The sequence below is a fragment of the Chenopodium album genome, chromosome 11, assembly GCF_948465745.1.
Source record: "Chenopodium album chromosome 11, dcCheAlbu1.1, whole genome shotgun sequence".
NCBI classification, from domain to species: Eukaryota; Viridiplantae; Streptophyta; class Magnoliopsida; order Caryophyllales; family Amaranthaceae; genus Chenopodium; species Chenopodium album.
In genome coordinates, this window is record NC_137844.1 from 6,138,071 (window position 1) to 6,207,074 (window position 69,004).

The 69,004-nt window shown below is 34.3% G+C and overlaps 10 protein-coding genes, 1 long non-coding RNA gene and 1 pseudogene across 12 annotated transcripts; 5 read left to right on the forward strand and 7 right to left on the reverse strand.

The window, feature by feature from the left end:
- Positions 1 to 3,267: 3,267 nt before the first annotated feature.
- On the forward strand, positions 3,268 to 4,848 carry LOC145568375 (uncharacterized). The gene is made up of 3 exons (XM_081627803.1): positions 3,268 to 3,810; positions 3,929 to 4,059; positions 4,421 to 4,848. The coding sequence occupies exons 1-3, from the start codon at positions 3,375 to 3,377 to the stop codon at positions 4,532 to 4,534; spliced, it is 681 nt and encodes a 226-aa protein (XP_081483929.1). The 5' UTR covers positions 3,268 to 3,374; the 3' UTR covers positions 4,535 to 4,848.
- A 1,433-nt stretch (positions 4,849 to 6,281) lies between these two features.
- Positions 6,282 to 8,665, reverse strand: LOC145566155 (pentatricopeptide repeat-containing protein At3g62890 pseudogene; annotated as a pseudogene).
- Positions 8,666 to 15,710: 7,045 nt separating this feature from the next.
- LOC145568376 (uncharacterized) lies at positions 15,711 to 17,384 on the forward strand. The gene is made up of 2 exons (XR_014095819.1): positions 15,711 to 15,927; positions 17,087 to 17,384. It is a non-coding gene; the product is annotated as an uncharacterized LOC145568376 (long non-coding RNA).
- A 2,900-nt stretch (positions 17,385 to 20,284) lies between these two features.
- LOC145566156 (F-box/kelch-repeat protein At3g23880-like) lies at positions 20,285 to 21,376 on the reverse strand. Its single transcript, XM_081625676.1, has one exon. The coding sequence runs from the start codon at positions 21,374 to 21,376 to the stop codon at positions 20,285 to 20,287; it is 1,092 nt and encodes a 363-aa protein (XP_081481802.1).
- A 1,730-nt stretch (positions 21,377 to 23,106) lies between these two features.
- LOC145568377 (uncharacterized) lies at positions 23,107 to 28,695 on the forward strand. Its single transcript, XM_081627804.1, has 8 exons — positions 23,107 to 23,318; positions 25,187 to 25,683; positions 26,145 to 26,310; positions 26,394 to 26,444; positions 26,551 to 26,733; positions 26,881 to 26,980; positions 27,141 to 27,778; positions 28,062 to 28,695. Exons 2-8 carry the CDS (start codon positions 25,220 to 25,222, stop codon positions 28,410 to 28,412), a joined length of 1,953 nt encoding a protein of 650 aa, XP_081483930.1. The 5' UTR covers positions 23,107 to 23,318; positions 25,187 to 25,219; the 3' UTR covers positions 28,413 to 28,695.
- A 340-nt stretch (positions 28,696 to 29,035) lies between these two features.
- Positions 29,036 to 31,746, reverse strand: LOC145568378 (LIM domain-containing protein WLIM1-like). Its single transcript, XM_081627805.1, has 5 exons — positions 31,448 to 31,746; positions 30,185 to 30,281; positions 30,058 to 30,095; positions 29,625 to 29,714; positions 29,036 to 29,524 (listed from the first exon to the last, which is right to left on the reverse strand). The coding sequence occupies exons 1-5, from the start codon at positions 31,583 to 31,585 to the stop codon at positions 29,228 to 29,230; spliced, it is 660 nt and encodes a 219-aa protein (XP_081483931.1). The 5' UTR covers positions 31,586 to 31,746; the 3' UTR covers positions 29,036 to 29,227.
- Positions 31,747 to 35,901: 4,155 nt separating this feature from the next.
- LOC145568379 (succinate dehydrogenase subunit 7A, mitochondrial-like) lies at positions 35,902 to 39,947 on the reverse strand. Its single transcript, XM_081627806.1, has 4 exons — positions 39,745 to 39,947; positions 39,559 to 39,627; positions 37,166 to 37,268; positions 35,902 to 36,244 (listed from the first exon to the last, which is right to left on the reverse strand). The coding sequence occupies exons 1-4, from the start codon at positions 39,796 to 39,798 to the stop codon at positions 36,186 to 36,188; spliced, it is 285 nt and encodes a 94-aa protein (XP_081483932.1). The 5' UTR covers positions 39,799 to 39,947; the 3' UTR covers positions 35,902 to 36,185.
- Positions 39,948 to 40,893: 946 nt separating this feature from the next.
- Positions 40,894 to 44,280, forward strand: LOC145567254 (uncharacterized protein At5g50100, chloroplastic-like). 2 transcript variants are annotated; one of them, XM_081626514.1, is made up of 8 exons: positions 40,894 to 41,095; positions 41,207 to 41,352; positions 41,468 to 41,575; positions 41,730 to 41,786; positions 41,887 to 41,952; positions 42,044 to 42,104; positions 42,239 to 42,282; positions 44,144 to 44,280. In XM_081626514.1, the coding sequence occupies exons 1-8, from the start codon at positions 40,960 to 40,962 to the stop codon at positions 44,165 to 44,167; spliced, it is 642 nt and encodes a 213-aa protein (XP_081482640.1). In that variant the 5' UTR covers positions 40,894 to 40,959; the 3' UTR covers positions 44,168 to 44,280. The 2 variants fall into 2 exon arrangements, with proteins under 2 accessions (XP_081482640.1, XP_081482639.1); XM_081626513.1 differs by lacking the exon at positions 44,144 to 44,280 and adding an exon at positions 42,640 to 42,903 and having other exon boundaries at positions 40,896 to 41,095.
- On the reverse strand, positions 42,891 to 45,142 carry LOC145567253 (UDP-glycosyltransferase 74B1-like). Its single transcript, XM_081626512.1, has 2 exons — positions 44,090 to 45,142; positions 42,891 to 43,641 (listed from the first exon to the last, which is right to left on the reverse strand). The coding sequence occupies exons 1-2, from the start codon at positions 44,726 to 44,728 to the stop codon at positions 42,901 to 42,903; spliced, it is 1,380 nt and encodes a 459-aa protein (XP_081482638.1). The 5' UTR covers positions 44,729 to 45,142; the 3' UTR covers positions 42,891 to 42,900.
- A 331-nt stretch (positions 45,143 to 45,473) lies between these two features.
- LOC145567252 (calmodulin-binding protein 60 A-like) lies at positions 45,474 to 50,576 on the reverse strand. The gene is made up of 7 exons (XM_081626511.1): positions 50,218 to 50,576; positions 48,987 to 49,053; positions 48,474 to 48,526; positions 47,865 to 48,355; positions 47,230 to 47,390; positions 46,742 to 46,948; positions 45,474 to 46,649 (listed from the first exon to the last, which is right to left on the reverse strand). Exons 1-7 carry the CDS (start codon positions 50,334 to 50,336, stop codon positions 46,053 to 46,055), a joined length of 1,695 nt encoding a protein of 564 aa, XP_081482637.1. The 5' UTR covers positions 50,337 to 50,576; the 3' UTR covers positions 45,474 to 46,052.
- Positions 50,577 to 57,318: 6,742 nt separating this feature from the next.
- LOC145568381 (alpha-mannosidase I MNS5-like) lies at positions 57,319 to 62,957 on the reverse strand. The gene is made up of 15 exons (XM_081627807.1): positions 62,621 to 62,957; positions 62,093 to 62,135; positions 61,931 to 61,996; positions 61,786 to 61,847; positions 61,589 to 61,688; positions 60,697 to 60,879; positions 60,285 to 60,333; positions 60,022 to 60,201; positions 59,795 to 59,915; positions 59,427 to 59,508; positions 59,249 to 59,334; positions 59,056 to 59,156; positions 58,280 to 58,421; positions 58,045 to 58,195; positions 57,319 to 57,923 (listed from the first exon to the last, which is right to left on the reverse strand). Exons 1-15 carry the CDS (start codon positions 62,755 to 62,757, stop codon positions 57,693 to 57,695), a joined length of 1,734 nt encoding a protein of 577 aa, XP_081483933.1. The 5' UTR covers positions 62,758 to 62,957; the 3' UTR covers positions 57,319 to 57,692.
- A 2,630-nt stretch (positions 62,958 to 65,587) lies between these two features.
- On the forward strand, positions 65,588 to 68,224 carry LOC145568382 (F-box/kelch-repeat protein At3g06240-like). Its single transcript, XM_081627808.1, has 2 exons — positions 65,588 to 67,284; positions 67,987 to 68,224. Exon 1 carries the CDS (start codon positions 66,143 to 66,145, stop codon positions 66,887 to 66,889), a length of 747 nt encoding a protein of 248 aa, XP_081483934.1. The 5' UTR covers positions 65,588 to 66,142; the 3' UTR covers positions 66,890 to 67,284; positions 67,987 to 68,224.
- Positions 68,225 to 69,004: the final 780 nt, after the last annotated feature.

A 69,004-nucleotide genomic window follows, 5' to 3' on the forward strand; every position in this document is an offset into this window, starting at 1 on the left:
CAATAGTAACTGAAAATTAAAGCCTGGCAAGAGATTAAACCTCAACTAACCATAGCGAACCACAACTCCAAAACACCAAGAGACAAAGTCTAAACATCTTCCAATATAATTGTTGCTAGAACATCAAATCTGTTTGGCAAAAAGAAAGGAACAATTAAAAGAACCAATTAAAGAAAAATCTGGATTAATTAAAGTTTAAGAAAATAGAAAAATTAAAATAGAATAAAATAAAATTGAAAGGTAGAAATCAAGTAAGCAGACATTTTAGTTTAGTGGGAGATTGTCAAACATAAAAAGAAAGATGCAATTTACAAATACAAAACGAAAAAGCAAATTCTATAAGACAAAGGTACAAGAGATAACGACGTCGTGTCTTCGATGAAGCGTAAGACGACAATGTCCTATGTTATTTTGTCCACCACTCTTGCAAAGGTGATTTTGCATCGTTGTAAAAGACATTTTTATGTAAAATTCATACTTAGCCTTAATCCTTTCCTTTCCCTTTCTTCTCTTGTCTTCATTTACGGAAATATAATGTTAAACGTATTCTTAAGAGCGACTAATAGAAAGATAAAATCATACCACGAATAACTTTTTATTCCCAAAGGTCTATATTAATTGTCGTAATCACTTTAACACGCTTTAAAAAGTAACGGGATAGAAAGGTTGTGACTGATATGACCTATATGAGTTTCATAATGGGAGTATAGGTAAAGAGAAAATTAATAAAAATATATTTAGAAATTTTTAAAAGAAAGTGTGACAATTAATTTGGGACAAGTATTTCTCAAAATTGAAATAGACTCAACTCAACTAATTTCAATTTAGAAAACAGTCTCAATACTAGTGGAAACCTTGATCCAAACTTGTAAACTTTATACCGAGTTTGTTTTGAGTTGTTAAATTATATACTCATATCAACTTTTATCACCTCTATACTGACATATATTGATATATATGTAGGATACTCAAAATATCTCTGCAAACACTGTTAATTTAATAGGTTTTCTTGATTTAAAATTTACGCATCCAATGTATTATATTTTTGATAATACATGATTGGGTGGGTAGGTCATGAAATTATCTCACAAGGGTGAAGACTATGATATGGAAAGGACAATTGTGAACGTGTGAGAATAAAAGGGCTTTCTCACATGCGACAAGCACTTATGACGAACTACACACTTTGAGGGGAAGGTGAGTGGTGTCATGTGTGAGGTTACATGGGGTCCTAATACGTTTCAAACATTACATTTTTATTGACTGTTTAGGGTATTTTGAGTGGTTGAAACATTTAAAACACGCCTTGTAAAATATGTTATATGTTTGAATGAGTTGAATCAACAAATAAACGAGTTGTTTTTAGTTAATTACTCCGTAAATTGTTTTAAGCTTGAGACATAAGTACAAATGTAATATTATTTATATTGAGATCTTTCTTTGAGCGCTTATGAATCAACTTGGCTTAAAACCTAAACACTAAAAGTCCAATTAATACCGAATTACTAATGAGGTGCCCTAACACCCCTAAGTAAAGCATCCTAAAACCTCAGTTGGTTCTTTCATAGGATCCTCTCCAACTTCTCAATCTTTTTTGTGCTTGTTTGGTATCTTCCTATATCTATCCTAAAGCTGAAACAAAGAGGGCCAAATATGTTTTATGTTTTTAACATTTTAAACCAAGTGATGATTATGTCAATTATGCTTTCATTAAATCGGTTCAACATCAAGATTACATTTTCAAGTTGACTTAAAACACTTAACCCTTCCTTTGATAACAGCTGGTAGTCCTTTGATGCATAGCAATGGACACGATGCAAATCAAGATTAATCTATAGTAATCCTAGAGCAAAATTGATGACATTTGTAATCTAAAAGGAAAAAAAGACGATGATTTTTTTATAGTTATCTCTAACGCGATCATGATATTTTAGTGGTTGAAAAAATTGATATAGTCTCATAATTCTTAATGTTAACATCATACATAACCCCACAACGAAATATTCATGGTAATATGAAAGGTAACCGACTAACCATACAAAAATCATTTCAAGCCTAAAGTCTGGAGGAGCCAAGGAAGACCCAAGAAGCCAAAGGAGACTAAACAACGTGATGCTATAAGTTATTAACAATAATAAAATAATAACAATAGTAATAATAATTAGTGTCTAACAGAACTTTCTTGATTTGCATGTAAAAGTTCCACAAAAAATTCTAAAAAATGAGTAAAATTTTATTTCACCCAATAAGATAAGATATAGCATGTCAATCACTACTGCATACCAGTCACGTGACAATCACTACCACCACCACTAGGCACTAGTAACGGACCCAAAGTTTTGCTTTTTACCCAGCTTTTTATTTATTTTTAAATTTTTCTTAAGTAGCAGGTTAGAATCTTTCCATGTAATGAGGCTATTTAAGTACAAAATTACCAGTAATAGTTACCCTAAATAGTAAGCTTTAGGTCTGATTATAAACATTCCAGATGATCTGATCTCATCTTTCTGTCCTAATTTATATTTTTACAGCTCATTGATCACACTCACATGGAGCAGGGGCAAAACTGTAAATTTACCCATTAGAACCTCAAAGTTAGAGAAAAAAATCTACTGTATATGATGTTGTCATACTTACTCAGGCATACTGAAAATTAATAGGTACAATTCTTTTTGTGTGCATCGGGTATACAACTATGTGTAAAGTGTGTATTATTTTAAGCCAAATTTGAACTAAAATGAGTCGTGTTGAATTGAATAGACCTGAACTGAAAATTAGTTCAAAAGAACATAATCTAAGTACTTATAATAGATATTGTTCTTCATGTATTTGTTTTAAAATTATATTAAAATACCGTGTGTATTTAGAAACGATTTACCGAAAAGGTAGCTCAAAAGCATCAAAATAAACTTAAAATGCTAACTTATTCAAAAGTGTGTACATTTACGCATTTATACAGTATGTTGTTAGCGACTATATTAAGGTTATACTAGTATGTAGATAAATGACGGGTTTTAAAATAAAAGGGTAGCTCAAAGTATTAAAACACCAACTTTAAAACGCTAAACTTACACAGAAGTAGGAGTAGTATGTCACGCAAAAACAAATAGTGTGCACCGGGCGCACATGAGATGTGATATTATTATGAACACATGGGGCAAGCCTTGTAATTAGTAAAAAAAACAGCTGGGCATGCATTAACTTCTGAATTACTACTAAAGACTCTTGGTGGGTGCTGACTATAAAGAGGGGGAGGAAAGAGAGAAAAACAGGAAGAAGAAGTAGGTGCTGGAAAAAAATACCCTGCCTTTCCTTGTTTCTGGTGTTTTGAAACTCTCTGAAGTCTGAAGCAGGAAATAGGAGAGAGAAAAAACATGGGTAATTGCCAAGCCATAGATGCAGCAACACTAGTAATCCAACACCCAAGTGGTAAGGTTGATAAACTGTATTGGTCTGTTTCTGCAAGTGAGATCATGAAACTCAACCCTGGTCATTATGTTGCTCTTCTTATCACCACCACTATTTGTCACACCAATAACACCAACATCAACAACCAGAAAACCAGCAACAACAGCCAGAAAAATAACAACAACAGCAACAACAGCCAGAAAAATAACAGCAACAGCCGCAGCAGCGGCGACAACAGCCAGAAAAACAACAGCACCAGCAAAGGCAGTAACAATAAGAGTAACAGCAAAAGCACAGAAACTGTAGATGGGCGGAATACTGTGCGGATTACTCGAGTTAAGCTGCTTCGGCCGACGGATACTTTGGCTTTGGGTCATGTTTATAGGCTCATCAGTACTCAAGGTTTGTGATAGTTTTTCTATCTACCCTTTTCTTTCATTTTTTTGTTTGGTCAGATTAGCTAGTGTGTAGGAAGTAGGGTGAATTAAGAATACATGCTAATTTTTTGGGTGTTTTGCAGAAGTTATGAAGGGTTTGGTGGCAAAGAAACAAGCTAAGTTGAAGAAAAATGGTATAGAATTAGCAGACTCAGAAGGACTCAAAGAAGCTGAGAAATTTGCTAAAAGATCTCAACCAGAGAAAACCCATCAGGTAATTAATCCCTCCAAAATGTTATTTCACTTCATTAAGCAAATTTTGAATGGTAAGTAAATGTTCATAAACCCCAGGAAAAAAAAAAACTGAATGCATCAGTTGACTTTGTTCTTCATTGTTTTTAACTTTAGAATAAAGATTTAAACTTAAATTAATCTAGGCCTCAAATAGTTTTAGCCAAAATCCATTAATTCCATAACCCCTGTTTTCCCTGTTCCTTAATTTTTTGATTAGGAAAGAAAGCCAGGACAATGAATTTAGGACAATAACAATATAATTCACTGAATTGATCTATGTAATTTATTAGTTTTTCACCATTGAAATGTTTACTTATATAAAACGAAACTTGAATTTTCAGGTTAGTAGTAGACATGTGAGCCGATCCAGAACAACATCAGCTTCGAATGGAGGAACAGTAAGACCAAAAAACTGGCAACCCTCTCTGCACAGCATATCTGAAGCTACTAGCTGATAATGGTTATCAATAAAATCACATTTCATCTAGGAGAGAAGCAGAGGATAAGGATTGAGCATCCATCATCCCATAAAATCTCGAAGACTCGAAAAATCGAAACATTAGGAGGTTTGAGGATTTGGGAGATTAGTGAAGAACAAATCCGGGTCTTGAAGATGATGATCCGGGTCATGCAGAAACTGTACATATTTAACAGAGGAAAATGCAAATGACATTGTTGTATCAAAGTGATCCTTGTTTCTCATAATTAGGCTTTATTTTTATTCCCATGACAATTTTTCAACAATTATGGAGGATAATTACTTAGTTTAGTTGTTATTATTATTATTGTTTTTTGCTCTAAAATAAAAATGATGTCATAAAAAGAGTGATGGTAATAGGATGCATTAAGTCCTTTTCCTCACACAAATTATGCTCCACAACTTCAAACATCAAAACAGCTAAATGGGTGTGCGTAAAGCATGGACCATCTAAAAGTGAGACAGAAGCAAAGAAAATAAAAATCAAGGCATACCCCCCAAAAAAAAAAAAAGAAATAAAGGGAGAATAATTCGGTTACAGACCTTAATAATTGGTTTCAATAAGCATTTTTTCAGTTTTTCATACTTTATTGATTATTATTGAGTTTGGCATGCAACATGAATAAACAGTTTCCAAAATTTTGAACCCAAAATCAGAAATTTCAGAAAATGTGTGCTTAAAGCAATACATAATTCGTGTCATAAACTTAAAACAAGGTAGTTTAAGTCCACTAGGAGTTTTCAAGTGCAAAAATTGTTGTCAGAAAACTTATTTTTCAGTGATCTACTTCAACAAAGAATAAGATCAAGAGCTTTATTTAAGTATTTGCAACTTGCTAGTATTGCTTCATTAAGGTTTCACTCCTTTCACCTTAGTTTACTTGAATTGAGATTTTATAGAACTTATGTAAATGTTACAAGAGCTTGTTTGAACAACTATAACGTATATAATTATATTTAATTGAGAAATAAATATGGTATTCAACTGGGCTAGTTATCAGTTGGTATCTATGTTCCAAACAAGAATAATCATAAGCTAAGTTGGTTAACTTATAATTCTCCAAACAAGTAGCAACTGTAATATCTATTCATGTATACATTTCTGGAGGGGGAATCATATATTCATATAAGAATAATCATTTCCCAACATTCCATTTCTCACTTAAATCTTATATACACTAGATGTAACTCCGGGTTTCAAAAATAGAATTTGCACTAAATCCGCATCAAACAACTTGTGTTAGGCTTACTAAAGGGAAGATCTTACAGTGGGAAGAAAGTCCATTATATAGTAGTATAAGAGATTCTAAATCAAGAATATATGCAATCATCATGCATGTGCATAATTTTTGACATTCGAATAGCCATCAAAACCGAACTTATAACGTTCAAGTCGTTACTTCACTCTCGCTTTCAGTATTAAAGGGCATCTAAGGCAACAAAAGCAGAGCTTTGCTTTCACTTTCTGCTGTGGGTTAACAAAAATAGCTCACTTTTATGAAGCTTTAGAAAGGACAACCACAACCAGCTCATTTAAACACTTTGTAAGCATGAACAATTAGGTGCATAATGGTTGATGCTTTTAGAGCCCACAGAAATAAACAAAAATCCTAAATGTGGGCCATTTAATCTTATTCCATTACATACCATATCTTTGTATCATTAAAAATTTGTCCCTATACTTAGGAATATGAAGAGCATATAATATAAATAATTATCAGCTGACTAAAATTGCAATCATTGATGGTACCAAGCATGATATGAAGTTGATGACCATGCACATGCAATCATAGTTAGGAATCTTTGCTTTTACCTGATGATGGGCGTGGCTCGATGGTGTTCATGCCTTCAAATGGGTCAAAACAGCTCCAATTAGCTTGAATTTCATCTTCTCATTTGTAAAACATCTTGGTCCTCGTTTCGCAGAAAAAGCTTTGCTTGTAATGAGTATGCCACTTTGTAATGCTTTTAAAGGTATGCAATGATATCATTCGCGCCTGCTTTGTTTTTTATGCCGCGATTTTGCTTATGCATTGACTAATGACTACCAATAGTCATTGCAAGAGCACTTCCCATGTTTAAAGGCGTGGAAACGTGACCGGTCTCGAACAATTATTTCTTGGTCAAAAACAAGAGAAATTGCCTTCAAAGCTAAGTGACAGTCCTCACAAGTCCTGAGGTTTTTCACTATTCTGATCAAACTCCCAGGTTTAGTACTCAAGAATCCGAATGCAATAGCTAACTTTTCGCTGTGCAATGATATTGCTCGTTCTTTATCCTCCTCGCTCAAATCAAATGTGACCGGGGTTGTATTAGTTACATATCCCCCCAACAACTTAGCCTTCTCCAAAATTTCATCAAGCTTTTCTCGAATCTCTAAAATTTGAGGATGTAGTTGATCATCCACACGAAACTCATGAGTAATACCATCCACCTCGATCCAACTGCAACCAAGCTCTGATGTATTCCTTCTGCCACCCATTTGCTTTCTCATTGAAAAAACACTCTCCCATTTACCCATATAAGCATACAAACTCGACAGCAAAACTTGGCCACTGGAACCAAGTTGTCGAACATGATTCAAAATCTGCTCCCCTAGAACAATGTTGCGATGAGTTCTGCATCCACTAAGCAAAGCCCTCCATATAGCAGCATCAGGTTCTATAGGCATGGTTTTAACTACATCGAATGCTCTCTCCAAATGGCCAGAACGAGCTAGACAATCGACATAGCATCCATAGTGCTCAATCTTTGGAACAATCCCCCATAAAGTTTCCATGTCATTGAAAGTAGAGGTGCTTTCTTCTACTAGCCCTGAATGGCTACAACCATTCAAAACTCCGAGCATGGTAATCTCATTCGGTCTAATACCCTCAGCCAACATGTCCGAGAAAACCCTCATAGCATCTTTTCCAAGACCATGAATTGACAAACCAGATATCATGCTTGTGAAATTATGAACATCTCGCTTTGAAATTCTGTTAAAAACTCGAATTGCACAATCTATCCTCCCACACTTGGCATACATATCAATAAGAGCTGTGCATATATTTGGACTCTCTAGAATATTGTTTCTCTCCATATAAACATGAATCCAATTTCCTTGATCAAAAGCCCCCAAATTAGCACAAGCTGATAAAGCACAAACAAGGGCAGCTTCATTAGGCTTCATCTTCTTACTGTCATTTAACATACCGCGAAAATAATCCAGGGCATCAATGTACCTCTCATTACTAACAAGACCCGAAATCATAACTACCCACGACACATCACTACGAACAGGCATCGCACGAAAAATGTCACAAGCTTTATCAATATCCCCATGTTTGGCATACCCACCTAGGAGGCTAGTCCATGAGAAAACATCCCTCTCAGACATTTCATCAAACACCTTACGGGCATCACCCACTTTAGCAAAAACAGAGTAGAAATTAATCAATGAGTTACCAACAAACAAATCTGATCCAAACCCAGATTTTATTATCATCCCATGAACTATTTCTCCATACAAAGAAGAATCATAATGCGAACACGACGTAATTACAAACGTAAATGTATAATCGTCAGGTAAAACCCTAGAATATTCGTCATTTGAATTCGACAACATTCGAATCAAATACTTGATGGGTTCTATACAATTTCGAATTTTGGAATGAGCCCTTATCATCAAATTCCATAACAAAGTAGGAATTGGGGAAGAAGGGTAATTATCAAACAAATAAATTGCAGAATTTAGACGATTAGAAGAGAGATAAGAGTGAATTAGAGACGAAATTAAGTGGGGATTAGAGGAGAAAGATTGGGTATAAATTTGAGCGTGAATTTGCTTCAAATGTGGGAGAGAAGGACGTTGCTTTAGCAGATGAGAGAATGTGGTACAATTGGTTGGTTGGAAATTGGCGGGAAATTCAGTTGATGGAGTGAGAGAGTGAGATTTTCGAATTCGGGTTTTGGAGAGAGAAAATGAAGGTGCAGATTTGAGCATCTTGAAAATGGCAGGGGAATTTAGAAGTTTTCTTGGAAAAAAAATTGATCTATAACTTGCAAGCATTAGTTTTAGGCGGGAAATTGGCAGGATGTTTTCAGGCCTTGGAGTTGTTGATATCATAATACCAAATTACTGTTACTATTATTATTACTCCCTTCGTGTTTTTTTAAGTGTTACAGTTTGACCGATACATTGTTTTAGACAATTTAATTGACTTAAATAAAATAAGAGGTAAGTGGGGTAGTTGGAGTATTAAAAAAATTGTAAAAGAAAGATAGTGGAGTTAATAGTTTATTAAAAAAGTAATGAATGTGAGAGGAAGGATATAATAAAAAAATAGTAGTGGGTTTGGATGGGGACCATGAGAGGAGAGAGATATAATATTTTAATGTAACTTTTTGCTAAAAAAAGAAGTGTAACACTTATTAAAACACGGCCGGATTTGGTAAGTGTAACTTTTATTAAAACATGGAGGGGGTATTACTAGATGAAGCCCGTGCGATGCACGGTTTGTTTGAATATTCCATTTTTAAATAATTATATATATATATATATGCTAAAAAATGTTATATTTCGATAAAATTCCTACTATCAAAAGATAATATTTTATTTTTAATTTATTTAAACTGGAAAATCTCATTCGCCAATTTTGCTTACGTGTCATTTAAATTATTTAATTCTGAAAGTAATTAATAATCTCGTATTTAAATATTAATTTTATTATTATTATTATTATTATATCATCATCATCATCATCATTACTATTACTGCTATTACTATTACTATTACTATTATATCTCAAAAACATCTCCCTATGTTGGAGTGTCTCCCTATAGTGGAGTGTCTTCCTATAGTAGAGTCGTTAGTTTGTGTTAGTTTAGTTGTTTGTTTATGTTTAGGGTTTGTTTGTGTGTTAGGGTTCATCAAAAAGGTAATCATCTTTGGCCCTATTGTCAATTCTTTGGTAAAGATTTATTTGGGATCGCAACAGTTGTCAAGTTTTCAAATGCGTTCAGGCGAATAAGATGAAAATCATCCTTACGGCTACAACAAATCGTTAGACCGTCTCTTCGAAAAGACTGTATATTCCAGCGATGTGTGCGAGAGATGTACCACAGTGCAAGATCTTTTCAACAGACGTAGCTTTGATAAAAGAACCTGATTTGATTCAATTTTATGTATTTGTTAATTTTTTTTTTTTTTTTTTTTTTTTTTTTTTTTTTTTTGAGGAAAAATGTATTTGTTAATTTAGATTTCATTTGTAAATGCCAGATGGTTTTTTATTAATGAATTGATTTGTTTAAAATAAAATAAATTATATCTTAAAAAAAACAAAGTTATACAACCTATAGAAAATTAGTGGGAAGCCGAGATACAATCTGGCCCCCCACTCCTCTAGCTATAGAAAAGTTGATCTTAGTAAAGATATGAGCTGCAACACGCGTCCCAATGTCCAGAATATTCGAGAACTTCTGGATCCGTTTCAGCAATGCAACAGTCTCCTTTTCAAACTCCCCAAGAGAAGAGAAAGTAAGGAAGCCATATTCAATTGCTCGACAAGTGGATTCGTACTTGACCCGCTTCCGATTGGCCGCATCAGTCACTACTCGTCCAGGAACAAAGTCAGAAAGTCCAGAATGTGTCAATGGAGAAGACCCCTGTCAAGTCAACACAAACATCACGACCACGATCCCATGAATAAAGTAACATATTTGCAGGTCTGAAAGCCCCGTCGTTTCCTCCAGATAACCCAATGTCCATCTCCTTACCAGCTGAAATCCCTAATCGATAGCAAACATCAACAAGGGTATCCCGAACAACATTATGCCGATGTTCAATGCCTACAATACCAGCACAAGACATCGCGTGATCACCGAAAATATCCCAGCAAAAACCATTATTATTATTATTGTTGTTGTTGTTGTTGTTATTGTTGTTGTTATTATTATTATTATTATTATTATTATTTTATATCTCAAAAATAGATAAAATTATTATTATTATTATTTTATATCTCAAAAACAGATAAAGTCATACAACTTATAGAAAATTAGTAGGAAGCTGAGATACAATATGGGCCCCTACTCCTCCAGCTATAAAAAAAGCCGATCCTAATAAAGATATGAGCTGCATCATGTGCCCCAATATCCCGAGTTTTCGAGAACTTCTGGATCCGCTTTAGCAATGCAACAACCTTTTTTTCTAACTCCCCAAGAGAAGAGAAAGAGAAAGGAAGGAAGCCATATCCAATGGCTCGACAACTGGATTCGTACTTGACCCGCTTCCGATTGGTCGCATCAATCACTACCCGTATAGGAACAAAGTCAGAATGCCCAGACTATGTCAATGGAGAAGACCCTGTCAAGTCAACACAGACATCGCGACCATGATCCCAGGAATAAATAAAGTAACACATCTGTAGGTCTGAGAGCCTCGTCGTTCCCTCCAGATAACCCAATGTCCACTTCCTTTCTAGTTGAAATCCCTGATCAATGTCAAACATCAACAAGGGTATCTCGAACAACATTATGCCGATATTTAATGCCCACAATTCTAGCACAAGACACCACGTGATCACCAAAAGTATCCCAAGCAAAAACCCTTAAACAACAAAGTCGGCTAAGGCCCTGTGCAAGCTGGTCCTCAGCACAGGGCCCCAATGGCCCAATATATTTCAAGGGCCTCAAATTGTAATACATTGTATAATAATAACATTTGTAGCAAGTATTAAATAGACTACCTTGATGGCTTAGAGGTGGAATAGATAGACATAGTTGTTTTGTTACACTTGGTTGCTTCACTTGCTTGTGAGGTTCGAACCTTAAAGAAGACAACCTTCCATTCTCACTTTTCTATCTTTTTCCTTCATTCCTACTGTAATTATTTTCATTCTTTCTATCTAATAAAATATATAAAATACAAAATTATCATGTATCTTTTGCCATTTTCGCATATTTACGTACCCGAAAAAAATTGTTAACTTAATATTTTTTTGATTACTTAAATGTTTATGTCATTTTCATTTCATTATTACCGATCTACCGATATGTTAAACTCTAAAACATTGAAATTAATATAGCACAGGGCCCCCAATTTGTATAAGACGACCCTGTTGAACAAGCAGATCATGGTGTTGTGATAGAGAATAATGGAACACCCAACCGGTAGCACAACACACAATGATAAGTCTTGGCGTTCATCGTCTGACCCAACCCCGAAATAGAGACCTCCCGAAGCCAAGCAGAGGTGTGATCTCCCTGTTGTGATTTCCACAATGCTGATTGTCGAGGAGTTAAAGAATAAGCGGATTTTGCAGAAGCGGTAACCTCTGTGAAATATATATCTGCCAATTTTTTCATGAGTTTAGGGGCAGCGACCTCACTAAGATTACTCAAAATTTCAGACTCCACCGTTCCATTAAACAGACTCAACGCATCCTCAAAGGCACGTCCAAGACCAACAATGTCAGCATGCCATATAAGTTGTGTTTGCGACCCAGCAGACTACAACTGAGAAGCAAGAAATGCATAATGACGAACATCACTTGCAGAATAAACACCAAGCCCTCCAAACGCAAATGGTAAGGTGACAAGACGCCACTGCCAATCGCCAAACCCAGACCCCAAAGCAGTAACAATATGCTCCAAGGAAGATCGAAGAGCCCCATCGAAAGTGCGCTGAGCCGCCTTAAAAGTATTAGGAGGACAAGTACACAATGCAAATTAGAGTTTAGAAACTCCGGTACATGCCCTAAGCTCATACCTCATAGGGGGACCAGAGCTTATCTACTTTAATTTGTGTGTAATGTTTATGTTATGAGAACATAGTCTCGATTTTTCTCCTCTTAGTTCATTCAAAATTCCTATGAATTGTGATTTCTCTAATGTTTATCAAACAAATTAAAATAATTTCCTAGAAATTTTACTTTGAGTGAAATAACTTCCCATGAATTGTAAATATCAAGGAAAGTTATTTCCCATTGCAACCTAACAAGGCCTTAGAATTGATGATTTGTACTTCGTATTACGTTGTTTGATCTTGTATTCATAAATAATACTAGGGTTTTGCTATACATAAGGGCTATGCATAAAAACACAACAATTTTATGTTATTAATGCTCTTTTTCTGGTTTCAATGGAATCTGATTTTTTAATTGATTTAAACAATTCTCAAATCAATAATTTTCAAACCAAAATTTGCAATAAATTCCCCAAAGTTAAAGCAAGAATTTTCACATTTTTTAGGCTAGTTTAAATATCAATTAACTTAGTTAAAATTCATGTATTATGCTAGGTTTAATTGATGTGATGTTATTTTTATTGTTTCAAATTTCCTTTGTAATATTGGTCATTCTTTCTTAATGCAATGAATGAAGTTGAATTTTTTTATTATAAATTCTCTATTTTCATTAACTTCATAAATTAATTCTTGCATATAATTATATTATTAATACCTACTCCACACTATTAGAAAAAACTAAATGGGAAGCCCCAAATGACCAACGGTTTTTAAAATCCGCTTTGAAAAACCCACCAAAAAAAACCTCAGATATGAAATGACAAGCGGTTTTGGGTTAAACCGCTTGCCATTATTTATAAATAATGGCAAGCGGTTTTGGGTTGAACGGATGAATAAGTAAGGTGAGATGAGAACGGATCACCTTGTCTTAGCTCTTCTTTTGGAAAGAAAATCTCACCTGGCTCTCTATGCACTAGAACAACATAATAGACCGTAGAGATACATTGAAAGATCCAGTTTATTCAGCTTGCTGGGAACTCCATTTTGACTAGGATTCTTCTAACTAATTCTCAGCTCACTCTATCATAAGCTTTGCTAAGATCAATCTTCAAAATACCCTCAAATTTTCCACCCTTTTTTTACACCCTTGACCCTTGTGAGAATCTCTTGAGCTATGTAGCAATTATCCACCATAAGCCTCCTTGGAACAAAAGCATATTGGAAATCACCAATTTACTTTGGGAGGATAGCTCGCTTTAAGTCTATTCACCATGCATTTAGAAATTACTTTATATAGCGAATTGCATAGGCTTATCGGCCTAAATTCATCCACCCTTTTTGGTTGCTTTGTTTTCTAAATGAGAGTGATATAAGTCATATTTGTTTCCTTTAACATTCTCCCAGATTTGAAGAAGTGCTGGACTCCATTTATTACATCACTCTTGATGGAATGCCAATTTTCTTGGAAGAACAAAGGGGGAATTCCATTTGGGCCGAGAGACTTTAACGGGTGTAGTTGTTGTTACTTACACCCCCCTTTAGGCATCATTGCCTACACCCCCCCAGAACACTAAATTGCTACACCTCTTCTCCCTTTAAATTTCTACATTTTCTCTCTCCTCTTATAAATTGGTTTTCTTTATAATTTTACCAATATTTAAAATTTCTCTCTCCTCCTAATTTTACAATTTTCTCTCTCATCATTTTTTTACCACATTCTCTCTCCTAATTAAACTACCAAAATCTTCAAAAAAATTCTTGAAAAATATATCAAAATGCTCTTAGATCTCTACTTGTAAAAGAAGAAATCAAGAAATCTACTTGTAAAAGAAGAAATCAAGAAATCGAAGAAAATTTCTACAAAAGAACGACCAAACACTCAAATTGTAAGTTAATGATTTTGTTTACTTTTTGAAAAAAAAAAGTCAAAACCTAACTTTTTATTTGCCTTATTCTTCAATAATATGAAATTTCAATAGTATTAGTTCACTAGTTCATGATTTCTTATAAATTTACTTAGTAATAATGATTTCTTAATATTATATTAGAATAATGTTCTATATACTCTATTTTAAGTTGATTTAACTTGTGGTGTGTGTTATTAGCTTATAAAATTATTGGACAAAAAATTAAAAATAGAGTTTAATTGCCCTAATATAATGAATAATATGATTTATTTTGGAATATAGAAATGCAAACTTAGTTCGTAATGAACTTTTTTTTAATGAATGTTCATTTTTATTTTGGTAAATGTTCATTTATATATTTGTATATGTTCATTTACATATTAATAAACAATCATTAGAATTATTCACAGATCTAATAAGAATTTCAATTAGAGTTTGTGATTTCTCATAATTTTTAATGTAAGTGATTGCTATTATAATAATTGAATTATAATTGCAAAACAAAAAAAAAATTATAAATTTAATATATCTAAAATTAAAGACTAATTATCAATTTGATTTATGAAATTAAACCATCAATTATTATTTAATATTACTTATTTTGTCACAAAAAAATTGTTTTGTGATGAATTTTGGCTAGTATCTATCATAAATGTTCCTTGTAGATGGAAAAAAATCATTTTAAATGTAATTCATATTCATTTACAATCATTTTCAGATTAATTTGTGTTCATTCTCTTTGTATTACATGTTCATTTTCATATGGAAATGTGTTCATTTGCATAATACAATATTTATGTTTATATCAAATCATATTCATTAGTTTTATACTTTTTCATTCTCATATTAAAAGATATTTGTTTCAATTTTTAATACGAAGTACTTGTTTGTTATTATATATTAAAAAATGCTCAATTAAAATTATATATTTGTTCATTCTCGTATTGAAGATGTTCATTTGACTTTTGTTATATGTTCATTTTTATGCTGAAAGATGTTCATTTAGATGTTAATATTTGTTCATTCTCATATTAAATATGTTCATTATCAAGCAATTTGTTCAAATTTGTTTTTGTGTATGATTTAATTGTCATATTTTGTTTGATGAAAGTGATTTAAATATTCATTTTGAATATAATACATGTTCCTTTATATTTATACATTTTCATTCTCATATATTGAAAAAAATTTATATCTTTATAGTGTGTTCATTTCTGAATTCGTAATTATTATTCATGCGTAAATGTTCAATTTTAAATCCTTAGATTTCACATACTTTTGTTTGGAATGTGTTACTATTATTAGGTTTCATGCGTAAATGTTCAACCTGTTAGGCATGGGACAAAAACCACTTTTTTAATTTAATCTTCTGAGAAGGGCAGGTCCAATAAGAGTGTATGGGCTTCTAAAAGTCGTGGCTAGCCCGACCCATTATCGGCTTTCAAATTCTTTCCTTTTTTTTTTTGGTGAAAAAAATACATAAATAGCATTTCAAATTCTTTCTTTTACATTCTCGAACAATAATCCCAAAATCCCCCAATTCCCAGAAATTAGGGTTCATAGTTTCCCTTCAAATTGCACTTTTTATTCAAACCCTCTATCTAAAATGGAGGGAAATTCCAATTCTTGTTCTAACCCTGATGAAATTGAGTCTAATTCTTCGTTGGAGGTACTATGTGACGACTTAATGCTGAAAATTCTGCTCGAACTCCCAGTTGATCAAATTATGCGATTAAGGTGCGTGTCCCAGAATTTAAAGTCAATAATTGATTCTGAACATTTTTTGAAGCAATATGCTATACGATTTTGTGGGTTCAAATACATTGTTGCAATTAATAATAACGATGTTATTATTCTTAACTAGAACACTCTTGATGAAGTGGTTAAGTTGAGAGGAGAATTTAAATTTTTTGGGATCTCAGGTGGTATTTTACTGATTAGAGATAATAATAGCCTTTTTCTGTTTAATCCCAGATTGAGAAGAAATGTAATTCTTCCTGAGTTACCATTACATTTCAACACCTTTGAAAAAGAAACCTTTGCTGATGATCCTTATTATTTGTTTCATTGGAGGATATTAGAGAGTTCTACTCTTTGATTTCCATAAAGAGGAATTTAGGGTGGTTGTTTTACCCAACTTGACAGATACGAAATCCTTAATTGTTTATTTTTGATGATTCTGTTGCAATCTTTGGTGTATCAAATAAGGGATGGTGGATCAGGGTATATAATCAGGAGGTTGGTAAATGGATCCGAAGGATGAATGCTAAATATTTGAACAAAGTCTTAATGTTTTTTAAGACAAACAGAATGTCAAAGGTTATTTATGACAATGAGATATTCTATGGGGTCTCTATTCGAAATGAAAGCTTGGATATTATAAAATTCAGCTCTGATGCTCGGGAATTTACCGAGAAATCTCTTGGTTGGAAACGTTCTTTTGGTCCTCTGCATGGATATGCGTACTTGTATCTGGATACCTTGCTGCTTCGCCAGGCTTTTGGTGCAACTGAACATACAGGTATACATAATTATGGTTATAAAAAGTTTAGATGTATTTTTTTTTTTTTTTAAGCTATTGGGATCTGAACTATCTGCTCATATTGTATCATCTGCTCAGTTCCTCATTTGTTTAACCATAAGAAATTGATTTTGGTTTCAATTCTTTCCTGCAGCTGAGAAGGATACTAATATTTTTTTTTTCTTGTTATGTGACACGTAACTTAATGTTTTGTTGATTTGTTGTATACCTCAGAGTTTTGTTAGTAACGTACTTCTTTTGTGTATTGGATATTTCAACTCTAAGTGTATGGACAATTATATTCGTGTGTTTGTATGTGTATACGCGTGCGCATGTGTATCTGTATGATTACTGATATCGTTTTGGTTAAAATAGGGTTACCAAGGAGAACAGAACTGCTGGAGTATTAGAGAATTTCTCAGAGGGTGAGAAAGATGCTGAGCATTTACTGAGGAAATACATTCGTAACAAGTCTTCAGAGATCATGCCTTCGATCAACAGCTTTTTCGCAGATCCTGATCGTAGCTAAAACTTCTAAATAAATCTGTTTCTAGAAAGACTGCTTTCAATTTCTTTATATTGATTTTACTATGATTTGATAAACAAATTACATTTGAGTTTTCTCCGTTGTATGAATTAAGTTGGAATTCAAACTCGGTTGCTGATTGTTTTCTAGATATGAGTAGTTCTCTTTATTTCTTTGAATGTATTTTGATAATTACAAATCAAAGATAAACTAAAGTAATTAAATTGATGGAACTTTATGACTTAAGGGGAAACAATATGAATGCCAAAATAGTTGTAATACAACTCCTAATGGGGCGAACTACAATAGCTATCAAAATTAAGTAGGTTTGGGAAGTGGTGATGGCACACCGGGATATCAAGACCATAAATTTTCTGACTGCTTTCAACGTTACAAATTGGTTCTAGTGTTCTCCGCAGCAAGTTACATTCAACAACTCCTTGAGCTAGCCATAACAACACGATATTGGCATCATTTGGGTGGAAACATACAACCATTGTGTCCGAACATCCCCGATTAATATGTAATGTTAAGGCAGAGTCTTCAGAAACCAAATCGCTTAGATAAATGGTATGCTTCAAAGACCATTCACCACTATTGTAATTCTTAAGCTCCCAAACCTTTATACCATATAAAACAGTGGGTTGTAGTTCAATACAAGGATCAGCTAAATAGCACTTTGCAACAAGTATTTGTCCTCCAAAAACTTTAATGCACACTGATCTGCCTATAATCAGTATCGGAAGCATGATATGGAGGTATTCGAATTAAGTGGCCGTTGATGACACCATTCTCATCCATCTTTTTAGCATCAAATCCAACAATGTTTACACTAGTATAAAAATGCAACACCCCTTTGTACATAAAATTTTTGAACCCAAAACCAACTTGTATTGGTGATGAAAAGATTACTTTCCTCCAAACTCTCGTTTCAGAAGATAACATTTGCCATTTGAAGAAGTTCCTCTTGGTTGAACTATAGAATACAGTGTATTGACAAGAAGAATTGAGAGTAACTAGGCCAGCGTCTTTATCAAACACATAATGAGGATCCCAAGTAAAACCTACCAAACAAGACCGTTTTCTGTGGGATGGTGCAGGGTATATGATAAGGAAGTTGGTAAATGGATCCGAAGGATGAATGCTAAATATTTGGACAAAGCCTTCATGTTTTTTAAGACAAACAGAATGTCAAAGGTTATTTATGACAATGGGATATTCTATGCGGTCTCTATTCGAAATGAGAGTTTGGATGTTATAAAATTCAGCTCTGCAAATGCTCGGGAATTTACCGAGAAATCTCTTACTTGGAAACGTTCTTTTGGTCCTCTGCATGGGTATGCGTACTTGTATCTAGATACCTTGCTGCTTCGCCAGGCTTTTGGTGCAACTGAACATACAGGTTATACAATACTAACCAAATACAATTAGTTGGTATTTCTTTATATGTATTTCTTTATTAGGCACTCTACTTAAGCAGGGGTTGTGTGCTTCCTGATGTTGTCTTCTTCAATGCCCATTCCTTCAGGTTTTTCAAATCGCTTGTGATTGGTAGAGGTGCTTCCAAAGTCACACAATTTCCATAGCCCATCGTGCCCAGCAAAAGATTATCTGCTTTCAAGTCACTGAAATACATAATGAAGGAAGATTAAACAGTTAGCAGTGGGCACATAAAGTGAATAAAATGATATAAAAATAAAATATAGCCAACTACCATTCTGCATTTCAGACACTAGAATAGAAACAATTCCCACATAACCAATCCTGGGTGTGAAAGAAGTGAAGAGGACTTTAAGACAATAAATTATTTATAGTCACAAAGAAATTTAAATTTATACAAGTTTTATGGGAAGACATGTGAGCATATCCCATATTCCCATTATTCATTAAAAAGAGCCACAAATAGCCATGTCATGTGGAAGAGTTTCAGACTCGAGTCTTAGGTGCCACTCAAGAGTTTATGAGCCAGGATAGCTACCAAAAACAGTAGAGTTTGTTGCTAGTAAAACCTTGCCTTTTCTAACATATAGAGAATACAAGAATGAAGAATAGGACTTTTATTAATGAATCAAACAATAAACTGACATAAAAAAAATAACAAATCATGTACAATGTTGAAAGCATGCTTACTACCGGTGGGCAATTGGTGGAGAATGGCAGTGCATTGCAAAGACTGCATTACAAACATCCCTGAAAATTGCCACGATTTGTTTCTCTTCAAAGTAACCAGTTCCCCTACTCTCCAAGACATTTACCAGAGATTTCTCACAACATTCCATCACAAGAAGGGCTTCTTTTGTCCTACCCAAGTCCAATAAAGAGTAACTACATTGGGATGTCCTTTGAGAAATTTCATCACTTTAATCTCCTTCATTACTAGGTCCATTGATTCCTGGTCATTGCATATAATATGCTTTAGAGCACACTGCCTTGATGCATTTGTCGGATCCTTAGCCAAGTAAATACAAGAGAATCCTCCCTCAGCAGTGACATTCTTGATTTGAACTTTAATGTCATCAATATCATAAAAGCGGCCCTCAAGTCCTGTTGGTTCTTTCTGAGCAAAGTGCTTAAACTTCCACATGGTTGATGCTCAATACAATCGAAGTTTGTAAACTGCGAATTTCAGGAAGATTTTCAGGTAGAATGTGAAATTGATCGGAATTAGTAGATTGTTGAAAACCAAAAGTGATCAGAGTTGATAGGAAGGAGAAGAGAGAAAGAGATTTTAGACCTGAATTAAGCAGAGTTATCTCCGCATTTTCGCTAATCATTTTTACTTGGATAGATTAACATGATTGTAACTTGTAAGATTTAACCAGAGGGAGCATTTTCGCTAATCTTACAAATTACATGATTGTAACTTGTAAGATTTAACTGGCCATAGAGCAAGCCTTAACCAGAGGGAGCACCTAAACAACAAAAAGAGCCGCTTTTCTTATTAATCACTAACATTAATCACTAATAAATTCTCGGTTACAAGCTAAGGGAGGGGAATCAAAGTCTGGCCTTGGGATCCTTTGTGAAGCACCAAGCTCTCGACATAATTAAAGCAGTTTGGAATATCCCTCATAGTTTGTAATCGGTTGTAATTGCTGATTTTTGAAGTCATAAGAATAAATCATATCTGAGAATCCAAACAATAGTGTACCACTCTTCTCGTCATACAGAACCTCTAAATTAACGTATGGCCACCAATCAGACTCAAGAACCTCATTAGCATCTAAATAAGCACCTCCTGAAAACCATAACCTCCAAGACTCCTTTTGATCACGGTCTTTCTCCATAACCCATATTCGGGTGCTTTCAGAACATATGCTCATCACAGCTATTGAATCTCCAAGGATGAACATTATTCTGGCAATCTTATCTTTCCCTGCATCAGGCAATTCCACGAACCCAAATTCCTCAACTTCAAAATTAAAGTAAACAACACGAGTCTGAGTCCAAGGTTCGTCAAGGTCACCTCCAATCCAATACGTAGCCCCTTCAAAGTAAACATAGACTGTCCGATGAATCAAAAACTCAAAATCAACTGGGAAATTGGTGTTCTTACGCTTCCAAAGGTGATCATTGACGGAATAAATAAAAACAAGATCCTTAAAATTATCGTCGAATTCAACCACCTTATAATCATTACTAGAAGGGGCAAATCCCACAAGATATTTACCGTCTATCCATTCAGGAAGACGGTTATTCCAAGGATTCGAAGGAAGTATCATTGAATTTCTAGTGGAAGGGTTCCACAATACGTAAACATAACCATGTACCTGCCACACTAACATCAAGCCTAGACAATCTCCAGCATACTGGTAAAGTTGATTAGTTGAATGCAGATTATCATCATACATATCAAAAGTGTAATTATTAAGTAGACGGAAATTGCATCCTAAATCTATTTCATAGCCATAGCCGAGATCCTCTTCACGTGATACACGATCCTCTTGGAGTAATACAAGAGTTTTGTCGCGATTGTTTTTGTATAATTGAAGATGCATAGACATGAAATCAGAGGAATCAATTAAAGAACACCATGTTTTGCAAACACGCCTGAATCGTAGAAGGGTCTTCACCGGCAGCCTCGCTAAGATTTCTGTCCATAACTCCACCGGTAGATGCTTGTTTTCTGCAAAATCCATCCTTTTTTTTGTTTGGTTTGGTTTGGTTTTTTCAAAGTACAATTGTAGAGGAAGGGAAACGGCCGAAGGTTTGGTTTTTTGTTGAAGACTTAGGGATTGTAGTTTGTACTTTGGTAATGAACGGTTGTGCTTCTGTGGGAAAATTTAATAAGGGATTGGTTATTTTATAAGAAAAATTGTCAAGATTTTTTTTTTTTTTTTTAAAGATTTTTTTTTTTAAAAAAAAAACAATCTTTTGCGTACAAGGAAAAGGAAAAAAAAAAAAAAAAAAAAAAAAAAAAAAAAAAAAAAAAAAACTTTCACATGAATTTTCCATAAATAAAACGTAACCTTGTTTAAATAATAATAATAATAATACAGTAAAAAAATAAAACGTAACCTAATTGATTTAAAAGGTGGTTAGTAAAGAGCTTAACGGTGAAGGGGTGGTGAATAAGGGGTTGGAGGGGGGGGGAATATTTTTTTTTTTTTTAATTAAGGTTTTTAAAAAGGATGTCAATGGGCGCGGGTCGGGGCGGATGTTGGTCTTCCCATCCCCACCTAATATATTCATCCCCATCCCGCGGCGGGTCCAAAATTCATCTTCATCCCCGCCCCGACGGGTATAATTCCAAAACCGTCCCCGCCCCACCCCCCACTTGGGTATTCATCCCCACTTAATCCCCACCTAAGACCCACCTCCCAATACACAATCCAACATATTTAATACTACGTATAAATTGCAACAACTAAAATCTATATCTATACTTAGTATTTAAAAACACAAACCAAAATTGACACATGTCATCATTCTTTCTCACCTTTCTTTATTCATTCTCCCTCCTTATGTTTTCAAAGAAATTCTCTCTTCATCTCCCCCTTTATTTCTCAATAACTTTTATATTTTGTAATCTTTATTTTAATTCAATAACAAATAAAATTTCCTAAACCTTCTCCTCTTCTCATTATTCCATCTATCAATTCAATTTATTCACATTCATAATCCATTTCTTTAATTTGACCCCTAATCTTCCCCCTCTTCTTATATAAATACAAATTTTCAATAAAGATTTTTTCACACTCATTAAGTTTCAAAAACTAAAAAATTAGTTTATCTCTCAAAATTCTATGTGAAATTTCTACAACAATGAGGATGATGATTGAAAAGGGAAATATTGAGGTGGCAAGAATACTATGGAAATTCCATAGGATGACATTATTTGCGTGTCATGGGGCTTTAGTTTTGAAGATATTAAACGCAATATAAGAGACATATATTGGCAAAGACTAAAGAAGAATATCATGCCTTCACACTTGATGTAAAAATTATAAAATTATAATAAGTGTTTGGTATTTACAAAGTAGTTTTTTATACAAATTGTTGATTAATATATCATGCGATAGAGATATGATTTTACGATTTTAAGCCATTTTTTCTACAACTATTAGTTTATTACCACTAATTCATAAAATATTATAATATGTCAAAAGACGATAAAATAAATTCATTCAAATAATTTGTAAAGGTTTTTTTTTTGGTGACAAGATAATTTGTAAAGTTTCAAATAAATTTATAACTTAAGCATAACCCGTGCGTAGAACGGGTCCAAAAGCTAGTTATTATTAATATTACACACTTTTTTTAGTTATAAAATAAGTGTATTACAAATTATTATATCTACTATTTTATTTTACATAATTATTTTTTACATAAAATACCCTTCTTTTTAACTTGGAATCATCTAGGAGATTAACCGGGACCTGCTCGAAATGATTACCGAAAACGCGGAGATAACCTAATTCAGATCTAAAATCTCTTTCTCTCTCCACCTTTCTGATCACTCTTTCTCTCTCCTCCATTGCTTTGCTTTCCGCCAATCTACCGATCAACTTCTACTAATTCCGATCAATTTCTTACTTCACCAAATTCGCAGTTTACATACTTCGATTTTTACTGCAAAAGGTTAGATTTGATCTTTGTCTTTTTTTCATTTGATTAATTTCTTAGCTTATCTTTATTCTTCAATTCCATAATTTATAGTGTTCTTTAGCTCATAATTTTTGTTTGGTGTTAGTTTCAATATGTAAATGTAAACTATCTGATCAAATATTTAGTAAGCTAGAATGTAATTGCATTTGATTTTACTCTTATTTGTGTTAGATCTTTTGGATATTGAAATTAAGTTTGATGTGGATTGAACTTACTCGCTGAATTCGTAATCGGGTTTTGTATCCCGATGGTCCATTTGGTAGGCGGTAATAAATGATAAGTAATAGCATTTTGTATTACATATGTGTAATTTTGTTAGGAAGAACTTGTATGTCAGTATTCCATTGTTAGGGTAAGCATACTTGCAAATTTGTGTTTTTAGATTACCGTTCATGAACATTTTGGATGTGGTATTGGGAGAATTATTTGAAGATGGAAACTGCATTGCCCTATCTTGATGGACTTGTTTGGAGATGGAATAATGCAGAAAGTTTTCTTGGCAAAATTACGCGCAAAACTCTGTCTCTTCAGTCATCACGGTCTAAACAAGCGACTAATATGTGTTGGGAGGATAGTAGACCAAATCATGATGGAAATTGGGGTTTTACTCTTAAGAAATGAATTATGCTTTTTAACCAAGTAGTTTAAGCTATAGGAAGGGAAGTGCTATTGTTGTATGTTGTTGTAATGAATACATGCATTTCATAGGACTTGTAGCACTTAATTAATGGAAATGGGTGTTTTGGTTGGGTTATTGGTTTAAGGAAAAAAGAGAAAAGAAAAGGCGAGTCAATGTTAGGTTGGTTTGGAGTCATCCTGTCTGTATGTAACTAGATGGATAAGAGTGTGAGGAAAAGGAATGAGGAAAGGCTTATTAGGTCCACCATTCCACAAATCCTCCACGGTGAGGGGAAACAGGTACTAGGATAACCATCGTCATACAGCTGAAATCATCATATTGGATATTGGCTGCAATTCGATTTGTGGGGTTTAGAAGGGAGGGGAAAGAGAGGAAGATATTGTGGTGAAATGTTATAATAGCTTTCACGTGGACCAATTGGTTAAAACGGGATGCACACAATTTTAATGGAGGTGCTGCTTCCTGTGTTAGATTATGGAATGAAGTTTCTTTGTTAGCATCTTTATGGGCAAATGCAGGTGGGGCTTTCACAAATTATTCCATTGTGGAGATACAAAGGAACTGGGCTAATGTATAATTAAATTTTGTGAACCTTTACAAGGACACCTCGTCCTCTAGCTATTTTCCTCTATTAGAAAAAAAGTACCAAGTTATAAATTAATTCAAACAATATCAGAAAAATCTGTAAATATATCATTTACTTACCTAACATATTAACATCTTGTGTAGTAAAGAATGCCAGGAAGATATAGTATCTTGGCCAGTTGGCCTTGGGAAATGGCTTATCAATAAGCAGTCTGTGATTGAGTCATTTAGGCTCCTACGAGAGGTGAACATAATTTCTATAACATTTCGGCAGCAGAATGCAGTCTGTAAATGCAATCCAGTTGAACATAATTTGTGCATTGCATAGACTGCATTGCTGCCCTCTTGATTCGGCAGCAGTCTGTAAATGCAATCACAAGAGTTAATGCAATAAAGTCTGTACTGTCGAATCAAGAGTGCAGCAAAGACTTTGCAATCAACTTTTGTGTATTGCAATGCAGTCTGTAAATGCAATCCAGTTGAACATATTCAAGAGTGCAGCAATTAATTGCTTGTGATGTATTCATATGTAGTCTGTAAATTTTCCTAAGATGAAGAAGTTTACAGCATTATTGGATGGTTAATGCTCACAATTAACTTTTGTGTATGCCTGCAGTGTGCTTTATTTCACTTGTATTGAGCACCAACCATGTGGAAGTTTAAGCCATTTGCACAGAAAGAACCAACAGGACTTGAGGGCCGCTTTTTTGATGTCGGTGACATTAAAGTTCATGTCAAGAATGTCATTGCTGAGGGAGGATTCTCTTGTGTTTACTTGGCTAAGGATGCATCGAATGCATCAAAGCAGTATGCTCTAAAGCATATCATATGCAATGATCAGGAATCAATGGACCTAGTAATGAAGGAGATTAAAGTGATGAAATCTCTCAAAGGACATCCTAATGTAGTTACTCTTTATTCTCATACTATATTGGACATGGGTAGGACGAAAGAAGCACTTCTTGTGATGGAATGTTGTGAGAAATCTCTGGTGAATGTCTTGGAGAGTAGGGGAACTGGTTACTTTGAAGAGAAACAAATCATGGCAATTTTCAGGGATGTTTGTAATGCAGTCTTTGCAATGCACTGCCATTCTCCACCAATTGCCCACCGGTAATAAGCAGTGTATATGATTGGTTATGTACTTATGCCAGGTTATTGTTTGATTCATTAATTAAAGTCATTCCTGTATTCTAGCAACAAACTCTGCTGTTCCTGGTAGCTAGCCTGGCTCATAGACTCTTGTGTGGCACCTAAGACTCAAATCTGAAACCCTTCCGCATCGCATGGCTATTTGTGGCACTTAAAATGAATATTGTGATATGCTTACATGTCTTCTCATAAAACTTATCAATTTAATTTTTTTCTGTGAATATAAATAATTTATTGTCTTTAAGTTTTCTTTACTTCTTTTCACACCCAAGGTTGGTAATGCGTGAATAGTTTCTTTTCTAGTGTCTGAAAATTAGAATGGCAGTTGGGTAGATTTTATTTTTGTCATTTTTTACACTTTAGTGTCCAACTGCCCACTGCCCACTGCTAACTGTTTCCTTTTCCTTCATTATGTAATTCAGTGACTTGAAGGCAGAGAATCTTTTGCTGGGCTCAGATGGGCTATGGAAATTGTGTGACTTTGGTAGCATCTCTACCAATCACAAGCGCTTTGAAAAACCTGAAGAAATGGGCATTGAAGAAGACAACATAAGGAAGCACACAACCCCTGCTTATAGAGCGCCTGAGGTTGAAAGTACTTTCATGCATTTATACTTTGCATTATAAGTCAAAATCTGAACTTGACATTTTCATGTTTTCTTGTCTGGAAGATGTGGGATCTTTACAGAAGAGATCTCATTAGCGAGAAAGTGGACATTTGGGTAAGTTTATTTTCCACATGTTTGTCTATAAGCATGAAACTGTATCATCACAAGCTTGTGCAATTTATGAGTTAGCATCTAATATATATCTCCTTGCTTTTGCTAGGCTCTTGGCTGTTTGCTTTACCGTATTTGCTATTTCAAATCAGCATTTGATGGCGAGTCAAAGCTTCAGGTTCTGAATGGAAATTACCGTATCCCTGATTTACCAAAATACAGTGCGCCTATCACTGATTTAATTCGAGACATGCTCAACTCTTCCCCAGAGTCCAGACCAGATATCACACAGGCAAGCACTTAGCTTGATTGGCATCTCCATGAACTTAGGTTAGTTTAGATCATCAGTATTGATGATATAGGTACTGTTTTCTTAATAGTTAGCACTATTGTCAGTGGTGTTAAGGGGCTTTTCTGATTGTGGTGCTCATGGTTATAGGTCTGGTTTCGTGTCAATGAGCAATTGCCTGTCGGATCACAGAAGTCATTACCTGATCGGCCGCCTCATATGCGTGAAACAGCTTCTGACATAACTGAAGGTATTCAGCTGTCACGTAGATGTGTTAAAAGATTGGTGTTAACTAATATGTTAAAGTTTATCGTTTTGAGATTATAGGGTTTTACGTCAGCTCATATTTTAAAATTTGAACATAATTCATTGAAGTTTTAAATTTGTGACAACCCTTTCGGTTGCACTAGGTATCTCCAAGATAATGTCGAGGACTCCAAATCCAGTGCCTCGGAGAATCCCGCCACCTGTACCATCATCAAGTGAAGCAACTAATTTGTCGACTTCAAACACTACTAGGGGTGGGCTTGTAGGCGGTGCTTTTTGGTCCACAGAGCATGCTAAGGATGCTCTTGTTCCAGAGGAAAGAGGTGCACCGAAATTTGATGATGAAAAGCCGTCCCAGAAAGAAGATAGGAGCCGGTCAGAGAAATATAATTTGCATGGTAAAGCCAGTCCTTCTGGGAGGGAAAATAGTCAGGCTAATCCAATGAAGTCTAGTAGTGCCTCAACTTTTGAGAATGAGGCTTTCAACAGCTTTGTTGCTGATTTTGACACATCTAAACTCAGTCCTACTGGCAATGACATGAAATCAAAGAAGGATAATTCCTTGGAAGCTGAGATAGATAGACTACAGGAGCAATTGAAGCAAGCTAATGCAGAGAAGGCAGAAATTACTTCAAAGTATGAGAAGCTTACTGCAATTTGTCGATCACAGAGACAAGAACTACAGGAGCTGAAGCAAGCGTTGGCTTCCAGAACTCCTTCACCTAAAATGGAGTCTACAAGGAATCAACCATCCTCCAGCAGTAAAGCCGCTACTTCTCAGGTATCAATCCCCCCCCCCCCCCCCCCCCCCCCCCCTCTTCTTTAACATACACAAAAAGAACTCCATAACAGTGCGGATCTTTATTGGTAATAACCTTAAAGTATCAATTTGTCTTCCAGAAAACCTAAACTTTCGACATACTATGAGTCGCTTAAAAACTATAAAAGCTACACATCTTGTTATGAAACATCACATCTTTCCTTCATGGAGATCTTTCGTATAATTAGTTGTAGTAAAGGTTCAATTTTTTTGGTTTTAACATAGTTTACTTTGATCATGTCAGAGAGCAAAAAACGAAGGCACAGTGTTGGAGCTCCAACAAGGTTTGCTTGACAAAAATTCCACAACCCCAGAATTGAAATCATGGCAAGCATTTGCCCCTTCACCGACATCTCAAGCTGATTCATCTAAATCTGTTAGGACCAGGAATGGTCACTCTAGCAAGCAAGGTGCTTCAACTGGATCAACCCAAGATGGATGGGGATTTGAAAATGAAAGCTTCACTGCAGTTCCTGCTGCTAGCTCTAGGATCTCTAGATCTGGCGAAGGTAGTACTTCCCTACGTTTTGGGGATTCAAATAAGTTAGCAAGCAAGAATACAGCTTCTCAACCAGCTGGCTGGGCTGGGTTCTAAGTCTTCTAACTCAAAAGGAAGAATACATATTCTCTGTAAGCCTGTAATACTTTTGTTCATATAATTTTGCACGACAAAACATTATTTCTCTTATTCTATGTAGCAACTGTCTCTTAGCCAATTGATGATTTTGTGTTGGCTATTGACGTGCAGTTATAATCTACTTATAATCATTGTTGCTTTCATTTGTTACGTCTGTTTTATAATTAATAGAGATGATCACGGTGAAATTTTATTGAATTACGTATTTATCCCAAGTAGAAAATATATGTATTTTATTGAATTACGTATATATGAAGTACAAAATATACGGATCAAACATGGCCTATTCATGAATGGAGGGAGACTGTATAATTATTTTGAATCCTATAACAAATTGTATACTACATACAATTCCTAGATTTCATGACTTGTCTGACAAGTTCAATAAGCTGATAAACAAACAGTTCATAAACAAACAATTCCTAGATTTCATACAATTCCTAGATTTCATACTACATACAATTCCTAGATTTCATGACTTGTCTGACAAGTTCAATAAGCTGATAAACAAACAGTTCATAAACAACCTGGCAATGCCAATCAAGTGCTGATGCTACAAAATTCACTCGAGAAGAGAAGAATTCAAAGGCAAGAAATACAACACTAGTATAAATTCTTTATGCTTGAAATATGTATAAAACACGCGTGGGAAAATTCTCTCAGTACTATACTCATTAGTCATAACTCAGCAAGCTGCATTTCACTCTGGAATTACAGAAGTAGTATCTTCTGAAGCAAAGATTACATTATAAAGATAAGCATATAAGGCTTTTTCAGGCCGAGGCCACTGTGTTCTCAGTCACCCCTTCAGCTACTCCGTTAGCAACACCATTAGTAACTTCACTTGTAATCCCATTAGAAACTCCATTTGTAACCCCATCAGAAATTCCATTAGCATGATGTTGAGTTGCCAATTGACTGAAGTTACCCTTTTGTTTGAACAGCTGGGAGTGATGGTGTCGACAGTACAGACGATGCTCATGGGCTACATAATTTGAAGGGCTGATAACACATCCTCCATGACAGCATCTGAAGCATCCCTTGTGATAAGAACTGCCATCAACTGCCACCTGAAAGCCGAAATATATATACCAATTACCATTCAATGCTCAAAAAGCTTTAGATATGATATGAAATGTAGAAATTACATTAATTTTATTCAAGTCCCACCTTTTCGATTGGATAAACTGTTTTCTGGCAAGAGACACACTTCTCTTGAGTACCACCAAACATGCTAGAGACTTTGCTACTGGTTTGAACCTGCTCAGATCATCAATTTAGACAGTATAATTGGATAAAGACTATAAACTTACTTCTGCTACAATTTTTTTCCTCCTTTTAAACCTTTTCTAAGATTAGAGGCAGAAGGCCTTCCCATAGAGTCCGGCTAATTGCATAACAGTTTGTTGAATAACAGGTGGTCAAATGATGATAGTAGCCTAACTTGTTTAGCAACAGTTTGTTGCTTACTAAAGGTTTTCAAGATGGTTATCTCTAGTTAGTTCCCTAACTAATTAGAAAAACTGACTTCTTCTTTCGAAAAAATTAATAAAGAGGAAAGGAAACATCAAGAAATAAGCCACTTTAAGTTTAACCATCTTACCTGTTCAGAAGATCTCTCTCTTACAGCTCTTGGAGCAGCTGCAAGGAATAAAAGCAACAAAAGCGTTACTAAAGTGTAGGTATCGCGATGCATATGAGAAACCATAAAGAGGGAAGAAAAGATTCACCTTCAAAACTTTTGTCCAAACTACCAGTCATCTTAAAAAGCTGATCAAAGTGAGGCTTGCAATATAACACCCCTTCAAAGGAGCTATAATTGTGAAGCTGCAAAAGGAAAACAATAGCAAATTAAATTGCAGAATTAATCAGACAAAATATAATCCAAACTAATGAAAAGAAGTTTGTACGAAATAATATGAAACAGATAAGCTCAATCATATCAAACTTGGCAGTGTAAAGTTTAATGGCATTGTCAATGTTAACCTCAAGTTTTTTGAAATATGCTACTGTCTCAGACTTATTAGAGTAAAGCTGATCAAGTATGTTTCAGCCTGGTCTGATTATACCGGGCTTGGGTGCACCTTTCCAGCCCCATCCCAAAGCAACAGGCTGACTTATTAAGCCACCTACCCGTCCATGATCAGCTCTATTTTACAAGTCCGCGCTTAGTTAAGACCATCATAAAAACCAATTTTTGTACTAACTCCGCTTATTATTATTCGCAACAAAGGGGTATTATTTGTGAGACATAAAATATTTCTTTGTTGCGAGTAATAAGAACCGGAGGTAGTATTACAATCAGTTAATTGGAAAAAAAAATAAAAATGGAGAGGGTACTTCATTGAACTAGTAGTGTCTATAGTACCACTTCCAATACTTTATTGAGCATCCAGTATAATCTAGCTGTAACAACCTTAAATTACATTAAAAAACAGTAAAGTAACTGTCATTATTACAGAGGATTTCAAAAACTGAACACTCCACCAATCTAGAAATCTCTTATAATTGATCCACAATTCTCTTTGGAACCTAATCAAATTCAATCTTGTTAATATAAATAAAGTGTCTTTAAATTCAAAAAGATCCTTTTTTTAGTAAAACCCAAACAATTTAAATTCAGGAAAAAAAAAATGGTCTAATTATCTTATTTGTTCACCTACCCCAAAACTCTCAAAAAAATGAAAACGAATCAAAAAATTAATCTTGACCAAATAAAATAAAATACAAGTTCAAACAAAATCAAAGAATACATGATCAACATCTTCAAGAAATAAACTTTGAGTTATACAATACCTTTTTTTAATCTATTGAACATAACTAATAATCGAATTTGAAAGGGTGATTCAAGTTGTTCATCTATAAAAAAAATTGAAATGAAATAAACCATTCAATAAACATTAAACAATCAAATTTGAAAGGATAATTTAGGTTACATAAATAACATAGAAATGAATGCAAATTTAAGTTTCCAATAATAAAAAGAAATAAACCTTGAGGGTGCTCTTGCAGTGATGACATCTGAAACAAGCTTTATGATAAACTTTACTGTCAGCTGTAAGTTGATCAACCAAATATACAGTCTTTTCACAGGCTTTGCACTTCTGAGTTGTTCCTCCAAAACTCGCCATTTTTTTTTTCTGACACTTTGATTCTGTGATAAATTTCACAAAAAACCCAGAAAATTTGAAGTAGAAAACTTGTAAACTTTTCTTTCTTTGATGCTTTTCTTTTGTTCTACCTCTTTCTCTCTCTAAAAATTCTTGAGTTGGAGGACTTTTTGTTGCTCTGCTTTTATGTAAAATATGACTTTGGGTGCTTATGAGATTATGACAAAGTTTGCATATGTTGGAGTTACAGCTCAGACTAAACTTATTTTCAAAAACTGCAAAATTTAATTTTGTGTCCACTGCTGACCTGGGGTTATTTTTGTCATTTCGCATAATAGTCATAGGCATATTGTACATTTGTACTTATCTAGCAAATCGGTGCATGGTCGGTTGATCAGGTTGGGTTCGGGTTGGATTCAATCAAAATTTAAGGGTACTGTATTTTGTATACCTATAGTAGTATACAGTATGATGGGTCCGTGCTTATAAAATTAACACTTAAATTTTTAATTGAACTATGTACACGTTTAGGTCATTTTTAGATCAAAGGTGGGTTAGGAATCGGTGAGCTAGTCTCAATTTTCAGATTTCAAGTGCATTTTATGAATAACTTATGCATAATGAGCCAAAACTTTGTGCTCGGTTTATTTTTTAACTCCTAACATGTGTTTTTATAGCATCAATAATATGAATAGAGTTTTTTTTATGAATAGTATTTAACGTGATCTATTGATTAACCTATACTAAAAGCAAATCATTTTATGATACTGTTCACTTTGTCATTGAAATTTTTTGTTGTCACTTTATTTGTTTTTTTTTTATCTAAAAAATATATAAATATATAATATAATAACCAACTAATTAATAATTTAGTATGTTATAATATTATTTGTAGAATCCACTTCTTATTCTAGACATATGCAAATAAAATAAGCAACAATAATTTATTAGAGCAAGTTGAATTTAATCTTTTTTATTATTTGACAAAAAGTTGAATTTAATCTAGTAATAGAATAAAAATAAGCAACAATTTAATAAAGTATTTTTTATTCTTTGAAGGGTCTCATTGACACAAGGATTTTATAATAACTTTTACTAGGTCTTGTAAAAAAAAAATAAAAAAAAAAACCTTTTACTAGGTCAAATGGCGCAAGTAAAATAAAACCCAATTATATAGATTTGCTGGATTGGGTGATTTTATTGACACTATTATTAGGTCAAATGACGCAAGTAAAATAAAACCCTAAACCCCTATACTTCTGAACCCTACAAGATTTTCTTAATTTCAACATTACTCCTAGTCTCCTACCATACTTCTAAACCCTAAACCCCTAAAGTCCTCACTTCTTCTCACAGGCAATTCGACACTGCTTAGCAACAGTCTTCCGGTAAGCCAATATCGATCACAATTTCACAAAATTAATTTTATTTATTTTATAGCTTACTAGTGCCTGTTAATCAGTTTTATTTTGAAATTTATATTGATTTTTTTTTTTTTTTTTTTTTAATTTCTCATGTACGAATCTAATTTAATAGATTGATCAGAAGGATAATTTTGATGGGTTTTTTGTTTTTATCACTTAACTCTTACTGATTGATAATGATACTTTTTCAAAATTTTGTCGATATTGATTAATGATTTGATCCTAAATACTGTAGTAATTATGATTTTGCAGTTGCTAGTATGTGTGATCAACTATTAAAGGATAGTTTAATCACTATTCTTTAGTGATGAACGGATGATGATGTGATGTACAAGAATGCTTTAAAGTTGAAATATTGTAGAATATACTTTTAAATTTGAAAGTATTGAATGTTTTAATCATTTTTTTTTGGTCTTATATTGGAAGTTTGGAACTAGTCCGATTATTGGTCAAAGATTTGGGTCTATGATTGAGACCTTCCAAATGGATAAAATAAATAAAATGGAGGGAGGGAGTATAAAAGAGAGTTAAGGTCTATTCTGTTCACCTTATTTTTCACTTATTAAGTTAAGTTTAGATTAGTTTAGTTTAGGAAAAATAAGTTTTGATAAGGATTATCCAAGTACAAATTACAACTAAAATAAGTTTTAATAAAGTAAAATAAGTTCTGATAAGTGCAAATCAAGTGAATAGAATTCATCCTTACTTATGTATGCATTTTGATTAAAGCTTCAAACCTTTTGCTTATAATGTACTCCCTCTATTTTTTTTATATGTTGGAAATAGGATTGCGCGGAGTTTTAGAAGATTTAATAAAATAAGATGATAGTGGGGGTAGATAAGGTTATTATTTTATTGAAAAGTAAAGTGGTGTGAGAGGAATGAGGATCATTAGAGGAATGGGATATGATAAAGTAAAAAATAGTGAATCAGTGAGTACATTATTGGCTAAAGAGATTCTAGTATTATTAAATTGTACGAGATTCCAAAAAGGAACTATTAACTTATAAAAAAACCGTAAGAAAATAGTAATTGTAGCTTATTAAAAAAAAAAAAAAAAGTGGGAGTATAAACAATGTATCTGTACAACTGTAATAAGTGTTCTAGCTTGATGAAAGTTGTAATCTTGTAAATATGTTCGTTCTCTGGGGAGTAGCGGAACTTGGGAAGTTAGATGCTTGTTGAAGATTTATGCATTGTGTTGTTTCTTTAATTTCGTGTCTTAGAATCACAAAAAGTGGAATGAAAGTATAATGTACAATAAAGTTAAACTTTGTTCAAAGTTTTGGGTATAGAAAATAAAGTAATAATCTTTGATTAAGTCAGTTACAGGTGTTTGAAAGTGTTGTAACTCCGATTAATTTTAGCTTGTGAACCCAATTCATATTTCATACTCATGTTTAACCATATGCGCTGGCTGTGTTTGTACTGGTTTTTCATTTGAAGGTGAAGAAGTACTTGTGTATGGTTTTACCTCTAATATCGGTTAATTTTGAGTTTAGTGAGATCAAATGGAAGCAAGGTATTTCCGAATTCTAAGGCTATTAGGAAAAGGTAACAGAGCCAGAGCTGAATCAGATGGTTGCTTGTTGTGCCTAAGACTGGGTTACAGCCATGAAGTTAAGTTGCCAGTTCCGCCTGCTGTTCGTGTCTTTTGCTTTAAACCTGACATAATCTGCTGTGCTGGAGTCGATAAGGCAAGAACGCATCAGTTTGCTGCTACTGTTAGGAGTGTTAAACCACATGAAACATACAATGAAATAGGTATACGTTACAAGGATGAAGTCATAAAGTTGAGGGGGCCTGCTCTCAGGTGGTGATCTATATTTTAAAGACAAAAATCCACTTGATTTCCGATCACAAGTCTATAGAACAGGCTGTTTCCACTTTGTAGCTCTTCATTTTGCATTTGAATTGATTTCTAATCTTCAAAATTTCGTTTGAAACTAGGTTCTATGCCACCAGTCTAAAAGAGAGAAACTTGCTACTTCTGGACCTCGTGTCTAAGATTCATGACCAAAACGACAAGTCGGCATGATACGAACCTAGTTTTAGCAACTATGTACTCCGTAGTATCAATTTATGTCTATAATTATGGTTATAGAATGGCATCTCAAGCTAGCCAAAAAATTCATCATTTGCAACTCAAAATAGCCAAAAAATTATACTTGTATGAAGAATTATATATCCGAGCGCGTTTTGTAAGCCACACCATATGGCCGGACAAAGTAACCCCTATAACACTAATAGAGTAACCGATACCAACCAAGTAACACAAATTAGATGTTTTTATTGGTTGTTTACAAAAAATGTTTGATAAAATGAGATACTAACGATTTATGTGTTCCAACATAGCTACTCGTAAAAAGCAGCGTTAAAAAAAATCCGATAATCTCTTTCAAAATGGATGAAAAATCGCGCGGAGTAATACCAATCATACGCTTTTTTTGTTGTTTGAACTCCTGAAAAACCCAAAAAATCAAACTAAGGTACAATAGAGACCCTTCAAGACAGTCGCACATATCAGTATAATTAAGACCAAAAAAGTACTCAAATGTACTAATGTTACCCATTTTGCAATTGAATAAGATCTGCACAGATAGAAAGATATGCAACTCAACAGAAATGTACTCCACTACTTTCAAAACAAAACAAAAAAAAAAAAAAAAAAAAGCAAAGATTTTAGTCTGAGAAATTCTTTAAATATACTCGTAGGACTTGGTGACTGGAAATTTTATGGTTAAGACTTAATATGCTGAACAATTGAACATAGCAAAATAGATTAGACGAAAATAAAACATTCAACATAAATCATGAGTTCACCTTTTAGCATGTAGCACAGCTACGGCCAACAACATAAACCTAAGTTTGAAGCTGTGTTCCAAGCTGCGTTAAATTGCTAGCAATAATAGAAATCAGAAACACGTTCATTCTGTAATTTCTTTGGCAAACAAGCAGTAATCAGTTCATCCAATACTTCAAACTGGAAAACTATTTGTGATTGATGTTGGAAAAAGCTGTAAACTTCAGAATACAGAAAAGAACCAAAGTGCCAAAGAATTATGTATGCTACAAGCAGTTGAAGATGACTTAGTTGGGCCTACTTATTCAGGTACTAATAGCAACCAGATAGCACCAGCCATAATCACAGGAATGTAACAAAAAAAAAAACTCATGCTTGATTTTGCACTTCAGCATTACTGCTTCCTGGAGTCCTCTCGGGTAGTAAACCTAACATAGAGCTCGTAGATACAGCCTACAAGCAAGACAACAAAAGGCACTATTAGGTTAGAGTGCAAGATGAAGCCAGACCAGCAAACTCCAATGACAGCATCACAGCAACTCGCAAGAAGACCAGGAAAATGACTTTTTGACAGATATTTGAGAGTTCCTTTCAGTTGGTAAGAATGGTCCCTGATTTACATATAACTACTCGGAAATGCACAAAAATCCTAGGGAAGGGAAGCCTAATAGAACCAAGCGCCTAAACAAGCAAGAAGCAGAACATAAAAGTGAGTGTTCAGATGCCATTATCCAGAGTGGCGATTTCATCATTCCAAAAGTTTACATTGCCACCAACTCTATTTACAAGAGCAAGGGTACCATAATTAATCAATTATCTAGTCTAAACTCAACCCAATCCTTTCTCCTAAGTCAATAGTCTAAAAGTAGCATTAATTTAGAAGTAATAATGATTAAAAAGATAACACAAGTTAAAAGGTCATAGTGGACTATATAGTTTTAACTTTCAAGTGTCTACAAGCTCTGAAGCTCATTAATAAAAGTCTTCACCTTCTGATTTTACCAGTTTAAAATTAAGAGCAATTGTTCTAAAACAGATTATAACAAGCAAGGAGGGGAAAATTTCAGGTGCGAGTGAAACAATAGCAATCTTAACAAGACGGAAACAGCCACATGGCTTTGCAGCATAAGATTTAATACAGTCAGCCAATTAACACACTCATTCAGATAGTAAGTAGTGCACAAGTCATTGTTGCTTATCCAACATTATTTATCACAGGCTCACAGCAGCTTACCAACACCCCCCCCCCCCCCCAAATTAAAAAAAAATAGTAATAAAAATAATATAAAGACCAAAATAAAGGAAGAAAGAAAGAAAAAATCCCAAATAAAACTACAGCACGTCTCAAAGTACTTGAAGAAAGCAGAAGAATACCAGCCATAACAACGATCGTGAGAACATCTCCTGCTTTTTTAATTCTCTTTACAGTCTGTGTACTTGATTTGAACCGACTCAATGCTGGGTCCTTTTCCAACAGCTGTGAGGAGATTAGATAACTAAATCAGTATGCAACAGAAAATAATTGCTCTAAAGTTCTTCAGCAAATTATAATGGATATTCAATCCTTCTAGCCATAAAACTTCTACAAATAAAATGTTGTAGGTTAATACCTTCTAGCAAATCAAGTTGATGTGTTATGAAAAAGCATAGTTGTAAACAGGCTTTTTTTTCCCGTCAACATGGGGAAAAAAAAAAAAAAAAAAGATTAACAAACTATGGCATAGTTCAAAGTTGCTAAGTTAGGTCACTAATCAGCAACTGACAAACACAAATGCAAATGACACTTAAGGAAAAATAAAAACTAAGCAAAAGAAGCAGAATTTAAAAAACTATTGAGCGTCACACAATCTATTAAATTTGTGCCTGATTTCTTTTCCCACAAAGCTAGATTAGTTGTTTTAGTAAGCTTTTAGATACTCATAACAGTTTCCTAAGGTGTCATTGTCATATAAATAGGCAAATATAGGATTGACATGAAAATAACTGCATAAACGAGACAAACTGTGAGACTAAATCAAAGATAATTTACATCAGTGCCAGTAAACCTGCTATTCTTGTTAACGACAAGGTCACAAACCAATAACAAGTCAAACACCATGATAGTGTATAAGGTAAAGCAAAATTTTCCTTTAAAGCAAATTATAAATCATATATAAAAGTCATTCTATAATAGTAATGCAATAGTAAGCGTAAATTAAGATATCAATTTAATATAAAGTATTATAGTTCCCTACTTTCTTTTAGTTATTCCATTTTAAAAGTGCACATTTGCCAATGCACAACTTTGCCCTTTAATATCGACTTTGCTGCTAACTCCCAATTAGTACAAATTATAAAAAGTTGATTTTATAAAAATATACATTCAGATTTAACTAACAAGATCCAACATGACTATTTTCTATGTACTTCATATATAACTAATTAATTATGGTCTAAGTGAAGTATGTAAATTGTGTCAAAAGTCAATAGGGTACAAACTAAGAAAATAGAGGAAGTAGGCCACGTAGTACTATCAATGGAATAGCCATTTCAAAATCAAAGACATATATAAATCCTAGTCCACAATTCCAATTGTAGTTTCCGCTACATACAACTTACTCTTGAGTCCAGTCTTGAGACTCTTGACAGTCGACATGTACTTCATATAAGAAATGTTAATTGAGTTAAATTTGGGTGAGGGGGAGGTTAGATATTATTCTAAGGGCAGGATTACTGCCTTGATTTTTAAAAAGAGAGCCTCAAGAGCCAAGACACCTTTCATGGAGTCACTTAACTCTAGAGTCTAGACCATACTAGGAAAGGGCATCAAGAAGAATCATGTGAACCAAATCCAACGCTTCTGTTATTCTCCGTTTCCTGGTCCATATTAAAAATAGATGGCTAATTGAGGTAAAGAACTACAATTCAGCAACATAATAGCAAGTTAGTGTTTCATATTGGACAAAATGTTGTCAAACAATCTAAAAGTATACTAGTGAAACCTTTATGCCTAGAGTCAATGATCCATGCACCTATGCCTCACACCTTGCGCCTTAGAATTGACATAAAGACCCTTTAAGCTCTAGTCACCAGTATATACTGTGCCTTTTAAATCAAGCTTATCATTGCTTATGATGCTAATTGAATTGGCTGAAACTTGGTAATGATCTTTATGTTTAATGATCTTAGTGTTTGAGTTTCTCAAGCCCCATTGACTATAGCTAAGCAAAGGATGTAGAAGCTTGGGTTAGCCTTACATAAAAGGTAAAATCCAACGAACCCGCCATCTAGGTCGTTGCATGAAAGGGTCTGTTCAGATTTTCTGAATACCAGAGGGTTGGAGTGTTGGACATACAGGAGAACAAACAAGCAACTCATCGGGTTCAAAACACCAATTATGCAAGTACATTCCTAAATAGTGGTACTGTCAACTAACACATATATCAAATTACTAGCATCACTAATTTTCCAAAACCTACCCGTATCCTCAATGACTCTCTATAATCATCAAACCCTCCAATAAACATCTATGATGTAACCAATTTAACATCTAAGCTATAGCTTAAATAAAATCAATAATTTGAACTAAAACCCAATTCAATTCAATCTGAGATTCTACGATCAATAACTCCAATAAAAACCCAATTCAATCCATTTCACACAGCAACAAGAAGCTAATTAGACCTAATCAATCAAAAACTCTAGCCAATTATTCATTCCATAAATTGATCGACAAATCCAAAGAAATAACAAAATTGATGCAAAATCAGAGAGAGAGAAAGACATACAGCTTTCTCACGCTCGCCGAGGTCGATGTGGAATTTCCGGCTTGGCTGCGCGAACAAACTCTCTTTCCCCTAATTTCCAGAAAAGTTATTTGCAATGAAGACTATGAATCGCTCAACCCATGAATTGCATTTGATTATAAAAAATGAAAAACTAGGAAAGAAGAGAAGGATTGAATTGTGGATTACCTGAGGATGAGATCGCAGATGAGAGAGAACTGAAGATTTGAGAAAGGACGCCATTGATGTAGTTGAGCTTAAAGCTTCTTCTGGAAATCGTAGAGATGATGGAGGAGGAGTTGGTGAAAGTTTTCAATTTGTTCTTCTTTTGGTTCGGTTCATAAATTATTAATCACTCGAGTCAGTCCGCCCCGTTGTTGGCCCAATTTGGTACGAGTACTATTCAACTACGAGTTGGAATTATTACGAGTAAATCGCTCAACATAACAGCGTCAGCGACATAAGAATTGAAACGATGTCAATTAGTATTTATAAGAAATATTTTTTTTTTCTTTGGTGTTTAGAGAGCCACAAGGCCGAATGATGAAAATCAATCTCAGCAAAGAGGGGAGCTCTAACCACTTGAGCTATACCCCACTCTCACAAGAATAAATTTTTAGCATTGATAAAAGTTAATTAGGTAAATGGTGTTAAAACTCAAAAGTTTCAAACAAGCACTTTAAGAACATTGAAGGAGTATTAGCAAGTGTAAAATTTAAATATATTCGGATGAGAGTTATGCATAGAGATCAATTTTTAATACGGGCATGAGCATAACGAGCCGACTTGCTCAATTTCAACCAATTAATAAACATCTAAGCATTATTTAAGGGACTTCCTGACATGGCGTGACTTAACATCTGCGTTAGCATTGTACGCCTATGCATCATAAACCTTGTGTATGGAAGCATTGGCAAAGCTTAGTTGAGGCCTAAAAGGGCCATGGCCCTAGCGGTGTTTGGTCTTACTAATGATTTGTCCTACTTGCACTAATTGAAGTAACATGGATGCATATTAGACCTGCCCCCTCCTCAATCGCGCTTATTACACCGGCCCCCCTCCTCAATCAAGTCTGATTTCGCCCCTGTATGGAAGACTGACACGAACTAATACCGCACAACTTTTTCTTAGCCAATCTCAAAGGATAATATGCTCAAACTAAGGCTCCGTGGCACAATAAATGAGCCAAATCAGCCTTGGCCCATGGCCTCCTTTTAATTGGGCCTTTGGCACACAAACTTTTTACGTGGATCAATTGTTGCCACGTTACACAACCATAGGCAGCAAAAAAAAAAAAAAAGTTCATAAAATCAATTTATACACCATAACAATAATACGGAGTAAGATTTAATAACCATCAAAGATCCCCTGAAAAATCAGTTTTTTCCTACACAAATCTCAAAAATGGCGCTGAGAAATGCAATTTCCATAGGAAGAAGACGAGCAAACCCAGTATTACATACCGCAGCAGCAATTTTTGCAACTTCAAAGACTCCCTCTCATTTCCAACGTTCATTTCCTTTTCAACAAACCAATCCTGGTATAATGCAATTTCATTTTTAAACTTGATTTTGGAATGAATTTGATCATTACCCATGAAATTTCATTGTAAATGCTAACAGAAATGATTGTTTTGATGGGTAATTTAAAGCTTTTCGACATTCGATTCGTGCTATTCAAGATACAACATTGAACCCAGTAACACCCAAGAAAGATGAAGAAAAGAAGCAAGATTATGATCAAAATTGGAAAATTAAAATGTTGTATGATGGAGATTGCCCACTTTGTATGAGGGAGGTATAAATAAAATTTATTCCATCAATTTTTTTATTTTTTAATATAGAATTATAGTTTTGGTTAAATGATATATAATTGTTGTGTATTTTTATGATGACTTGAATTGAATGATTAGGTGAATATGTTGAGAGAAAGGGATAAACAATATGGAGCTATCAAGTTTGTTGATATAAGTTCTGAAGATTACTCACCTGAAGAAAATCAAGGCCTTGATTACAATACTGTAATTTCTTCATTGCCCCCTCATTTTAGTAATTGAATGTGATTTGCATCATGCTCTCGAGTGTAGGATATAAGTGCTAATCTTTGTTTCAGAAACTGCAATAAGTACTCGAAAGCAACTGATGGTATGTTGTTTTTCTTGCTGACTTACATAGGTTATGGGTAAAATTCATGCCATTCTTGCTGATGGAACTGTAGTAACAAATGTTGAGGTACTTTACTATGGCTAATCAATAATCAGTGATGTCTGAAGTATGATTTGGTGTGGCACATTTTACTAACATAGAACCTCACTGATAAAATTGACTGCAGGCTTTCAGGAAACTGTATGAGGCTGTTGGCCTTGGATGGGTTTACGCAATCACGAAATTTGAGCCTGTAAGTCCTCTGCATCATCTTTTCTCAGTACATCAGACTTTTTACTTCTACATATTGTGTTAATGCTAGTTGGGAATTATTTCTTGCTCAGGTTGCAACTATAGCAGAAGCAGTTTACGGTGTATGGGCAAAATACCGTCTTCAGATAACAGGTAATTCATACTAACCTACCAATATTACTCCAAGAGTGTTTTATAAAGCTCAGAGAATCAATTCAGTAGCTGCAGACCTAGTTTTCATGATTCTTTAGATTACAATAAAATATACTCCATATTTGTAATTTCAGGCAGGCCGCCTATAGAAGAGATCCTTGCATCAAGAAGGAAGAAGGTATACTCTGCAGCTAGATAAATGCTTTGAATTTAATAGCCTTTTCATTATAGTACTCCATATCTAAACCGCAAACGCTTTATCAATTTATCTTGCATTTTTTATACTTCAGTATTCATATCCCAATATAATATTTGAGAAAATCCTACTAGTTTATGCCATCTGAAGCTATAAACATCATAAAATGTCGAACTTACTGCCTTTGCGTGTGTGGGTGTGTGTGTTTTGACAATCACTTCTATTTTTGTAAGCTGTCTTGTTTAGTAGCTCTTGTGGTATCTGATTTCCTGCTAAATTAAAGTAGATTTATTCAAATTCTGCACTCCGTAACTAGACTAACTTCTCTTTCCCCTACAGGATGAAATGTGTAATGACAGCAAATCTTGCAAAATGTAAAGATTCCAAGAGCTTCAGGAATGATCGGGATGTCTAAACAACACTTACCACTGACAATCCTTGCAGTCAAAAGCAGTGAAGCACCCCACTGTATATTTTATACTTATGAAAGTAGCTCATGTATACATAAAGAAAGCTCTTTATTGTAGATTCAGATGAAACTTGAATCCATATTGTACAACTAATATGGCATATTCGAAGTACACATTAATTATTTACTCTCTACTTATAGCTTTGTGCTTCTTTTTTTTTCTGCAGCGTCTGCAAGAACTTGTCTATATTTGACTCAGAACTACCGCCTTTGCTTACTGTCCTAACAGCTTGCTTACTCCAGCTACAAGAATTTTTCTTTATTTCTTCGCTGCTCAACCCTGCTATAATCTCCCTTACACTCCTCTCTACTTCTTCCCGACTTACGATCCCTTCACTACCGTTTTTGGCTCTCACTCCCACTTTCCAAACGTCCTCCATCATCTTCGCATTCATAGGCTGGTCACTCCATTGAGGGATCGCTAGCATAGGCACACCAAGACTCAGGCCCTCCAACATTGAGTTCCACCCACAGTGTGTGATGAAACAGCATGTGGCTGGATGGGCTAGCACCTCTAACTGGTTGCACCATGATACAACTACTCCAATTTCATCGCTGAGTGATGAGAGAAACTCGGGAGGTAGCTTCGTATCTGATTCCCTGAAAACCCAAAGGAAAGGGCTTTCCAAGTTTTTCAAACCCCAGGCTATTTCTTCTACCTGTTTTCCTGGTATCTCTGCCATGCTTCCAAAGGAGATGTAAATAACTGAGTTAGAGGGTTTTGTGTCTAGCCATCTTAAGCAGTTTTCTGTGGCTTGATTCCAGAGACTTCCTCCATATTCTTTGTCCTCCATTTGTTGTCCTAGGTATGCAGATGGCAACATCGGTCCAACCATCATCAATGGCCATTTATCTGACATCGCCTTTTCTATCTGGAAACAAGGAATCAAAAAAACAAAAAACAGAGAAGTGAATTGGAAACTCTCAACTTCTGCTACTCTACCTTGTAAATTCTACAATATTGATACCAATCTAGCAAGTCAGATGTCATTGTTTCAGCTGGAGTCTACAGTTCAACCTTTCGACTTCATAAGATAATAACTAAGATTGATAATTTATCCTCAAAATTAGTCATGTTTAGATCAGGTTAGTACTTCATTTGATCCCAAATTACTGGAACTTTTTTGATCCTCTTACCACTGTTAAGAAACCTCACTTCATCTCATACATGTGCTTATATTCATACTTCATTATTTCTAGCCACAGTAAATCTGCCTCTTCTATTCGTATAAAACCATGGCAATTTCTTAAAAAGTATTTCTGATAGTTGGATCAAATTACAGTACAGTACTACAGTAGACTACATTATCACAGGCATACCTCGCTTTCCAGTTCTGCAAATGTATTGATAAAAACCCAGTCATTTTCCTCCAGAGTAGAAAATTGCTCCATGATTGATCCAAGATACTCGGAAAACTCCAAAGGGTGCGCGATGAAACTAGGCAAGTCAGAAGACCACAGATCAGGAAGTCCCGGCAAAACCAGAGGAAAACTATCAGGTGTCAGAGGCAGAGAAAGAAGACCATGATGAAGGTACCAATACAAGGAGCAAACAGAAGCAGAATTAGTCAAAAAAGCAGCTTTACAAACTCCCATTTCCTTAGCCACATCAAGTGCCCAAGGCAGTAAAGAATCGTAAACTAAACAGTCAACAGGATAACAGGAGTTACTGAACTTCTGAATCAACTCAGTAAGTGACTTTGAGCCAATGACTTTGAAAGAGTTTAAATAGGCTTGTAGACTTGAAGCTCGCTTGAACCCACCTTCATCGAAACCATCAGAAATGGGCTCAATGGTTATGCCAGGGGCTTGGATGGCGAAGGCAGTGTAACGAGTGGTTGCTAAGGTGGCTTTGATTCCTTTCAAGGCCATAAGCTTGGTGAATTGTAGAAGGGGGTTTATGTGGCCTTGTGCTGGGTATGTTAGTACCATGACATGCCTTGAAGTTTCACCCTCCATTTCTATGCTGTTTTATTTGACAGTATGAGTTTGTTACTTTTCTTCTTGATCACTAGTAGTCCAGTACCAGTCATGTATTTTATCTAAAGCACCAAACTTTAGCTCAATTATTTCTACACTTTCTTTAACTTGACTTTTCTTTTTCCTTTCCTTTTCTTTTCTTATATTTTTGTCTGATAACCAGTCAAATGTGTTATTCCTGATGCTGATGGATTATGAATTCACTGATGCAGGCCATTCCTGACTATGATGTGTACTCCCTCGGTCTCTAAATAAAAGTCTCATTTGCGTTTTTACACACAACTTTAAGAGGAAAAATACTCCTATAGATTGAATGAAGAAAAAAATGATGAGGTGTAGATTAAAGGTGAATACAAAAGCAAGATATATATTAGTGAATAATTGTTAATAAAAATGAACAAATATTACCTCCGTTTCATATTTTTTGCAACTTCTGTCAAAAATGAATGTTACAAATTATTTGCAACTAATTTTTTCTTTCTTTTTAAAGTTGTCATTTCTCTCTATCTCTCTGTTCATCACATGCATTCTTATTTTTCTCTCTCTATCTTACACTCACAAACAAATTTTGCCTAAGAGTCCGTGCACCCTTCAAAGTTGCAAAAAATGTGAAATAGAGGTAGCCAAGGTGAATTACCATTTAAAAAAATTATAAAAAAATAATAATAATAAAAATAAAAAAAGAAAGAAAGAAAAAAAGCCTAGGTGAATTAAAAATGAACTGTAGAAAATGAAAAGCTAGTACCATGTGATCAAAATAAGGATATGTAGCAATTATTTAATTTCTCATTAGATTGCGAGCCTCTACTTAAACATAAAGCTTAGCGGGCTCTATTGCTCGCAGAAATGATTCTATACAAGCACCACATTCTCAAAAGTAAAAGAAAAAACTACCTAATTGATGAAAACCATTCACAAGACCTAATTTAGTAACCTACTTTCTCAGAATAGGGGCTTTAATATTTACATAAGCCCACATTCTCAAAAGTAAAAGAAAAAACTACCTTAATCACCAAGTCATCCATTGTCCCGACCACTCATGAGTTGATACACAACATTCATCTTACCCAATCAGGCTTGATTCATAAGTTCTAATTGTGTTGCTTCGCAATTAGAGAACTGATGACGTGATATTCCTGCACCATCTAATTACTCCAAAGGTATCTCTCAAGAATCGCCTAAATTTACAGGTGATATATACAGCCAATAGAGTCTCATACCTCTCACATTATGAAAGCACGTATGTGCCTGAAGGCAACTTCTAGCTCCTATATCTGCAATCTCCAGCCAAAAATAAATAAATCTAGCGATATCTTTGTATCCTGGGGCAAGGTGCTCGTCTAACAAGCCATCTTAGAACACTAGAAACAACTCTCCACCTTCTGTAAGCTTGTCCCCTAACAGCTTGACTAGAAGGACGAGACCTTAAGAAGCCACTATATACACTCTGTAATTCAGCTTGCGAGTCCAAGATCATGTTTGTAGACTGCATAGTGGGGCAATCAATGTCCATGAACCCTAGATGCTCATCATCATGGAAAGCTTGTGTTATGGAGTGAGAAGGGGAAAACAAGGAACTAGAGATTTGTAAAGGTATATCAAGAGTCTGGTCATATCTCAGGTCTAAGGCATCTAAACCGGGCAAAGAATAATCATCTGGGCTGTTCAAGCTTCCCAATGTGTAGAGAGGAGAGAAACCATCAGAAGGAGATGTGCTTGGTTGTGCATAATCAATACTGCCTATCTGTTGCGATGCCACAAGCTTATTTGCATCTGAAGTCTCCGTACTCGCAGAGCTTGCCGTGTGTGAAGACATACCAATCAGGGAGTTCATATCTTCAAATGTAATCACTCCATCCCAATGTTGAAAAGCTTCAGTGGCCATTCTTTGTGCATCAATCTGGAAAGGATGTTGATCGAAATTTTGTTAGAATTGACATACAAGTACACAGAAAAAAGAGGCATCTTACATTTAGAAGTTAGAAAGCATGCCTTGTCATTTTCGGATAGCTTATCAAATGGAATGTACTGGCTTTCCGAATAAAATCCAATTACTTGTCCCACAACATTGAACACCACACCATTCTTGTGCTGAGACATAGGTGAATAATACAAGTATACTCTTTTGTCAAGTACACATGTCCGAGCATGCTCTATGGTTATTTCCCACATCTTGGCAGACATACCAGAGCCCAATATCTGAATATATGTCCAAGAACAACTTATGAGAGATAAACCATGTGGCCTAGCACAAAAGAAATGCACAAAGAACACTCAAAGTACATATATAGGCATGAATAGTTTTAATCATATTTGTTCACACGATAGTGAGGGGGAAATCAAGAATCTAGCTTAGAAGGTGTTACATACAATCCACAAGATACTTGCTCCATTTTTTAAAATATATACATATATATACTCCTTAATTGTAGATTCTTAAATGGAAATTTATGTCAGGTATATAAGTCCAAGATTCTTACATTCCTTAGCCTTGCAGGATCTAGATGGAGTAAAATCAGGAAGTCCTTCACAGTCCTCACTCTGTCTATGCTCAATCGTTTGTGGAATGCTCCATCTTTTCCAATCTTTTCCAGACGCCAAACTTCATCAGTTAGAGATGGAGGATGGTGTTTCTTGTACACTGCAAAAAGGCCCGATAGCTTTCTTATTCAACATGGTAAATATAAAAAGGTTGCTTTAATCCTCAAGATATGACACTAATAATCATCAATATATATTTTGAGTTTAACCATCATCCAATATCAACTCAATGAGCACATTATATAACAACAATTTGCAATTACTACAGATAGATTCACATCCAACTATTAAGAAAAAAAACAATTGATCTTGTAGACACAATCTCTTATTCTCTGTAGAGTAAAGAAACAAATCTGTATAATAAGCATTGTTTTTTTACTTCAAATAAGCAGATAAAATTCCCAGACCACTATAGAGAACACAGTTACGTGTAGGTCAGTCATACATTGAAGCTAATCACCAAGGTTTAGCATTGTGGCATCTTCTAGTGAAGGTTCTTTGGACAGATAATATATATACCATTATTCAGATTTCACATATAAATAAGAAAAAATAGAGAAATCAAGGTACTCACATTCTCCACGATGATCCCTGACAATGAAGGATTCTGTCTTTGCTTCTCTAATCCTATATCCATCAGAGTTTCCAACCACCCTGGCCCCTAGTCTAAATCTGCGGCTCCGTGTCCAGCTTGAGTTATCTGTGAAAGAAATTTCACCAACAGAACCAATGCCCTCTTTCAGATATACATTTACATCTCCTGTTAGAAGAGGTTTCTTTCCTTCCCGTTCTCTCACAATATTGTTTTTAAATTCTTCTATTGTCCAGTTTTCGCCCTCATCACCATCAAAATCACCTTCAAGAACTACAATTTCTACTTTTGCAGAGGATTCATTAGCATACTGGACAATTTCATCAGTAGCAGCATCTATTAGAACAACTTTAATTGCTGATCCATCTTCGCCTTCTATTCGGGTTCCAGTAAACACAGGCAGAGAGAGAGTGCTCAAAAACTTTAGCTGCAGATTTCTAGATTCACAAGGAAATAAATCTTCATCGGAATTCCTAAGAAAAATTCAGAAGATTGAATTATGTTAAAATAGTCATTTCTGGCAGTAAATCAATTTCACTAATACTATAGCCATCTTTTAGCCAATAATGTCATCAAAAGACAGTTTCTTACCGCTTCAATTTCATGACATGCTTCTTTATTGCTAACTCTACCTCTTCCTTGACCTAAACACATGCAAGAAAATCCATATATCATAGTATCAGAGACAAGTTTGACAGGGTTGAGACCTCAACTATCTAGAGCCACCAATTTATCTAATGTAGTAACTGTTGGCTGTATAGGGTTATCTAAGTTTAAAATTACATTTTTCACAATCCAAGCCAATTTGTTGAAACCACCACAATAGCAATTATGGAGTAGCATTTATCTTTAACAATTGGCAACTGGTAAAGCAACCAATATCACACAAGACAAAATGACCAAATAGTATCAATGCATAGGAAACAAGAGTAAATCAAGAAAAGTCTTGTTGCATTTTTGCTTGTGAATGAACTAGCTTGACTTATATTTTACAAAAATGGCAAAGCAAAATAAAATGGTGATTCTCAGTGACATCCTAATTCCTAAAATCATCAAGCATATGTTCATAGTCCACAGAAAAAATAGAAATTTCAGTGAACTTACAACTCTACGAAGCATAGGCTCCAATGCATTTTGAAAGCTCTTTTGTCTCATCACCTCCAGAACCACACTAAAATGTCAAAGAAAAGCATCGTTAATTTCTATTGCATATAACTATGATTGCTAATATTCAAAATGAATTAGCAATACTTAATCTACAACCAAATAATTAGAACCCAGCATAAACCACATTCTGAATGATGCAAAATGCATAAGCAAAGCTTCCATGGATAAGACATCAACATTGTGACAATCTGACAGAAAGCCAAAATGGAAGTTGCATTTCCTTTATTTGGAAAATTCAGTCACTCCGCACTCTACACTATTATAGAGTGCTCCTTCTCATTTAACCTTCTTAAGTGCTGTAAATATTGTTGAAATTATTTCCTTCCCCCCAGCTTGAGTCACTCAAGCATTCACTTCATCATTAACCTTTAACTGTGAAATTATGAGCTCTCTAAAATGGATGCCAAGTAAATTCCCATAGAAGAAACTATTGCATAATTGCACGAATTAGCTTTGAGCTTAGGGAGACCGATGATGGCCCATCAATTACTACTAAGTCATATAAACACCATGAAAATCCTCTTTTAAAATGCTTAAATAATTATATATATATATACCCTTTAAAAAGGCTAGTCCACTTTGACAATGTAAACTACTCCAACAATGTCTAACAGTACTCTTATTCTGAACAATTCACTAAATTTTCTGATCCCAGTGCTCACCCCACAAAACGAAAATCATTTCTAATTTCACAGTATGTACAAGAATCAACTCATGGCAACCAAATTTAAGAAGTAAAACAATTTCTCATAGCAAAAAGGTATGTAATTTATTAACAATAACGTTGAAAAAGTAATTGAATTCTCCATTTTCATCACTACATGTTAAATTACCATACTCAAGCCACACTCACTACCTCAGTAACCCCAAATTGCAAAAAAAACCCTATAAACCTTATACAATACTACTTCAATTAATATTCTAATATGCGCGCCCAAACCTAATAGGACGATTATTTGTGGACTAATGGATTATTATCATACATACAATTATCAAAGTAAAGAACAAATAATCATCAGTGCATGTTTCCTCAAATGGGTATCAATGGTTGCCATAATCAAGTCAACCCCACAACATAATTCCACCCCAAAAACAACCAAACCAAGCAAATTCACCATCAAAACAAACACAAACAAAACCCCAGAAAACAAAAGAGAAAAGAATTCACCTTCTAAAAGAAGGAACACTTTTATGACGCTTATCATCAGGAATATGAACACCCTCTAAATTACCCTTACTAAACCCAGAAGCAGAAGAAGAATCATCCTGGGTTCTTTTCTGAGACATTTCATCAAACACATAGAGTGCAAACCCCAGAAAACAACATGAAACACAAAACTAATTGTGGGTAATTATATATAGCTAAAAAATTGAAGAAAAACAAGTAGAATCCAAAATAATTTCTGTTGTTACTCAAACACAATCTCCATCTCCCCATATCCTGAAAGAGAGAGAAAATAATACTACTTCACTCTTCTTCCTCAAGATTTGTGTTGTTGTTTCTACACTAGGGGTTGTTTTATTTGGATGGTACATAAAATAAAAATTTAATCTTTCAGAAATTTTTACCCAGAATTTTGAGGAGAGAGAAGAAGTGGGGTCCAGAGTAAGCGCGTAAAAGGTAGGAGGAAGAAGAAGAAGAAAGGGTCATCCAAACAAACAAACGCGGCGTTATTCGTTTTTTGAGTTTGACGTGTCAATGGTGACTCATTTGTCTGCCACGTCAACTTGCATTACTTGGACTTAGACTTGGACGTCATTTTTTATTTGGTATTAGTGATAATAATGATAATACTATAAGAATAAGATTATATATCAAATGGATTAGGAAACTTGATCATTAATAATGGAGTACTATGATTAGTATAATGGTGGATTAAGGCAATTAGGCAATTTTTATAGAGGTCAAATGTTCCATATTGGCCTTTTAGAGATGACAAAACAGATAAATATGAATTGGATCGGTTACACGTTCGATTTTGTGTCAGTATTGAGTTATCCAGCAAATATATCAAGTTCATTTGTGTATGTGTTATGTTAGATTCTTCGATAACTCTAGCACTTTGATCGAATGAAACCCTTCACGTACAAGTCCATCATGTATGTACAACTTTCAATACCTAATTACAGTGTTGTTTGAAGTGATGTATCAAATTGATCAAGGACTCGCGTTTTCAAAGTCGCAACCGCAAATATTATCAGTGATTTTTTTCTATCTATCAATGTACAATTTTTACATACACAAGTGTATATACAGAGGTAAGTACACAATACATGGTAAAGTTTTTGGTAGATGATGCATGAATACACAAACTATTTACAGTATTAAAGTATTACGTTTTACGTGTGTCAACCCTATATCTTTCCCATTGCTATTGAATACGAAATAGTAGTTTGCATTGCTTGACTGCCCTAATGCCCTATGTCCCTATATGTACTAGAAACCACATTTATCAATTAATGCATCAATAATAATGTACTCTATTAGATAATCTCTTGATTCTGAATGGACAAATAAATTTATGTAGACCAGTTAATTACTTATAAATTTTCGGTATAATTTGATGTGACCTACCTCTAGTCCTCAATATTCAAAATCGCATCTCTAAGCAAAGAACAAGAATTACGAGTAAAAAAGAAAGACATGGCTTGGTCCATGCCATTATATTGATGGGCAATTGCAAAGAAAGGTACTCCGTACAAAACAATATATTCCGTTCATATTTACCATTTACATTAAGGGTCAAGTTACAATATGACATACGTCCTCCGTTTTTATTTAGTTGACGCGTTTAATTTAGGCACATATATTAAGGAGGGGAGAGAGAATAATAAAACAAGTGGGGTAGCTTGTAAATACAAGGTAAAACACTTACCCCAAAAGGAAACTTGTCAATTAAAAAAATAAACTTCCTAAAAGAGAATACGTGTCAACTTAAAAAAAACGGAGGTAGTATTGTATATGTAAATGTTTGTGGACACTTATCATACTATACTATATCTGTTCTTTATAAAAATTTCATTTGCATTTTGTACCATGCATGTCTAATAATGCACACTTTTGACTAAAAATATCATTAGTTTGACATTATTTCATAGTGATGATTATGAAACATTGTTTTGAATTAAATAAATAGATAAATTGAACAGAATAACAAGATTTCACGTTTTTGGAGATTATTTGGATCATTGTCCTAATTATACCTACTCCGTATCAAAGCTTTATTATTGATTTTGGGATAATTGAAAAAACATGGACTCAATTAATTAATCAAGGATGTAGGAGTATGAGATAAAGTGATAAACATATAATTAATTAATTATCTTGAAATCAGCAGATAATCATATAGTTCAAATATAATACGAGTACTCTATATTACGAAGTATTTACTAGTACTTCATTCATAAAATATGAATACACGAGCAGTTGAGTATGTAGTATTTAACATGATTTCGATTCTATGGGATCTTGAAATCGATTTTCATCACTTGTCGGTTTTTTAACCACCAACAAAATATACACACAAAAAAAGAATAGTTTTTTTTTTTTTTTTTTTTAATTTTAATTCTAATCATTAGTCCTTTAGTTCATTGAGAAATGATCTACCTACGGATCTAATAAATTGGCATTTCATTAGATGTTTGTTACCTAACATTTAGGCATGCATTTAGGGTTTATGACATTGAATAGAGTTCATACTTTTCATGGTTAATTGATTAGGATAGAAGACCTAACAAACTTAATTAGTATATGGAGGCAATTAATGTTGATGATTTGACCTTATTGTACTATTCAAGACAACGTATTCTTCTCTATAAATTTGAGCAACAATATTGATACTATTAGTAGTCATACTACGAGTACTATATTGGGAGAAATGATCAGCCTATACAAACTTTCAGCCATTTTCGATTTTTGCTTTTTATAAAAAAAATAAAATAAAATAAAATAAAAATAAAAATAAAAAAAACTCATACATATTTTTAAATGGTGTTTTAGTCTTTAAATCAAACAAAAATATCTTCAAACTTTATTTGTTCATGCTTTTAAATTAAAAGTATGACTTACAAATAGTGAGTTTCTTGGTCTTTGATGAAAGATTAAAAGAAAAAAGGGGGACTAAACAATTACGCATCATATGTATTAGCTAGCTAAGTATTTAGCTTTAGAAATTTTGTAAATAATGATATATTAATTTGCACCTGATATATATATTCTTTGTAAAGACTTGGCCTAATAGTAAGGTTTGCACCTTTCAACCTTAAAATTGTGGGATCAAACCCCATTACACGGACACCGTGGGTTGGTGGGGATTCCCTTACCCCCTCCTCCCATTCCCAAAAGGCTTTGCCTACGAACCCTGACTAAGATGACTCCCATTACAAGATGACTCCCACATAAACTTTTACACTATTCACTTAAGATGTTCGTTCTTGCATTGCTTGATAGGGCTTCTTACTTACCACTTTACTAAGTATACTTTTTTAATAATATATAGTGGAGTCATTCTCATTTTCTTATACTTTATACATCAATCAATCTGTTAAGTATTATAGAACATACAATATATAGAATTTTATCACTCAATCTTAATACGTACAAATTATAATTATGTAACTACAGCTCGTATTATAAACTAGATGGATAAAATAGACACATACTTCATACTCTGTGTATCATCGTGATTGTACACTTGTGTGTGTGGGGTAACTTTAGACATAGATATGATTGAGGTAAGAGGATCAAACAATAACTAATTGAACCTTCAACAAGAAGTGATAACGATAGCAACTCATATGCAAAAGATCAGAGATTTCAGCGACCCACTACATATGTTCATGTTCATGGACAGCAACTAATAGTGACATGACCTTAAAAACAAACACAAAATAAGACCGTTATACCTTTTTGGGAAGCTTCCTTCTTTAACTCCCTAATTTCGTTGTTTCTTTTCAATATTATATCATATAATGTATTTTTGCTTGACAAATCACACTATGATGCTATTTATATGTAGTCAAAATAAACTCAAATTCAAGGTAAAAGACAAAATGTGGAATTCCCAAATGCCATGATTTTTGTTAATTTGAAACTTAACATTTTGTAAAAAGTTGCCTAATAAATAATAAACTTATAGATATGCATGGGACCATGAATATAGTTGTGTTTATATGCTATATATTCTTTTATAGCATGCATGCAACAATCTAAAGATTTTTTGGGTATTTGCACGTAGGTTCGTGGAAGGAGCAAGCAAGCAAAATCCATGCACATGCATTTGTGATCACAATGCAAAAATCATTTTAACCTACATGTAGATGATCATCAAATATATAGATTCCTTCTACTATGTTAGTGACGTGTAGGTATGCATCATTGCTTGTATTTAGGATAACACTGGTAAATTTATTGAAAGTGATAGAATATAGAACTTATTCTTGATCCTCTAACATCACGTACCTTAAATTTTTGGTTCAGAAGATCCTTTAATATGATATTAAGTGTAGTCAGCATGACATAAGGGTTACAAGTTTGAATTTCATTAACCCCTCCTTTTAAAGTGAAATTTTAAGTATTATAAAACCTATTCCAGAAATTCAATCATGAGCTAAATTTTTTTGTTCATTTGAGACTCATATAAAAGATTATATAACAACATTTTTTTTTTAATTTTTAATATAATAATCAAGAGGTGTTAACAAGCTAAGCTGAGAAGAGGTCAATATCCATCTTTGGAGTTGCTTGTTAGCATGGATTATAACACTTTCATGAACAATTTACCAAAATATGGTTAAATTGAAACTTATTTACCATTTTGTGTCGGTACTAAACTTATTTACCAAATTACTGTCCACGTAGGATCGGGAAACTTTGTTAATTTTTTTTAATTTTTTTTTCAGCTTAAAACCGCTACTTTAAGTAGCGGTTTTAGTACATAAACCGCTACTTGAGGTAGCGGTTTTAGTACATAAACCGCTACTTGAGGTAGGAGTTTATATACTATAACTGCTACTTGAGGTAGCGGTTCTAGTCTGAAGCTTATAATCGAACAGTTGTTAAACCTGTAGGCATCATCCCTTCATTTGTGCGGTTTTGTTATTAAAACCGCTACTTTTTATAGCGGTTTAGATATTAAAACCGCTACCTCAAGTAGCGGTTTGTTATTTTTAAAATTAAATAGACCCAAACGTATTCCCGATCCTATGTGGACAGTAATTTGGTAAATAAGTTTATTATCGACGCAAAATGGTAAATAAGTTTCAATTTAACAATATTTTCGTAAATCATCCACACTTTCATTCAGTTCAAGTCCAAGTAAAATTCTCGCGAAATTCAAGAATAAAATTTCAAGTCTAGCTTACTTTCTTAAAACTTTATCTTGCAACCTTAGAGTTTGGAAAAAAAGTTTAACCAACAAGTGAATGTTGTTAAAATATGCCTTAAATTAGCATGCATGTCTTATTGATCCATCATACTTAGCTTGTGGTATCCGTTACAGTAGAATACAATTTTTTTTGCTTCTCTTATTTAAAGGTATATATCTAATCCATTATTAATTTATTTATTTTATTTTTTTTACAGGACTGAACAACAATAATAATGAATGGTAAACACTTCTAGAATTTCAAACACATTAAGATCTCACAAGAAAATAAATTTATTCTGATTTAAAAATAATTTACTCAGAAGACGTTTCTAACCAAACAATGTACGAGTATATACTATATACCGTACATGTCCTATTGTACCTCTTACGCAGAATTGTTTAATGTCAAACATGGAAGTTGCATTAATCATGCACTAATTGATACCCGACTACTAGTGTTTGGTGACGCAAGCAGCCAAGCAGTGGCATGTACTCGTACATAGGTTACCATTGGGTCTTGCCCCTTTAATTTGAAGAGACTTTTTTATAAGGAATTTATAATGATATCTTATTAGAAAAATTATATTCCGTATTTCTATGGAGGGTATATAATTTAATTGAGAAAATACAAGTTATCAATATGATAAACAAAATTTGTTTATCAAATGGCAAAATTATACATAAATTAATAACTTTTTATTAAATATGGGTCTTACTGTTGTTGATATATTTACAAAAATGCCATAATAACTTGGCATTTATGTTGTTTTGATTACCATTTTGCCATTTGATAAACAAAATTTGTAAATGTAAATGTAATGGACCTTAGTTGTTTGTGTTGGCTATAACCTCCTCAATCAATGACAAAAACAAATTAGGTTTACAAAAAATTTTAAAAAAATTAGTAAGAATGTGATCCTACCACCAATAAAATCTTTATATATGTAGAGCACTGGAGCGTCACACAATCTGCAAATTGTTTGACACGTATGCATGAATTGGAATCTACGGTGACAAAAATTATGACGGTCACGCTCAAGATAACACCAAACTCACTAAATTCACTAGGTTGCTCTTTCTCTATTCGAAATTTGTCTATTTTGATCAATTGATTGCAAATTTGATAGAATAGAATTCAATTGGTGATCTCTAGTGTTTTGTGGTTAGAAATTAGAGGGCCTTTATCACTCTAGTTTTGTCACTCTCTGTTTAAAATCTGATTAACCTAGATTTCAAATGTCAGTGTGTGAACACGCCACACTGTCAATTGATAGTATGGCCCGTCATATAAGTTAAGACTTAGAGTTTGAAAATAATTTGAATTAGGCAAATAAGATTAGGGTGTACGTATTGTGTTAAACAAATTAATTCACTAGTTAAAACTTTTATTCAACTGAATATCATGGCCTCTCATAGTGATTTACATTCTTCTTTAACAAGGGGTTTATAGCTTAGTTTTAGTCGTTAAAACATTTTCCTTCTAATTCAATTGATCTGATTGTAGTTGAAGGATTGGTCTCTTATATGAACCCCTAAATAATTGTTAAAGGACTTAGTTTGTACTAGACTCGAACTTGCATTAATTCCACCATAGAGTAACTTAGTTATTTTCGACCTATATAACCCTAATTTAAGCGAGCTCCTGAGAGTTTAAAAAAAAAGGGAGAGACAAAGGAAATGGTGGCATTATCAAAGAACGCTTTAGAATAGAATATCAACCTTGTTGAAGAGCAAAGTGGACCAAACCAATTTCATCTAAAGAATAGAAATGACATGGAAGTTTCATTTGCCCCACAACAAAGAAAAATAGGACCATCAAATTATTCTTTTTCTGTCCTCTTACTTTACAATGACGAAACTTTGGGAGATTCGGCCCAAAATTTAGCAAAACTGACTCAAGCTAACTTCAAAATACTTGTGCTACCTCTTCATTCTCAGTTTTCACTACAATAATTCAGTATACAAAGGTACAGTTTTGTAATAGATGCCGACTACTCATGTTCGATCAACATAAGTATTATGTCCAAACCTCAAAGCTCGTAACTTCAACGCCGTATAACACTACTCCCACTTCATGCTTTAAAGCTTTACATTCTGTATAACTTAATATATGGTTGTCAAGAATACTGTTTTACATGATTTAGGGAGTAAATGACAATAAATAATATTTATCTCTATACTTAATCTACTACCTTCAGCAATGAGGAGATATTCGAGTATTTATCATTCTAGACTAGACTGATTGATGGAGATAATAACATGAATCTGTAGACTGTCATACAAATAACCACAGCCCACAAAAGCCAGCAATGCTGCATGACCTTCGCCTACAACTGGTTGCATCAACACCACAATCTTCATCAGTCAAACATCTATAATCGATACGGGCATCAGCAACATGGCATGCACTTTCGAGTTTCTGGTAGGCTTGTCTACTAGTGCTTGCAGTCATTGCAGGACATACCTGCAATGACATTGCACTTGCACGTCTCACCTTACTTGCTCTCTGTAAACAAGATGGTTTCAGCTTTCAATACATGGATTTTTATATTAACCCAATTATTTCTCTCCACGCTATATTCTTTCAGTTAATGTGAATTGGAATTAAATTTTCCAAAAATGTGTACCTGAATGAAAGTATTATTTGCCAAGGTATATTCTTCTGGAAATTTATCATGCCAGGCAGAAAGCACGGGGAGAGGGTGACCTTCAGTTGTGAAGATGTAGTTCCGATCAACTAAAAATGAGTCATCGTAAAGTAGATACAGGTATTTGCATCTGCAGATACAAATCGGAAATTTTGTAAGGGGATTGATATATTTAAATAAAAAATAAATCTTTCATTGTTGAGTAGAAATATACGTCTCAGCAAGGAAGAAACTGTGCTGATGGTCTTCCAACACCATAGTTGAGACATCTCGAACACTTGCAAAACCACCTTTGACTTTGGTGTGCAAATTTAGAGAGTCTGTAATTGATTCACCCACTTCTAGGTACCACGGATCTGACAATAAGGGCAAAATGAGAAATAATTGGAGCACGGATACGTAACAATTTGTTTAGGCCTATACTATTTTTGACTTTTATTTTGTCTCAACTCTTACATACCCAGGAGTCCAAGACAGACCCTCGACACTCATACAAGGGTATGTAATCTATTTTCACACAAAAACCTCAATTATCTTACACCGCATATTCATGAGAAAGAAAAATGAAAAAAGTGAGAAAAATAAGAGATGATAATGAGACATAAGCTCACAAACAGACTAGAGAGTAGAGACAAGAATTTAACAAGAACTAGCGACCAAGTTCAACCTAAAAAGCATACATGTATCTGAAACATACATGCAAATGTTTTAGAGATTAAAATTATATTTCATGCAAGCCATAAGTTTGTGTCCAACTTTGAGACAATGTTACCGTGTCTAAAAATTTGAGACCTAACATGTCCAGCACTTGGATAGAAACATAGGTTAGGTTAAACAGCAAGAAGGACAATTGTATGAGTATACCTGCATCCCAATCACATTAGAGCAGTGTGATAGCAATCTCGAATAAAAAAAAAATAAAAAAAACTGATGAAAACCTGTGCTACGGTGCTACCTATATTAGCATTGCTTGAAGGCTAATTAGCTAACCTTTGGTAGCTTGATACAAGTAGAAAGTTGATTCTGCCAATTCAGGACGTAGCGGATAATACTTTTCTGTTGGATGCAGCATTTGATGGTCAAGAAGATATCTAAAAACAATTGAGGCTCAATTCAGTGAAAAGTAGGGCATTCTCATCAGTTTAACAAAGAGACAAGATAGAGGTTACAGCTCTGATAATACCTTTCAGGCAAAACACCAAATCTCTCCCAAACCTTGAAAAACTCACGGTGTGAGGAATTCGCAGCTGCAATATCTCCAACAAGAACCTATGCACAACCGCATAGATATAACTATCAGATTGATCAGAATAATTTTGCTACACTAAACTGTAGCCCAGACAACATCATTTCAAACTTGCCTGTACTCCAGGCCAAAATGCTTGGAGGCTCGTAAGTTGCCAGTAAGTAGCATGTCCAGTTCTCATATCTGCTTCATGATACCTACTCAATAAGAAACAGTTAACAATTATTAAAGCATCAACTATACATGCCAATCACTCTATTTTTTACGAACCATAGTCCTCAAATAAGCACAAAAAAACTTCCTAATATGGGAATTCATGCAAATATCAAGAATCAGTGTTATTAAATGCTTTTAGGCTTTTAGTATTTTATAATTTCTAATTATACTCGTGGCCCTAAAGGTCACGTGTAGCCTTAGCATTTCAATACAACAGAAAACTTATTAGCTTTTCAAATAAGAAAGCAGTGTAATTCATTATTATACCATGGACCATGTCTGAAATATTTCTGGACAGCAACATAAGCAGACTGAAACATCCTCCAATACTCCTCCTTTCCAAAGAGAATGTAGGCTTTGACTAAATACTCATAAAATGAGTCAACTCCTAAACCGCATCAAAAATACTTCAGCCGCGAGAAAAGTAAAATTCAAAATCCTTAATACATGCAGATGAAATTACACAAGTGACAATTGAAAAAATGACAGCTTACCAGCACCAATCCCAGAAGAATGCTCTATCCACTTTCCAGTAACCACGTCCAGTGTTGTCCCTAACAGATTCAAGGAGCTTCTTAAGCTCCATAACTTACGCAAAGCACGAAAAGCTGCAGCTTCATACTGTGGGTTGCCAGTCAATTTTGATAATGCCCCCATTTCGAGAATCAGGGAGCCTGACATTAGAATACTAAGTAAGCCATACTTATCACTAAATCTCCAAAACTCATATGACTGTATCCAAGAAAAATCTCCTCACCAGAACCAGATGTGCTTGTTTCCGTTGTCTCATTCGCCATTACTCCATACTGTTCACATAATTTTGCATTCATCCTGAGTCATATATCCTTCTTACAGCAAAACCAGTGGACCATCTTCATATATTAAAAAGAAGTCTAAGCAAAACAATAACATTTCACTCAGCGCAAACTAATAACAAACTATCTTTCATCACAATGTGAATATGCCGAATTGCCAAGTGAATTCAGAAAACCCAAAACTATAGGGAAAGGGATTCTGTTACAGAAAAAGAAGCACTAAAAAATGGCAGAGAAAACCTTGAATGGGATGACTCTCAGAGTGAAATAGAAATGTGCTTAGCTACACTTATATATTTCCTGATAATATTCTACTCTTCATAGTCAAAAACACATTCTAGGAATTGACATTACCTTAAGATTAATCCATGCATATGGTAATCCCGTTGGTGTACTAAATGCAGGCAAGAAGCGTTGTCCCAAGTCTTCAGCTAGAGTAAGCAGCTCATTCTTGTAAGTTCCTTGAGTGAACCTGTTTCTAGAATCAATTGCAAGCATATGAGCAGAAACAAGTCCCCCAAGAACTCTTATGTTGCACTACAGATTGTCATCAAGAGAAGGAAATATCAATTAACTTCTACATAATTTAAGTTTATATGGCTTCAAGCATCAAGTTAAGGAACGTTTATGAAATTTGAAATACATGCTGAAGGATACAAATCCGTAGCATCTATATTTGTTTCAATTATACTGTACTGCAAAAACTCAAATGATAATGAAAACATTAGAATTGGTTCCATTTCATCAACACATGCTGCTTGAGTTCTATAGGACTCTCTAGGCAATGTATTCCTTTATACCCAAATTTAATTACCTTTCCCAATAAATTAATCCTGTATTGGAGGTATTACTACTACAACCAGCTCAGCAACTTGGCATAACAGAAATTAGTTGGTTTGTTAGAGCTGTGTAGCAAACTCTTTGTAGTATAACATACTCTTCTGTTAGATAGCTGGTAATGAGAATTGTATAATTATTCAACCAACAATTCTCTCTACTTTTTCTCTTCTTCTACATTACTCTGTAGTTGCTAAAATAAGCAAAGGCCTCTGTTTCATCATCCTTAGTTCCTTAGAATCAAATAAGCCAATGTGACACTAACAAAGAAGCTAAATTCTACAAATGATATACACCCAAGGAATTGTTTTTAGAATAAGAAAAAATGAAAAATCATACAACCACTAGAATCACAATTGTGCTAACATGAATATCTTTGAACAAGATGTTTAATGCCTATAAAGCGCACCTCAAATAGATTCACCCTTGCATCCACATCAAATGTTAGGTTTTCAGAAAGCCATGACACTGCCCGTTCAAACTCTGTATTGTTACCTAATATAAGAAGACTGAAACAAAAATTGTATCCTACAGTCAAAACACCAGGCCAACAAAACTGGGCACATAAACGTATAAACTAAATGCCCTCTATTACTAAATGAATACCTGGATAATGACTCGATAAGTGTAAGTGCAGAACCCTTGTAATTATGTGGCAAGTGTTCTAACTGAAAAGTTAAAGCAGTAATCAATAATGATGCAGGTGTAATCAATGGAACGTTGACCAATTTCTTTGCAATATATCTCTCACCCTCAAATTTCCCAGCTCGCTCAGCGAGTCCGTGAAAGATTTTGTCAGAGGTTTCAGTTCATCATGCTAAAAGAATTACAAAACATGAAATTAGTTTAAGTATTAAAGTTCCTACAAACTGCAGTAATCAACGGAATTGCATATTAAGGAGCTTATACGAACCGGAAAGGCGTATTTCATGTAATTGTCATAGGCATGATAAAACCTGAAATGGAAATGTACAAGCTCATACTGTCAAAAGATCAAGCTTGATAATTGAATTCGAAAGAGCAATGAAAGATTAGAACTTTAGCGAAAAATTGTGGGAGATTTTGTTAGTAGGATTATCCAACATATTGAAATTTGAGAAAAACTGTGAATTGATCATGCTAAAATGATTTGAAGGCCAGAAATAGTAAGCTACAAGATTCTACTGATGCCTTCAAATTTATGACTTGATTATGTGCAATTGGCAACAAATTGAAGTAAATTGAACATACAAATCAAAATTTCAAATTGCAACAGATTTTAAAGTAAACAAATTTAACGAATCATGAATTAGAAACCTGTAATCAAATGGGAAAAACCCAGAACATGTAAATCAACAAGATTGAGCAAAAATATCGAATACCCATTAAGAAATTGAGAGAAAAAGGATTACAAACGAAACAAGAATTGAAGTAGAAATTGTATTAATATGTAGAATCTTACATACGGCGGACTTTCTCTCTCATCAAAAGTTTCTTACGGCAGAGATGGGAATCGGGATCAGATAGAGAAAGCTTGAGAAGGGCAGTCGAAATCAAGAAAATTAAGAGAACCCATGTTCTCCAATGGCGGATTGACATGATTTTTCAGGTCAATCGCCAATTTACTGGGGATGGGATGATGAAGAGTTGTTCTTGTGGATGTTGAGGGAGGGAGGATAGTGGTAAATGTTAATGAAGGGAATCAGGGGAATTCAATTGAGTCATGGAGATCTAATGAGCATTTGAGCTAGCTAACTTGGCCCTCCCGGGGTCGGTTTGTGACCTCGGGCGAGCTATGCCTAGACAATGTGGTAATGGGTCACACATCGCCTATACCGGCTAAAAATAGTTGACTGGATGTATAGTTGTACTGCTCGTGTATAGATCAAAGTCAACATTATTTTTGAGCTGTTTGTGTGGAGTTTTTTTGGTCGATTTTATTGGATATGCGATTATTTTGATACAAGGATGAACAAGGGACAAAGGATGTTTAACAAGTAAAGAGAAATGGAGAATATTAGGGTTAATCCTAGTTATTTTGATACAAGGAGATCAAGTGACACGATTTTATAATGATCGTTTTACAAAATAATAGTTTTATGTTCTTATTTAGTTGACAGACAACACATAAATTTAACAATATACTTTATCATCAATAAGTAAAATTATAAAAATGTACACCATGTTTTTAAATAATCCTCTCACTTTGATTGTACATGTTTGCTAATACGTTCTTATTGCCTTACATAATTCAAATTTCCTAATGGTCGGTTTAAGATTGATTTGTAAAGGCCCGGAAAGGAATGAACTGAATTTGACACAAATACACAGAATTCCTAATAATCATTTCAATTTTCCAGAAATCTCCCCCCTCTTTATACATGTATGTTCCACCATAACCACCGGTCCACCACCAACACAGCCATGGGAGCTTCTCTCAAGTCTCAACCTCTCTCAAACAAACTGTCACTTCCCTGTAGTCAGCCATGGGCAATCTACAAACTACTCTATCGTTTTCGCATCTATACCTTCAGAAAACTCTACTTATCTAAACTTGCCCCCCATCCAACTGTTGATTCGAATTTGACAATAAATATTTTTTATTGCATAATAAGTAAAATTTCAATTTAGTTTAGTTTAGCTCCAATCATAGTCATGTTGGGTCTTGTTAGTAAATATTTACTTATCAGAGCCTTTTTGGTGCAGCAGGCCACACAATGTGGCCTGTTGCCAAGTCAACAAAAATATTGGACCTAGACGCGCGCATAACAGGGTTACTATTCACGCGCATAACGGGATTACTGGTTTTGGCAGGGTTACTTGTATTTTTCAGGGGTCACTTGTATTTTTTTTTTCAGGGTTACTTGTATGGATTACTTAGTCAGTTACTTGTATTTCTTTTTTCAGGGATTAATTATATGGATTACTTATTCAGGGTTACTTGTATGGGTTAATTCAAGGGTTACTTGTATGAGTTAGTTATTTAAGGGTTACTTATATGAGTTACTTATTCAAGAGTTACTTGTATAAGTTACTTATTCAGGGGTTACTTATATGAGTTAATTCAGGGGTTACTTGTATGAGTTACTTATTCAAGGATTGCTTGTATGAGTTACTTATCAAGGGTTACTTGTATGAGTTACTTATTCAAGGGTTACTTGTAAGCCCCATACCAAACCAGTAAACACCCTATAAGTAACCCTTGACCAAACCAGTCGCACCCTACAAATATTCTACAATCTACTCATATTACTATTGTTGTTTCTGTTGCTGAATTTCCTTACGAAGAACGTTCGATCTAAGATTCCATGAAGAAAACGAGCTCACATTTCTTCGGTTCTCATCAATTTCACTACTTCAAATGTTGTTGATGATCTTGGTTAATTAATCATAATTTTTCACAGCAATTTGACACCCAATTTCTACAATTTCAGGCTTTAATTGCAGCAATTTGGAAAGAGGTGAGAGAAAATGGGTGGAGTAGAGATATGATTGTTGGTGATGTGTGGTCTGGCTTGGAGAAGAAGATAAGAAAAGAGGAGAGAGAAAATGGGTGGAGTAGAGATATGTTGTTGGTGATCTGTGGTTTGGCTTGAAGAACAAGCTAAGAAAAGAGGAGAGAGAAGACTTGTGGTGTTTTTTTTTTAAAAAAAATAATAGAAATTGTGGTTGGTCACATGGTGTGGCCAGCCACATACAAAAATTTGTGTTTACTTATTATGCAATTAAATTTTTTAACTACATAATAAGTAAATATTTTTAATCTAGTTCAATTCAGTTCAGCTCCAATCAGTTTAGTTCAGTTCAACTCTTAATTTCCTCCTCTCATAAAGAATTCATTTCATCTCTATTCAGTTCACTTCAATTCAGTTCAGTAAATTAGAACAGGCCCTAAGAGTAATTTAAAAGTTTTTTTCATTTTATGAATTCAAGATCCCAAGTGAGAATTTCTTTGAAACAGAGGGAGTACATTGAAATAGTTCATCTCATATGATTATGTTTTAACATAATTATAAATTACAATCAGAAAAAAAATTGTAAAGAATGTCAAAAAGTTAAAATATGTCAATTTACTCGTAAATAAAGTCAATTTAAAAGAATTGAGTAAATGCTTCATACCTCAATACTCTGTATTTTACACTGCCTCCGTCCCTTTATTTTTGCTCCATAAGCCATAGCCATTTTTAGGTCATTTGACTATAAATCACCGTTAAATAATCTATAAGAAATAGTATAGTCATGGGATTATCACATTTGTATAATTTTTACATTTATGAAAATGAAGATATATACAAAATGCATTTTAAGACGCGTTTTAAAACCGTTAAAAGTCAAATGAGGCAAAAAAGAAAAAACGGGGCCGGGAACTCGGCGAGTATAAGTAAGTCGAGGAAAGGATAGAGTTGGCCACAAGACAAGCTGAGGTAGTCCCAGTAGGTCCCGCTAATTCCGTTTTCAAGTCAAAACAGGAAATTCATTCATTCAAATTCCCCTAATCTTCGAATACTGTAACAAAGTTGAGCCATATCTCTGATAATTCAAGTGAATGATCAACCATGGAAGAAGAAAGTGAGATTAATCCAGCCTATAAACTACTGCCGGAATTATGGATGGAAATCTTCTCAAAACTTCCGGCAAAAACCCTGCTAAAATCAAGGTCTGTTTCCAAATCATGGCGCTCTTTAATCGATAACCCTAGTTTCATTTCTATGCATATCACCCATTTCAACAACAATTCGAACAAACATTTCGTTTTATCCTATGAAACCCAGAATACAATGTGGGTTTTCAATCAATTTGAATTGAAGATTAGGGTTCGAACAATGGGTAAATTTAGAAAACGTCAAGAAATTCTGGGAGCAACCTTTTTATAATCTGAGTATCATCTTGATTATAAGGGTTATGTTGATGGTTTGATTTTATTTGGTCAATTAATTGGGATAAATATGATTTGTTCTTGTTTAATCCTTCAATTAGGAAGCGTATGTTGTTACCCCAGATACCTTACTGTCCTGGTGGTCGTGCTGATACTGTTATTGGGTTTGATCCTGTTATTAATGATTATAAGATTGTTATGATTTTCTTTCCTTTCGTGTTGTCGGAACTTGAGGGACCGGCTTCGATTCTAGTTTACGAGCTTGGAATGGGCTGTTGGAGGGTTAATGTTGGTGTTGAGGTTCCAATTATGTGGTATTTTGGAGACAAAGTGTTAGCTAGAGGGGTTATGCATTGGATATCATTTAGTCTTGATGAGCGTCCGTTGCGTACGAATTATACCCATATTGTTTCCTTTGATTTTGGTAGTGAGACGTTTAACTACACAGAGTTGCCTGGTGATCGATGGGATGATAGGGATAAATTCACTTGGCCTTTTCTTCTAGGTGATCAATTTGCTGTCTTGGATGTTGCTCGTGCGAGTGTTTGCATATGGGTGATGAAGAAGTGTGGGGGGAGTAGGATGGAAGCGTGGAGTAAATGGTATCATACTACAGATTCAGACACCTATAAGTTTTTTCTGGAGCACAAAGCTGTAAAAAATTTGATATATATCGAGAGTATCCACAAGTTTCTATTGGAGGTGGATGGGATAGTGAAATCTTACGACTTGGAGAGCCATAAGATGAAGAATCTTGAGGTCACTGATAGTCGCTATGTTATGGATCCTTACGTGGAGAGTTTACTGCTGTGCAAAGGATTGAATGATCGTTTTTCAACGAAAATAATGGAGTAGGGTGGTTTTGGCTGTGCAGCAGGGGAAGGTTTTGGCTGAGCAGCAGGGGAAAAAATGTTATGGCATTAGACAGCTTGTTTAATTGTTATCTTTAATCTTTTAGAAAGTAAATTACTTTACAAATTTGAATTTACAGTGCTGTTGGCCTATTGCATCTTCTATGCTATTATTGCAATTGTGTTGGTAGCATGAGTAGCATATATAGCAAATTTCCATCATTTAATTGGGTAATCAACATCTTTTCCGTCATTTTGTTGTGGTAGGCTTGTCTACTCATGTCTTAAGATTAATTTGGATGACTCTCAAAATATGCATATAACACTATAAATACTTGTATCTAATTCCACACACTACATTTGAAACAAAATTTTATGGCTTGGTGCTACTGATGGAAGGTTAAACACTTTCTTGGCCTGTACTAGCTTTCTCCAAATTATTACAGGATCTATGGCTTGATATTCATAGCTGGGAATTGAGTCACATAGCTCATGGATATGATACGTCTTGTTCAATTGAAAACGTACTGCAATTTGTTACTCAGCCCACTAGCACAATAGATATAGCTTTTGTTCTCTCAGTGTCTGATACAAGTATACGTAGCAAGAGTATTTAATTTCTTTTGTTCAAGGAGAATGACCTCAATGTATGTGTGAATCTTTGTGATATGTATAACATAATTGATCTCAAGATCTCTTCTTGTCGTCATTATGTAATGGAATGTATGTTGGAGAGTCCAATGCTGTGAAAGGACTGAATTGCTTACTGTTTATATTTCATGGCTAGGGCATAAAACAACAGAGAAGGGTAGTTGATGCTATGTTAAAATACCTACTGCTACTTTGTTTTCACGTTCTTGTTCCTTTTCTTTTTATTGGTAAATGAGATCTCGTTTTTTTCACTCTATCATTACTAGTTAGCATTGCTTAATCATGACAAAGATGATCCTCTGTTTAATCTTAATGAAGGTAGATTGCTGTTTTTTGTGATACAACTTGTATATTTCTTGTGTGCTTGCATCCCTTTCATTGATGGTTCAAGTATTTGTTTGCCATTATGTTATTCCTCTGTAGCTTAATATTTGTTATGTTTTGTTTTAGGGGATTAACAGCTTATGATTAGGTGCTGATGGAGCTAAAAATTGTTGCAATCTGACCATTAACAGCAGATTGGATTTTGGTAATTTAATCTGCATCAGACTTCCTCTTTTAGTACTATGATCATAGTAAAACAATTGATGTTTTTAACTGCTTTTCATCTTGCCTAAATAATTCATTTTACGAGCCAGACTCCTCTAGATCCTGGTACTGTTGTTCCTTTTGGTATTCTGCAGCAATTTAAGTGATGAGTATTATTATTACTTGACTTTACGAGTAATGTTCTAAATTTTTACTACTCCGTGTCTCCGTATAGTATATACCTACATTCTGAACTGAAATAAATTTTCATCTTGATGCTTTATCGTATGCTTGGTTCTGTCCAATGCACGTGCAGATGGTTCGTTAATAACGTTTGTTGCACATGAGATCAAGTTATAATTGGTTTTGTTTGAAACTGTTTTTCACTAAGCCATACCGTCAGATCAGCCTACAATGCTACCGATAGAAGGTCAAATTTTTATGCTGTTGATAACTTGATACTAGTCTGTTTCCCTTTACTGATTTGTTTTGTTTCTGGCTTCTTATTCGCCTAGAGCCTTTACTGTTATTCCGGAAAACCTTGAGGAGGCTCCCAAAACAATGATCAAAAGCGCAAAAGTTATTTTGATCTCTAAAACATGTTTATACTAGTGTATTGCTCAAAAGATTGTAGTAGGAGATTGACTTTGGTAGTATGAAAATTCTATCTATTTTGGGAAGTTTTGTAGGACAAGTCTTATTTTAGAAAGTCCTTGAAAACTACGATGATACTCTGATAACGATGAAGAAATAGATGACATCGAAGATGATTTGAGGATTCGTGGAAGCTGATCAAATTAAATGTTTGTGTCGAAAACCTTGGTTATTTGATACAAGCTAAAGGGGGAACGATAACATAATTCTAGAGCAAGACCCTGGCCCTGACCCTGACCCTGACCCAGCCCACTGTGGCACTATTATTGATAGTCAAAGAAGTGTT

Excerpts from the sequence above, each read along its gene's own strand:
- LOC145568375 (XM_081627803.1), top strand. The coding sequence starts at position 3,375 with ATGGGTAATTGCCAAGCCATAGATGCAGCAACACTAGTAATCCAACAC. Across the intron at positions 3,811-3,928 it reads TAGGCTCATCAGTACTCAAG|AAGTTATGAAGGGTTTGGTG; the intron begins GTTTGTGATAGT and ends GGTGTTTTGCAG. Across the intron at positions 4,060-4,420 it reads AACCAGAGAAAACCCATCAG|GTTAGTAGTAGACATGTGAG; the intron begins GTAATTAATCCC and ends TTGAATTTTCAG.
- LOC145566156 (XM_081625676.1), bottom strand. The coding sequence starts at position 21,376 with ATGGATTTTGCAGAAAACAAGCATCTACCGGTGGAGTTATGGACAGAA.
- LOC145568377 (XM_081627804.1), top strand. The coding sequence starts at position 25,220 with ATGTGGAAGTTTAAGCCATTTGCACAGAAAGAACCAACAGGACTTGAG. Across the intron at positions 26,445-26,550 it reads GCGAGAAAGTGGACATTTGG|GCTCTTGGCTGTTTGCTTTA; the intron begins GTAAGTTTATTT and ends TGCTTTTGCTAG. Across the intron at positions 27,779-28,061 it reads GTAAAGCCGCTACTTCTCAG|AGAGCAAAAAACGAAGGCAC; the intron begins GTATCAATCCCC and ends TGATCATGTCAG.
- LOC145568378 (XM_081627805.1), bottom strand. The coding sequence starts at position 31,585 with ATGGCGAGTTTTGGAGGAACAACTCAGAAGTGCAAAGCCTGTGAAAAG. Across the intron at positions 30,282-31,447 it reads ACTGCAAGAGCACCCTCAAG|CTTCACAATTATAGCTCCTT; the intron begins GTTTATTTCTTT and ends TTCCTTTTGCAG. Across the intron at positions 30,096-30,184 it reads TTTGGACAAAAGTTTTGAAG|CTGCTCCAAGAGCTGTAAGA; the intron begins GTGAATCTTTTC and ends TATTCCTTGCAG.
- LOC145568379 (XM_081627806.1), bottom strand. The coding sequence starts at position 39,798 with ATGGCGTCCTTTCTCAAATCTTCAGTTCTCTCTCATCTGCGATCTCAT. Across the intron at positions 39,628-39,744 it reads ATCTGCGATCTCATCCTCAG|GGGAAAGAGAGTTTGTTCGC; the intron begins GTAATCCACAAT and ends TCTGGAAATTAG. Across the intron at positions 37,269-39,558 it reads TCGGCGAGCGTGAGAAAGCT|CTGTTGGAAAAGGACCCAGC; the intron begins GTATGTCTTTCT and ends ATCTCCTCACAG.
- LOC145567254 (XM_081626513.1), top strand. The coding sequence starts at position 40,960 with ATGGCGCTGAGAAATGCAATTTCCATAGGAAGAAGACGAGCAAACCCA. Across the intron at positions 41,096-41,206 it reads TTTTCAACAAACCAATCCTG|CTTTTCGACATTCGATTCGT; the intron begins GTATAATGCAAT and ends GGTAATTTAAAG. Across the intron at positions 41,576-41,729 it reads AAGGCCTTGATTACAATACT|GTTATGGGTAAAATTCATGC; the intron begins GTAATTTCTTCA and ends TGACTTACATAG.
- LOC145567253 (XM_081626512.1), bottom strand. The coding sequence starts at position 44,728 with ATGGAGGGTGAAACTTCAAGGCATGTCATGGTACTAACATACCCAGCA. Across the intron at positions 43,642-44,089 it reads TTGCAGAACTGGAAAGCGAG|ATAGAAAAGGCGATGTCAGA; the intron begins GTATGCCTGTGA and ends CCTTGTTTCCAG.
- LOC145567252 (XM_081626511.1), bottom strand. The coding sequence starts at position 50,336 with ATGTCTCAGAAAAGAACCCAGGATGATTCTTCTTCTGCTTCTGGGTTT. Across the intron at positions 49,054-50,217 it reads AGTGTTCCTTCTTTTAGAAG|TGTGGTTCTGGAGGTGATGA; the intron begins GTGAATTCTTTT and ends TTGACATTTTAG. Across the intron at positions 47,391-47,864 it reads CAGGGATCATCGTGGAGAAT|TGTACAAGAAACACCATCCT; the intron begins GTGAGTACCTTG and ends GCCTTTTTGCAG.
- LOC145568381 (XM_081627807.1), bottom strand. The coding sequence starts at position 62,757 with ATGTCAATCCGCCATTGGAGAACATGGGTTCTCTTAATTTTCTTGATT. Across the intron at positions 61,689-61,785 it reads CTTATCGAGTCATTATCCAG|TCTTCTTATATTAGGTAACA; the intron begins GTATTCATTTAG and ends TTTTTGTTTCAG. Across the intron at positions 60,334-60,696 it reads ATGCATGGATTAATCTTAAG|TATGGAGTAATGGCGAATGA; the intron begins GTAATGTCAATT and ends TTATGTGAACAG.
- LOC145568382 (XM_081627808.1), top strand. The coding sequence starts at position 66,143 with ATGTTGTTACCCCAGATACCTTACTGTCCTGGTGGTCGTGCTGATACT.